The sequence below is a fragment of the Ixodes scapularis genome, unplaced genomic scaffold (genome assembly GCF_016920785.2).
Source record: "Ixodes scapularis isolate PalLabHiFi unplaced genomic scaffold, ASM1692078v2 PGA_scaffold3__209_contigs__length_174095766, whole genome shotgun sequence".
Classification (NCBI taxonomy): domain Eukaryota; kingdom Metazoa; phylum Arthropoda; class Arachnida; order Ixodida; family Ixodidae; genus Ixodes; species Ixodes scapularis.
Genome location: NW_024609868.1, coordinates 17137965 through 17205857, shown reverse-complemented (window position 1 = coordinate 17205857; position 67893 = coordinate 17137965). Strand labels below are relative to the sequence as shown.

At 46.7% G+C, this 67893-nt stretch overlaps 5 protein-coding genes and 2 long non-coding RNA genes across 8 annotated transcripts in view; 2 read left to right on the top strand and 5 right to left on the bottom strand.

Annotated features, from left to right (window-relative positions):
• The window catches only part of LOC120836554, a 2740-nt gene extending 207 nt beyond the window's left edge, over nucleotides 1–2533 (bottom strand). Inside the window, exons 1-2 of one of the 2 annotated variants that reach the window (XR_006078065.1) lie at nucleotides 2519–2533; nucleotides 2014–2173 (exon numbers count right to left, since the gene is read on the bottom strand). This is a non-coding gene — a long non-coding RNA (uncharacterized LOC120836554). Of the gene's footprint in view, nucleotides 1–2013; nucleotides 2378–2518 lie in introns of those variants that run through there. The other variant, XR_005714686.3, reaches the window with a different exon arrangement.
• Nucleotides 2534–7168: 4635 nt separating this feature from the next.
• On the top strand, nucleotides 7169–20130 carry LOC115324015 (carboxy-terminal kinesin 2). The gene is made up of 9 exons (XM_040205522.3): nucleotides 7169–7278; nucleotides 10561–10707; nucleotides 11550–11675; nucleotides 12313–12591; nucleotides 13600–13761; nucleotides 14407–14545; nucleotides 15883–16022; nucleotides 16864–17013; nucleotides 19997–20130. Exons 1-9 carry the CDS (start codon nucleotides 7171–7173, stop codon nucleotides 20078–20080), a joined length of 1335 nt encoding a protein of 444 aa, XP_040061456.2. The 5' UTR covers nucleotides 7169–7170; the 3' UTR covers nucleotides 20081–20130.
• Nucleotides 20131–34795: 14665 nt separating this feature from the next.
• On the top strand, nucleotides 34796–38792 carry LOC120836556 (E3 ubiquitin-protein ligase UBR4-like). Its single transcript, XM_040205523.2, has 4 exons — nucleotides 34796–34942; nucleotides 35683–35877; nucleotides 37819–37903; nucleotides 38484–38792. The coding sequence occupies exons 2-4, from the start codon at nucleotides 35828–35830 to the stop codon at nucleotides 38790–38792; spliced, it is 444 nt and encodes a 147-aa protein (XP_040061457.2). The 5' UTR covers nucleotides 34796–34942; nucleotides 35683–35827.
• A 1879-nt stretch (nucleotides 38793–40671) lies between these two features.
• On the bottom strand, nucleotides 40672–45355 carry LOC115327793. The gene is made up of 3 exons (XM_040205520.2): nucleotides 44849–45355; nucleotides 43920–44063; nucleotides 40672–42519 (listed from the first exon to the last, which is right to left on the bottom strand). The coding sequence occupies exons 1-3, from the start codon at nucleotides 45311–45313 to the stop codon at nucleotides 42331–42333; spliced, it is 798 nt and encodes a 265-aa protein (XP_040061454.1). The 5' UTR covers nucleotides 45314–45355; the 3' UTR covers nucleotides 40672–42330.
• Nucleotides 45356–47669: 2314 nt separating this feature from the next.
• LOC120836555 lies at nucleotides 47670–48764 on the bottom strand. The gene is made up of 2 exons (XR_005714687.1): nucleotides 48600–48764; nucleotides 47670–47791 (listed from the first exon to the last, which is right to left on the bottom strand). It is a non-coding gene; the product is annotated as an uncharacterized LOC120836555 (long non-coding RNA).
• Nucleotides 48765–57876: 9112 nt separating this feature from the next.
• On the bottom strand, nucleotides 57877–62452 carry LOC121837032 (uncharacterized protein K02A2.6-like). The gene is given in 2 exon segments (XM_042292309.1): nucleotides 57877–58672; nucleotides 58674–62452. Coding segments are annotated over 2 exon segments (4029 nt in total). The 3' UTR covers nucleotides 57877–58422.
• A 677-nt stretch (nucleotides 62453–63129) lies between these two features.
• The window catches only part of LOC115310511 (carboxy-terminal kinesin 2), a 16183-nt gene continuing 11419 nt past the window's right edge, over nucleotides 63130–67893 (bottom strand). Inside the window, exons 10-13 of the mRNA XM_042292310.1 lie at nucleotides 66196–66334; nucleotides 65536–65675; nucleotides 64785–64934; nucleotides 63130–63205 (exon numbers count right to left, since the gene is read on the bottom strand). Of these exons, the coding sequence (XP_042148244.1) occupies nucleotides 63146–63205; nucleotides 64785–64934; nucleotides 65536–65675; nucleotides 66196–66334 (489 nt within the window). The 3' untranslated portion in view covers nucleotides 63130–63145. The remainder of the gene's footprint in view (nucleotides 63206–64784; nucleotides 64935–65535; nucleotides 65676–66195; nucleotides 66335–67893) is intronic.

Sequence of the window (67893 nt, the reverse complement as noted above, 5' to 3'; positions counted from 1 at the left end):
AAGCACGTACCGGAGTAATCATAACTTTAGTATATAAAGAAAAAAGTTGCCTTTAACAGGATTTAGAATTGCAATACAGTCTAAAAAACAATTAAAACAACCATTAAAAAATTAGACGTTTACAAATCTCTGTAACGCAAAATTAAAGTGCAGCTCTTGAGGAGGAGGAGGGGAAAGTATGCCCCCCTCCTCCTCCTCCTCCTCCCCCACAGTTTCCCCGCTAAATTTAGCTGAAAAATTTATGCCCTGTGACCTCAACACTAATTCAATTCCCCTCTAGATTTAGTAGGGAATTGAATTTGAGTTGAAGACTTAAACGCTGAATGTAGCGTAATTACGCCGATGCCGACAAACCTGGGAACGGGCGCCTAAGAGCTGCACTCGAAAAGCTGCCACGTATACAACAATAGTAGTTTACGAAGTAGTCTGTAGTTTACTGTCCTTTACTATACGCCTCGCAAGTGGGCTCATTTTCGTCTTCTGCGCATAAGAAAGGAAGTAGCGGTGACGTCAGAACGCCGAGCCCTGATTGGCTGATCGCGACCCCCTATCCGAGCGTCGTCTGCTCCTTTGCAACGTCGTCTGCTCGCAACGTCGTCTGCATCTGTCTTACCTTTCCTGCGACTTTCGGAAGTGCAGGTCTTTACGAGCGAGCTCGACTTCGCCTTTCACAGAGGGCAGACGAAATAATTCGAGCGGTACGTTGTTTTTGTCTAACAACTAGCAGACGCGCATCAAGGAGGGAAGTCAAAGCACTCACTGGCGAGGTATCCCGAGGCGCCGAGGTTTGTTTGCTAAGAACCGAGAGTGAGCGTGTTAGTGTCCGTAAGTTCCCTCCCAAATACTTTTTCCCTCCTTTCCTGTGCGGCGAGACCCCTCATTCTTTAACGGCGTCGGCGGGTTGGCGCAGTTAACGTCGTCTGCTTTACGTCTGCTAGTCAAAGCGATGGCTGCTTTACCTTTCCTGCGTCTGCCGGAGATTCACCGCTTCTTCACCGGCGAGAGTCACCGTTGCCTCGGAAAACAAGGAGATAACAAGAGGAAGAAATTGACCTCTTAATCTAAAACTGAGGTCAGCGATCAAAGTATAATACGGGGAGGGTTCACAAGGGTCGCGCGGGCATATTCCATTCAGCACGCCAGCCGGTCGTGGGCAGACGGTCGCCGAGTCGCGGAGTGCCTGCTAGGCCTAACTGCAAAGCTCGCTTCGTCGCGTTCGGTGGAATCATGGACGTTGGAGCTTTTCCCGGGTGTTTGTGGATCCAGCGTTCTTGTTCGTCGTGATCTGTTTCAAGTACTTTTTACTTTTTCCTTGCTGCTTGAAGTCGGGACGCGTGAGAAGCGCACCTAGAAAAATAAACGTCCGTGGGTCGTCGCGACAGCGACGGTGTCGGCCATGTTGATTTGATCGTAAGAAGTGCGTAAGACAGCTTCGGAGCTGTCGCAGGATTTCGTCGTAACCTGCGCAAAACTTACGAAAATTTCGTTTCGTGAATACGAATTTGTTCTTAAGTTTTGTCGAACGCCCATTTTTGGCGTAAGATCGTTTCGTGAATCTGGCCTCTGCGCTTCCGAAAGTCGCAGGAAAGGTAAGGCAGACGCAGACGACGTTGCGAGCAGACGACGTTGCAAAGGAGCAGACGATGCTCAGATAGGGGGGCTCGATCAGCCAATCAGGGCTCGGCGTTCTGACGTCACCGCTACCCCCTGCGCAAGAAGCAGACGAACTTGCCCTCCGCATAAGAGCTGCTCTTCAGAATTTGGCCATGAAGAAAATCTTTTCGCACAAAAAAGTCTTGCAAAGAAACTACAAATTTTCAAAGATAAATTTTTACATTTTGCAGCGTGTCACCATCCCAATGTGTCCTCAACAAATTATAGAAACAATTATCAACTGTGAAAGCAAAGCTTTCAGGCTAGGTGGCACAAACTACTACCCATTACAGCGGGTGCAGCTAATACCATGCATCCATCCGAACAAGCGACTGTCCACAAAAAGATCAAGACACCCACCCATGACATCGCAATACTCTGCGAACGACTGGCACGGCAGCAGTTGCTCCTCGAAGTTCCTGAGCAGCTTGTCCCCCAACTCCAGCATGGGCTGGTCGCTGTGGCGGATGTACTCGGCCAGGGCAACAGACCAGCCGTCCTCGTTCGTGCACGACACCTTCTGCAAACAAAGATTCGCCTGGCGTCAACAAAACTGCCCAACTGTGGTATCCTTCGTGTGCAAGGATAACTATTAACCACACGAAAGAATGACAGCTCACGGGTTTTTTTTCTGCCTAAAGAAATTACTAAAGGAAGTGCTAAAGGTGCTCATACATTCTCTAAAAAATTTTAAAAGCTAAAAATATGAGGCGATACAATTTTACTTTAGTTTATCAAAAAAAAAAAAAAAAACACTCATCCAGCGTTTTTTGTTTTTTTTTAAGAATGTTTAGTTTTTTGAAGTTCTGTTTCTTAGGAAACACGAAATAGTTTCCATAAAATGAGTGCTGAAGAATCCAGAAACCTTCCTTTCTTCAAGGAACGCTAGTTTATCGTTTTAGAGCGCAGCTCTCAGGCGCCCGTGTCTGGCTTGAGCAGTGTCGGCGTAACCGCACGGTGCATTATGGGACGCGTAACGTCGCTGGTGACATCACTGATGACGTCACACGTGACGTCACTGATGATGTCATCAGTGACGTCACTAGCGGAAAAATTCCCCGCTAAATCTATAGGAAAAAATTCCCCGCTAAAGTTAGGAGAAAAAATTGCCCTGCTAAATTCCCATCAAATTTACACGCGATGCTCTCACCAAAGATGTGCATTTGCTGTGACTTGCGTTAAGCACACGTTGATCCACATCCATATTAGTAGTGGGGGACATTCCACCTTCTCCCCTCAGTACCCTTCCCTCCTCCTCTTCCTCAAAAGCTACGCTCTAATTCGGCATTACAGGAGGTTTTGAACGTCTTTTTTCATTCTTGTTCGATTGCAACAAAATTTCGACATTAAAATAAAATCATTGGAAGAGCGAACAGTGAAGGCACAGTTGAAGGAAACTGCTGTCAAAGGAATTCTGGCCGTTCAATATCGGGCGTCATTAAAGTGCTGGATGAAATTCTATATGGTAGCTATACAAGTACCGTCAGGGTGGTGCATGACGCTCAAGCTGAAAATGACAGAGTGTCATAGTGCTGCCAGTGGCCACAACAGACCAATTGGTAGTTTTATCTTCATCAACCACTCTACAATCTCTCAAAGTACGGAATAATTTAGGGCAAGCTTCTTCCATAAAGCCCTCAACCCATTCCTCTTAAGCAGAGTTGTTGCTGGGTAGGAGAATACCACCAATCATTGCACGGAGCAAACTTTTTAGTAAGGGCTTGTCGTGCTGTTTTCAACCTGTAACAGACAACGGCAGCATTCTCACCTGTAGCTCAGTGATGGCCTGAAAGTTAGAATATATAAAACGTATTTCCCTATTTAGGCAATGCCACCTGACCTTCAGCTAAAGCGACAGGGGGCGGTTGCTGCCACCTCAGCCGCCACTGAGGCAAAACAAGTAATGGTCGCCAAGAAGCTCCACCGGCGATCGAGATCCGCCTGCCCGGTCAGCAGAGCCCCACTGAAACTGGCGTCACCCAGGAATGGTCAGTGCGCATCTTTACTGCTGTAAGTGTAGGGCTAAGACGCGCTTGCACCTGAGGTATTTTGTAGATTCCAAGCCGTTTCTGATCGGTTTGACGTGTGGCGAGTCTCGTTTGCAGATATCAAGGGTGCCCTTGCATTCTTTAGGCACTCTCCCGAGCAGTAGGTCCAGGGGTAATCGCAGCTCGCATTTTAATGCAATGGCATGTCTGTTTTTCTCTGAGCTGGCATGTTGACGGCAATAGGGTACCATTGGCATTGGAGGATGATATGTCTGAATGTCCAACATCAGAAAGATAAGAAGCTACTCTGTGTAAACAGGAGAAATGGTGCGTGTGCGTAAGGGTATCTAGAACAGACATTTTCATGTAGCAAATTGTTCCGCTTGCAAAGAATTTAGCTTCATCTTCAAACGAAAGATGGTCAGTTATCTTTTATGCTAGTACATACCTAATCATGACCACTATTAGAACCTGAATCTGCCAGAAATGCTGAACCAACCGTAACACCTGTAATCTAGGATAAATCGTCTCATTCTGTGCTTGAAACTTTGCCAGACAAGAGCCACACCCTCGTGACAGTGCGGTGTCCTGAACAAGTCTCCGACTGGTGTTATAGCGTCCTACTCCACCTATGCATCGAAATTGGTCTCGAAGTAGCAACAAATGTCAGAAAAGCACGACCGTCATGCTGTCTGATGTCCCGATCCTCGTGGCTGCCAGCTGGCAGCAGAAGTTCCGGCAAAAAGCTCAAGCAATTGCGAGTTTTGCTGCCATTGCGGCGTGCCAACTAGTGGTAGCCGAAGCTTCTGTGGACTGTCAAGCTGGAAAGCGACCTACACCGACAGGCGTCTGCCACATCCACCCCCGCTGCTGTGACACCGCCAGAATCGCGGTTGGAGACAGCATGACACTTCTATGACGTCATCAGGCGGAAATCAAGATAACACTTTTTTGGACGCGGTAAACACCAGTTGGAGACGCGTTTCCGGCACCATAGTGCCAGTGCCTCTTGTAATCCACCATGCTCGAAATAGAAATAACTGGTGCCGTCTAGTAGAAAACAGTATGAGGATCCCCAGGGTAAAACAGCTGCATTTAATAGAAAGAAGAGCGAAGCTTCTTTGAGCGGACTTGGGGGTTAAATGTGAGCAGCATTGGGTACAAAAGGGACATTTAAAGTTGGGGGGGGGGGGGGGGGGGGGGGGAGGGGGTTGATCGATCTAGGTCACCGAAGCTCAGTAGAGTCGGCAGGATCTAGCTTCTTTGAAAGAGGGAGTGCCCGTGCTCACTTGAGCACGAGCTCACATTTTCATACCAGAACGTCGTAAACCCATATTTTTATTAATTGGTAAAATGCAGAAAAGCGTAAACAGTTCTTCAGCTGCAAGACGTTAACCAGCAGCCCTTGTTGCTTATGCAGCCCTCAAGGCCGGTGCTTCAAGCTCCAACGTCGTTTCCTTGGCTACCAAGCACAGAGGGATATCCGTGGCCCCCTCGGCTCCTAAGATAGAAGGCTCCGGCAGCTCTGCCGCCCCGGCACCGTCTGTAGCGGGCAAACGCAAGCCGTGGGACCTACAGGGGAGGATCAAGGACCTGACGGAGCTGGTAAGCTCTCTGGCCGAGGGCAAGCACGAGCTGCAGATCCTTCACAAGGAAAAAGGACTGCAGGTTGGTAGCATATTGGTGACTTTCTGTTATGCTGTACTCTTTCGTGGGTACTTTAGCTTTTATATCTTGGAGAACTCCCATTTCCATTGATTATTGGTGCAGAAAACCTACCCCTGTATCGATAAGATAAAGAGTGCGGAAGCCTACGGACCTTATGAACAATGATGCACATACTGTACTTTGTTTACTCTTGAGCTGAGACTGCAGTCAAGGCCACAAGTGTGAGAGCACAAGATCGTCTTGGAAACGTTTTTCCGCAGGATGAGCGTTCGCTCTACAAAAACATGCCTCAAAGCAAGGGGCATTGGCTAGTTCACACTTGTGGCTTAGCTGCGGTCTGAGCTTAAGAGTGAACGCAGTATAGGTGGTGATTCTGATACACAGTTGAGTCGGGAGTTGACTCCAGTTTGCTGAAGCATGTGCTTAAACTTTCATATCTTATTGAGGTTCTGAGCATTTCGGGATTCTATTAGTGCATTCTATTCTTCAATATTCGATCCGTTCAAATCGGGAATGATGCCAACTGGATGAAGCAGGCTCGTTGTTAAAACAATATTCACCTAGCGTGGCAACATTTAATTTGTTGCGCGACTTTTAGTTATGCTTCTTTCGCTGTCGACTCTTCGTCTTTCTTATTTCGGGCGATTTTCTTTTTGTTTTGTTCCCGTGAAGGCTAAAGCTCCAAATTTGCCTAAATGCAGAATGCGGAATGACAGCATTTTCACTGGAGATTTAACCTTTAGCCATTGCTCAAACTTGGGAAAAGCTGAAATAATAGTCAAAACGCAGGTCAGCTGGTGAACAATCATAATTATGAATTAAAACCTTTAGACAAGGAAACAAAAAAGGCTCATCTGAGGCCTTTTGGTTAATTAAAACCTTTTGGTTAAAAAGTTTTAACAAAAACAAAGGGCTTATCTGAGACATTTTGGTTAATTCTTTTCTTTAAAAGGGTTTTAAGAATTAAAACCTGAGACAAGAGAACAAAAAGGGCCCTTTTTTGTTTCGTTGTCTCAAGGTTTTAATTCTTAATTGAGTAACGCCTCTTTCCTTGACCCGATAGATGCGTCTTTTCCGGAAGATTGAAGGGCTCATCTTTCGGTACTCGACCTTGAACACCTTGCTTGTCTGTGGCTGTTTGCCCATTGCAACTAGACTCCCACATCAATTTTATGCGTGCTGCCTTACAAGTCTTGTCTCCCCTCTGACTTCAGGTGGAGGTGCTCCTGAGGGACAACACGGAGCTGCAAGTGCAGCTAGAGCAGGTCTCGAGTCTGACCCTCGAGAACGACTCCCTCAAGGAACAGCTCAGGTAAGAATTCGAAAGTGCTTAATGGACAGGCTCCGCTCTTATAATTTCACTGTGTGTGCTAATGTTGCTGTTGTAAAACGTCCCTTTGTAATAGAGAAAAGTTCATTCCCGGTAGTGAAACTTGGGAAGGCCCCAGTTTCTGTCATTTATTTCTATGCTTCCACAATCTTGGTAAAATTCGGTACGTTGAATACAGCTGCAGCAATTTAACGCCGTTTTTATCGAAAGGAGTGAAATCCGACTTTACTTCACGATGAAAAAATACGCATCTCGTTCAACTTCCCTACCCAGTGCACTTTGTTGCCTTAAGGCATGCGAAGAACAAAGTAATAAGCTGATGTTCCGTTTTTCCCCTGATCCTGGTTATCTGCCTCTGAGCTTGTGACACTGTCAAAAATAACTATGTCCAACAGTGCAATGAATCGCTAATGTGAAGGAATGTGGAACACAATGGTGTAGTTGTACAATGTCGGAGGTGTCTGTCCTTTTTATCTTGGCAGGCTCAAGACGAACGAGGTGGCAGAGTTAACCCCTAAACTGGAGAGCACCATGACCAAGTTCGGGTTCTGCCAGAGGGAGAAGCAGTCCCTACAGGAGATGGTGTTTGACCTTACCGGGAACTATGCAGGGCTACAGGTGGAACACTCGGCAATGCAGGTCTGAGATCTCCATGTTTCTGCTTGCGGGTTGTTTTGCCGAGTACCCGATGTATTCCGTCTCAGAAATGTACTAATGTCAAGAAATGCCCCTGGAGGTTTCATTTCTGTCATCGCTTACTCGAGAATGATGATTCCTCACACACCCAGACGCTCTTCTTTGCTTCATTGCTTCTGGTTAAGGGTGTTATTTTAGCACGACTGAGCTGTCCGCTTCCTACTGGATGTATTGTATCATTACAAATACTTGCACCGTTTTAAATTGTAATTGTACAAATATTAAGACGAGGGAGTGCATTCTATTCACTCAAGATTATTGGGAGTTCGCTCAATACGAAAAGATTTTTTTTTCAGTCCTTGTTCTAGGGCATCTTCAAGATATTAAAAAAAAATGGGTTGAATGAATTGTCTTCCGTCTATAGGGCGAATTTGTGACTAGAGCGTAATTTTTGCCATGACTTTGCTGCACACTGAATGTATTCGAGTGATTTTTCACGTCGTGAAAAACGGGCACAAACGATCCACCCGCAAGAGCAATATCCGTTACATTACCATGGGACTCGCTTGCAATGCCTTTCATTTACTGTTTTAAATAGCCTCGGTTTGATAGGTCTTCTCTCCACAAGCGCGGTCGATGGATGAGGGCTCTGAGTCATCCGCTCTTGCATCCGACCAGGATGGCATGGAGTGGCAGACTCCGAGGCTCAAGGGAAAAAGACAGTGGTCCCTCCCAAATAACCGTCATTTTAGTATTCTCGATGTTTTCATGGCCTCTCAAATTTTAATTACACATTTTACCTTTTAGATAAATAAAGAGGTTGCATTTTATGCAGTGGAACTGTCGCGGTCTTTTACCAAATATTTAGGACGTTAATTATTTTGAACAATTTTCGGCATATTTTCCTTGCTTTACAAGATACCCATCTTCATGCACAACATGCGCAGATTTTAAGGCGTCTTCAAAATTTTCGTAAAGATCGTCTTAATTCCGATTTGGGGGCTTGGCAGTAATTGTGTGAGCGGGGTTGCCTGCTTTGAGGTCCCACTCTGCACACTACTAGAAGCCGTAGCGGTACGCCTACTTTTAGATCGCCTTATAACGGTTATTCGTATTTATTTGCCTCCAAATTTTCTCCTGCTTCTCTGAGCTCCAAAGACGTGTGGAACAACTTTATCCACCTTTTCTTCTTTTAGGTAATTTTAATGTGTGGCAGTACTCGTCTCGACTCTCGAGGCAGAGTAATTTAACGGTTTTTATTATCATCTCAACTGTGTCTTTTTAATGGAAGTCTACATGTTTTTTAGTTCAGCTCACAATTCATTTACATCTATCGATTTATCTATTGAATCACCTTCATTACTGCCTTGTTTTTCTTGGCAGGTTCTTAATACCGCCTTTGGGAGTGACCACTTTCCTATTGTTTTAGAAAGGGACATTTGTCTTCCAACCTTTTTTTTAGAACGAATGTCTCGGTGGAAGGTGGACAAGGCAGATTGCTGTCTTTTAGTTGTAACACCAAGCTGGATACATCAGTGTTTTCCTCCATGACTTCGTATGAGGCCACATTCTGTGTGACAGAGCAGATAATAAACGCTGCTCAGAAGTCAATTCCTCAAACTACCGGTACTTTAACCCGTAAGGGAAAACCTTAGTTAAATAAGTGATGTGTCTCTACGCGAAGAGAGAAATAGGGTGAGAAAAGTTCAGGCGGTATTCCACCTCAAGAAACCTGGTGGAGTTTAAAAAACGAAGCAAGAGCACGGTGGACTCGTAAGCAAGCGAAACGGAAAACCTGGAGGAAAAGTGTTTTCTTTGAGCAGTTTTTTCCCGCTAAACAGGTCTGGGCTAGATTCCGGAAAATTAAAGGGGACTGCCGAGTTAAATATCCAATATCAACCCTTCCACTGCATCATGGAGAAAATTGGATAATGTTCTTTGGGAGTAGTTTTATTCTGTCCTGCTTCTCTAGCTATATTGATTCTTTAAAGTCCTTTAAATACCGTGCAAAGCAACGCAATATAATTACAACTGGTTCAAACACGGCATCATAAAATCAGCCTTTTACACAGTGAGCTAGATGGCCCTTCACGTCAAAAAGCTATCTGCTCCTGGACCTGATGGACTGCATTACGAAATGCTGCGTAACCTCTCTTTTGAATCCCTCAAATTCCTTAATTTCTTCGGTTTTTTGTGGGAAAGGGCGTGTTTTCTTGTGGCTTGTGGCTTCTGAATACCTGTGCAAGTATATTCACATCATAACTTTATGCAATTTCTATGGCTATAGATTAAATTCTCCAGGCTAGAATAAAGCAAGCAGTCTTATTTGTAGACTCCCAAAGTGATATTATTGCACTATGCTGCTTAAAAGTTTCTAAAAATATGCTTGTGCAGCAACTGTGAAATAAACTTAATAATGATATGCACGGAGCTCTCAAAATACAATTTTGTTGGGTTTCCAGTCACATGAAAATAAAAGGAAATGAAGAGGAAAACAGACTCGCCACATCCTCGGGTAATATTCCACCATCCCACGCCAGTTGGCCTTACCAAGACATCCAACCTCTAATAAAGTCATCATGTCTCCGTGTACGGCAGTCGGAGTGGAAAATGCAATGTAAAAACAAACTTTATTTAACAAAGCCCTTGGGCTGTTGGAGAGCTCTTCACTCGTAGAAACCAATTTCATAAAGTTTTGTTATGTTATTTTCGCATTGGCCACTCTTACATCTCACAAGCATCTTCATTGTAGAGAGGTTCATCCAGTTTTGAGCACTGAGGTGATGATATTGCCCTGATAAATGTTCTATGGGTCTGTTCAGATTTCGACACCAAACGTCGTTTCTATTTTCTGATTTTTTTCGCTTCCAAATTACATTCGATCCCACCCTTTTACTCAGATTATCCTCTCATCCCATTTGACAGTGTCTTACCCTTTATTGCCAATTCAGGCCTCATATACGAGATCTTATCCTACATAAATAGAAATTTTTTTTACATATTAGCTACATTGGCTTAATCTTTAAAATTTAGTTTGGTGCAGGATGGGCCCCGTAGCTGTTGCGCTATAAAGCCCACAAACATGGGTTTGGTATTTGAGGCCCTCGTAACATTGTCGCAGTCAAGGTGTGGATGCTCGTGATACACTCGGAGCAGTTTTCTTGATGCCTCTTCTCGTTCACTCTGCCTCCACGGGTGTTTGCTACAAATCTGTAGTTTCTTCTGTGCGTGTCACTGCCCCGTACTGGTGCAACCACTGTGCTGATGAGATGCGTCTGCTTGCAGTTGCTGCTTCAAGACGAGCAAGAGAAATGTGCACAGCTTGCAGACTCTCTTCGTCAGAGCCAGGAAAGGGAGGCAGAGAAGGGCCAGGAGCTGCAGGACGCCGATATGATACGTCGTGACCTGCATAACACGCTGCAGGAATTGAAGGTGGGTTGCACTGCGGCTTGATAACTCCGAGCTATGAGGTTCGGGTTTTTTGCCGAGATGAAGCTTTTTTGCTCCTGCTCGATTCCGCAGATATAGATTGTCGCAACAAATCCAGCACATGAAGCACCATAAATTTTTCATTCACTTCGACGCGCCCTTCTACGAACAGTGGATGCACATCAGTGATCTCAGAAAACTGGATGGAATGAAACCTCTATAGCTAGTGCTCTCACTGGGTTTCTAGAAGCCCAGAGTTCAACAGGCTCACGAATTTTTTCAGCCATTTCCACCCTCAAGTTAGTTTCAGCACTATATTCAAAAATCTCGGCCATTCATGGATGCATACCGAAGCGCTTCCTTTTTTATTTACAAGGTCCTCTTCCGCGGACCTTGTTCATAAAAGGGGTTTTTCGGCTCTCAAGAAGAGGCTGTTCGGCTCTCAGTAGATAATTATACTGGTATTGGTATTTGAGGTGCTAATGTAGTGAGTTTTCTGAAAGCGACTTCACTAATGGGGTGGTTCTTTTATGTTAAGAAGCGTTCGCACCTCACCATAGATTATTCCTTCAGGTAACTCGTAATGAAGAGTGCTCACTATTGCAAGTTGTTTGAGAACTTTTGAATCTTTGTTTTGTAAACCTGTCGCGTCGGGAGTCGTCATGGTTGCAGCGTAACGATCGGAGAGCTGTTCCCTCGTGAATGTCGCTCAGCTAATCTGTTGGGCAGTTTGCGTGCCGGGCCGTTTGTTGTTAGAGGCAGAGGCATAGCTTTGTGCACTATCTGCATTCGTCATGGCGTACACTGACTATTGCATCATATTGGAATCTTGCGTTTCCCCTCAGGGAAACATACGTGTCTTCTGCCGGGTGCGGCCGATGCTTCCGTCGGAAGAGAGGGAGGGCGAGCGCCCGAGTCACATATCGTTCCCAGACGGGAAGACTGTGGAGCTGGTCAAGCCCGACACGGAGGTGAGTGCACCACTGGTATGTTCTAGTGAAATCTCTGGAATACACAATTATTAATGTGGGCAGTCTACCAGTGAACATAGAGGGAAAGGGGAAGGGAAAGAGCTGGCACAGCTAGGTACTAAAGGCATGAAATGACAGAATTTCAAAGAGCAATCTCTAGGAGAAAGTATTTTGTATATCTCGACATACTCAATAAAGCTGCTATGGGCAGGTTCCGCATTATGCCGAGACAGAGTATTGGATTCCTATAGTTCTTCCTATGACACTTGCTGCATTTATTAACCATGCATTGTAACAAATTGGAGCTCCTCCAAGTTGCCACTAGTGGTTGTAAGATGCGATAGTTTTGATATCATGTTACCTAGATCAAAAAAGTTGTGCGCTAAGCTTGTGCTGAGATCATGAATCAAATACACGAAAGAGTGTAAGTGCCTGTTGCTGACAGACTCCCACCTCTCGTTTAAACTTTTTACAGGTTTTTTCCTACTTGAGTTGAGTTACTCCTCAATCTTGAGCTCCCGCATCTTTTCATATTTCTTTTTAGCTCGTCTTTGATAAAACAAAGCCTAATTTTCCATAAAAATGCCGAGTACCGTATTTGCGTGACCGACCGGTTGAGCTTCCTTTCTCCAAACAGATGGTGATGGCATTCCCCTTCGACCGGGTCTTCCCGGGTTCCTCGACACAAGCGGAGGTCTACGAAGAGGTGGCGCACGTCGTACAGTCTGCGCTGGACGGCTACAACGTGTGCATCTTCGCCTACGGCCAGACCGGATCCGGGAAGACCTTCACGATGGAGGGTCCGCCAGAGCTGGATTTGGGCTCTCCGAACGACTCGCAGCTGGGGCTGATCCCCAGGGCCCTCCAGCAGGTCTTTATGTCTGCGCAGAAGCTCCAGAGGACCCAGCACTGGGAGGCAAGTGGTTCTACGTGCTTAGCAATTGTAGGACCAAGTATTGTGTGTTTTCGTGTCCGTGGCATGTAATATTGATGGTGACGCCATGGTGTTCATAAAGCGCGAAACACATGTACGACGAAACCGTCCGATCCGACGTCCGACCGCGCAATACGACGGTCGGAGGCGAGGGTTTTCAACGCTCTCCGATGCTACGAAAACCCTCGCCTCCGACCGTCGTATTGCGCGGTCGGACGTCGGATCGGACGGTTTCGTCGTACATGTGTTTCGCGCTTAACAGTTGGTGTCTGACCGCGGTGCTGTAACGGTGACGAGTCCCAAAAAAAAATTTAAACGAGGCAATGATGCACTTCCGTCCAACTTCCACTGTTCGGTGTGTGGCAAAGCCCAAGCGCCATAACCAAGCATCTTGAACCCTAGTGCAGTCGAGCATTGCTAGTTCTCTTTCGGATATCAAATGCTTTCCTCGTTTTTTTTTTGTTTTTTTTAGCGATATTGCAGTGAAGGCTAAGAGCACCAGTTTCTTGCGCGAGAATGCACCTTGGCTACGCAAAAGTCTTGTGCAACAGCGCAGTGTCCAAGCAATTGGCTTGGCCTTCTAGCATTTTCTGCTGTGCATATCGAGGAGGAACGTAGTATAGCGCACAAAGTTATCGTGCATGTTTAAATAGGGCCTTCCTTTATGTAAATTCATAATTAATTGTGAAGAATATATGGGTGGGCCAATTTATGGATTTCTGTTGCATTTGTGGAACCGTAAGGCCAAATTGGGACTCCTAATGATGGTTTGGGTCGTCAGGATCGCCACGTGTGGGGGAAGCGTTCTTTTGGCTTTCGTTCAATGTTCCACACCTGCGTACGCCGTAGTTTGGTGTGATCTGAAAACTCTCTATCGAATATCTTGGCACAGCCAAACGATCCTTCACTCTTTACTCCCAGGCTCTTTACAATGAGCTGCACGGTTCGGAGCATAGGACCTGATAAGTGTTCCTTGTATGTCTTCTATAGTTTACGATGGTGGCGTCGTACCTGGAGATATACAACGAGAATGTGCGGGATCTCCTGTCGACGCACCCCCGGAGCAACCAGGCCAGCTGCCAGATAAAGCACAAGGACGGCTCCACGATGGTGACCAACGCCACCAGAACGACAGTTACTTCTACAGAGCAGGCAAGTATTGCCTTTGCTTGACCAAGGTCACCCGTGAAGTTTGTTTTTTTGGTGGTCTTCAGGGAAGCTTGGCAAATTTTGTTTTGGATATAGGCTCTGGTGTTGGCGAGTCTCCTCTATTTAGTCTCGTGAACCTTGAAACCCTAGTTACACTGCTCATACATCATTCAACAGACGGTGATCACTGCAGACATGTCAGAATTATCTGGTGACACACCTCAAGCATGTTCAAAGCATGTTTGCTTCATGCATATGTATGCTTCAACATGTCTGCAGAAAGTTTTTGTATGACTAATGTAACATGACTATCCATACAAGGAATAAACGCTCCTCAGACAGTGTACGCAGACAGCGTATTTTGTACGATGCCTTAGCAGTATGGACTGCGGCTTAAGTCTCTCTGCCTGAAACAGTTCTAAAGCTTCTCAACTTTAGCGGTAACACAAATCAGAGACGGTTTGATACGTCTGGCCTAGTCTCGCATAGCGCACATAAAAGTGTGCTAACTGCTTTCTAGTAGGAGTAAGCGGGTAGTTCCCTGTGGTCACTTCATTGTCTGACATGGGGTTCTGAGACGCGAGATATTTATTGTCGGAACTCAGTTACGGCAGATTTTATGATGGGACTTCTGCAACGCCTGTGTAGATCCACGAGCTGCTCCGGCGGGCTCGGAAGCATCGGGCTGTCGGTTCCACCCAGTGCAACGAGCACTCCTCCCGCTCTCACTCGGTCTTCCAGCTCCGCATCACGGGGACCAACAGCCGGACCGGTGTGGGTAGCCGAGGTGGGTGTTCCCCCCTGCCTTGTCGACCATATATGGGAGGCGCAAATGCCTCGCTTCTGCTTTTCAGTGGTGGGCACAGTTCATTTTTCTTTTGTTACAGCCTCGCCGTTATAGCTAGCTATGGCTGGTTTGCCTAACTCACTAGGCAGTAACATGTTTTCTTCGAGGCTGTTTTTTTTTAGAGTGCAGCTCTTAGGGGCCCGTTCCCGGCTTGAGCGGCGTCGCCGTCGGCGTAACCAAGGTCATCCCAAGGTCACGTGGCCCCCAAGGTCACGTGGCCCCCAAGGTCACGTGACCCCCAGAGGTCACGTGACCCCTCCCCCAGGGTCACGTGACCACCCCCCAGGGTCACGTGACCCCCCCGCCGAGGTCACGTGACCTCCCCGATGACGTCATCGTCACTGACGTCACCGGCATCCGCATCGTCATCATCACTGATGACGTCATCAGTGACGTCACTGGTGACCTCACCGCCATCAGCATCGTCATCGTCATCATCACTGATGACGTCGACGGCATCGTCATCGGTGACGTCACTGATGACGTCACCGACATCCGCATCGTCATCATTGCTGATGACGTCATCGGAGTCCGCATCGTCATCGTCAATGATGACGTCATCAGTGACGTCATTGATGACCTCACCGGCATCCGCATCGACATCATCACTGATGACGTCATCAGTGACGTCACTGATGACGTCACCGGCATCCGCATCGTCATCGTCATCATCACGGATGACGTCATCAGTGACATCACGGATGACGTCATCAGTGACGTCACTGATGACATCATCGGCATCGTCACGTGACCCCCCAGGTCACTTCACCCCCCTGTACCCTTCCCTCCTCCTCCTCAAGAGCTGCGCTCTAATTCGGTGTTACAGGGAGTTGTAAACGGCTTTCACTTTTTTTTTTGTTTTTGTTTACTAGTACACAAAGGTGTTTAGTTTTTGGCAGAGCCAACTTCCTTCTGGGGCTATTAAACTTCGTTTAACTGCCCTAACTGTTAAGTTGTTAGCGCGTCTAAGAAAAGCTGCTAAACAAAGTTCAACAGTTTTTTTTCTATTATTCATACAATCTCCATCTTGCAACCACTACTGCTTCTTGAAACTTTTATTCCCGTTGACTAGTGTGCACGTCCGTCCTGTTTGTAGCATTCGTCTAACCAGTTCCAGATGACTTCTTTTTTATTGTGCAGTTCACACTTTTTCACTGCAAATGAAATGCTTTCCAAAAAGTGCCACAAATTAGGTGAGATAGTTGCTGAAGTTTGGGGCCTGCTGATGTCTGCTGCCACATAGCAATAATCTTCAATGCTGATATGTGTGTTTGCAGGCCTGCTAAACCTGGTGGACCTGTGTGGCAGCGAGCGACTGGACGAGTCCAAGGCGGAGGGTGCCAGGCTCCGGGAGACTCAGCACATCAACCGCTCCCTCTCGAACCTGGGCAACGTGACCCTGGCACTCTCCCAGAAGGTCGGCAATCTGTCTCTTTTAAGCAACCTCCTTTCTCAAAATGAGTTGGCTGCAGAAAGGCAACATTTTTGAAAAAAAACTGCAAGAAAATGAGCGCGTTAAGTCTGCTCTCAAGGGTTTTCCCTTGCTCCAAGTGCAGTTAGGACGCGAACATCACCCATAGGAATATACTGCTATATTGTAGTGTGTTGCAACGTAAAGTGAAGAGGAGCCTCTCCCACAGAACACTCGTCCAGGATGAGCGGCTTCCTTCACTCGGTATTTTCTCTGCTAATGTGGAAGGAGAGAAAGACTGCCTTTATTTGGTCAACTGTGTTATGAAACAAGCCAAAACTTAATTTAGGCGGAACTGTCATCATGGGAGCGCCAGAGAGAAGCTAATGCTTAAAGAAAACGGGGGTGCACATAGCGCTTGAGTTATAGTCTTTTATGGTGCTTCTCTCTACTATCAAAGTTTCGCCAGGAAGTCTCTTTACACAACTACTAACCATTCCCGACTAAACCATATCAGTACTTTGTGTTTTTACTATTGTTATTTTTACTCTCTCCCTTTCCTATTTTTGTCGTTTTAAAGTGTCAAAGTGTATTTTAGTTCTCGTCTACTATTGTTATTTTTACTCTCTCCCTTATGTAATGTCCCACCCGGGCCCTTAAGGATAAATAAATGAAATGAAATGAAATAAAGCACCAAACTTGTGCACTCTAGGGCGTGAACTTAACGCACCCATTGACGGGTTGCTCTGGGTGTCCTTTTTTTTTTTTTTAAGTGAACCGTAGTGTAAGTGTGGCGGTAAGGTCGTTGTTTTGAGCGTTGGTCGTTCTCCTTCCCTGGCGACTGCAGGCGAAGCACGTGCCATACCGCAACTCCAAGCTGACCTTCCTCTTGATGGACAGCCTGGGAGGGAACAGCAAGACCCTGATGCTGCTAAACGTCTCTCCGTGCGAGAAAAACGTGGGAGAGACAATTAACTCGCTGCGCTTCGCCACAATGGTATACATGCTTCTTTGAAGTTACGTTTCTCTATGGTTTTGCAAAGGTGTGACATGCCGTGTACATCGGGTGCCATGTCCTTCAAGATGTAGGTGACGGTTGTGCTAAGCTAAAAAGTGGTAAAACAAGTCAGTCTTGGTGTATCGCTGTTTTAAAATTCAGTTTTAAACTCCTTAACTGAATAGTGACCGATTGCCCCTCAACCCACACGCGCTCGACTGTACTGTACAGGTTGAAGAATGTTTTTGGTTCCTTGTACCCCTTTCCCTCAAAACAATCTTATGTCCAAAGCAATGACATAGCATATTTTATTAAATGTCTATGGCATTAGTTAATTCCTACATGTAAAGTTTCAATTGGTGGAGAGCTCGTAGTTCTTGTTCAAGGTCAACTCCGCTTCATTTTCGTTTTTCAAAAAAACAATGCAGTCCCCTAGTATCGCCTAGGAAGACCACACGCCAAACATTACGACGTAGTAGTTTTGTCGAAATGTTTCTTAAGCGGTCCGGCAAACTTGGCAACGCGCCAATTTGCGGAAATCGACTGACTCGAGCGGTCGTATTGACGCGCAACCAACAACTCAGTCAAGGCTATGGCGTGGTCGTAGCCAACTTTGAGCTTAACGTAATCAACATTGCCCCCTTTTGCTTTATTTTAAATCTCTGGTCCCGCGTAACGGGTGGCGTCAGCAACGTTTCCTCTCGGCGCTCAGCGGTGTCCACGTGACTGGCGTAAAGCGCGATCCCAACCGATCTGCGCGCGTAGGCCGTGCGGCTCCCGGAAACTGCGGATTTCGTGACGTCACGCTGATTCCGTCCGCCTTCCGGGCGCGCATAAGAACGTTTCTTCGCCGTCTGGCGCAGATGCTCACCGCTCGCCCGAAGCAGCACCGTCCTAACCACCAAACACGCCACGAAATACGCAACTTCCGGTAAGCGCATGGCCTACGCGCGCATAAAGACGCGTTGGTTTGGACCGTGCTTAACGCGCCTGCGCAACGCGCTTCTTGGGAGCCATCAGGCCGCCACGCCGTGGTCCCACCGTTACTGCCATCCCCCGCGCCATAACCACCGTCGTCGTCTCACTGTTTGATTATAGTCCCTCGGAGTTTCTTCCACACTACGGACACTACGTGCGCAGACTAATGTCGCAGTTGTGAAGACGTCGTCGAATATCTGAAAGGCAGGGGTGGGCAAAATACATGCAAATATGTATCGAAATGCAAATACAAAATACTTCGCCAAAAATGTATTTAAATACAAATCTAATTACATTTCCAAAAAAGCATTTAATTACAAGATACAGATAAAACCAAATGTATTTGGTCTCCTCCAAATACTTTTCCAGTGGGTATCTAATTTTAATTTTGCATCGCACACTCGGGAGTTAGTGTGCGAGACTCTAGTAACGTAATAGAAATATAATTTTAAAAAAATGTAATGAGCTAGGACGTAATAGGTGAAAAAAGTACAGTTCTTCAAGCAGCTTTTTGTCGATTACATTTTGGTATAGAGCAACAAAGAACCGAGACGACCAACACGCGCAGCACTAGCTAGAGAATTTTTTATTGTTGCAACTCGCACCAGTTACGAAAATCTGGACGACCCGCGCATTTAGAATGTTCCAGGCAAAAATGTGGATGGAAATCAGGCTGGAAAGCATCAGAAGTTGTCACAGGCACTTATTTAGCCAGTCTGCCTGTGAACGTCGATTTCGTCACCATTCTTGCCCTGGACTATACTTTGTTTCACGCTATGTTGTAGCGCAGCGAAGGCTAGAAGCGCGAGCGCATAGCGTTGGCAGCTGCTCTTAAGTCACGAGAGCTTGTGCTGTCGAGATGTGCCCCAGAGCAAAGAGCTCGCGCTTGTAACCTTTCCTGCGGTACATCATAAGGTGAAACAGAGCATAGCACCGTAATCACAAAGTCACTAAACTTGATTAAGAGACGCTGCATTCGGTGCAGAACGTAGTTTTGTTCCTGCTCTGGAGAGTGACAATAAATTTGAGGGATGTATTTTCGCCCACAAAATTGTATTTAATTACAATTGTATGTAAAATACCCACGTTTTAGTATTTAACTACACACGTCAAATACATCACCCAATTCGTATTTAAATACAAATGAAAAATACACAAAGTATTTGAAATACGCATTTCAAATACTTGTATTTGAAATACTGCGCATCCCTGCTGACACCAAAACGTGGTGAAGAGTGCGGTGTAGAAGGCACTTTGGACTGACGCCCGATCCCGCCCGTCGTCGCGTAGAGGATCACGTGACATCTCGCACCACGTGATAGCCATGTTCTTGGCGTCCCGAGACCAATGTTGCCAGACGGAGCCGAAATTTCGGTTTCGATTTCTGCTCGTGTTTAACATTAGAATTAAAAATATAGATCCAATATTTCGCGAAGCAAATGATGGAGTGTTTTATTAAAGCTTTTAATACGAAATCACTGATTACGCAAACTGCTATAGGCAATATTTTTGAGGCGTTGCAAAGAACTCAAATTAGCTTCAGATAGCATCGACACAGCTGACGGATGTCGTGCCGGTTAATGAAGTTTTGTTCAGCACTGGCAGAATGAGCTGCATTGATTCCTCCAAAGTTCTTTTGCACAAAAACTTTCTTTTACCTCGATTTTGACAACAAGGGTGGCCGTGAAATGAAGTTGGACATGCCGGTGTTGCTCCACCTGACGTCCGCAGTGTCACTTCTTTCCGCCACCGACATCAAAGTTTTAGTTACTGCGATGAACCTAAGCAAGTGATGAAATCGACAAAAAAAAAAGCAAAATCCCGTCCCTGTGAGTTAGGAGCAAACAGACACGTCGCCCATCTGCGTCAAGTTTGCGTCTACATCTTGAGAGATGTAGGCGCCAGTGTTTAATGTAGTTGAAGCACCGGAATGTGAAAATGAAAATATCACAAACCATGTAGAATATTTTTGTATGGGTTCTTAGTCTTCCTCTTCTGTTTGTAGGTGACCCAGTGCAACATTGGAACTGCACATCGGACAGTGCAGGTGCTTCTCATGAATAACCTCCCGCCCTTTTACCTTTTATAATTTTCTAAACCGGGCAATGCCCTAAGAATCGTCTTTAATTTAGCACTTTGACAGGGGTCTGATGACAACGGTTGCCTTTTTGCTCCCCCCCCCCCCCTTTTTCTTCTTTTCCTACAAGTGTCTTTTTTAGAGTTCAGTCCATGTACAAAGTAAAAGTTATTATTTATAATATATGTTTTATAGATTTTATGGAGTGTTATGTACCGTCGGGAGCAAAAGTTTGCGGGGCACGGGAGTGCCAGCCGAAAAGACTGGCTACGCCTTCTCACGGCGCGTTGCCGCTCTCAAGACTCGCGCTTTGTGCATGCACTTCCTTTCTTGTTCGCGGTCACGTTTTTTCGCTCGCTTCCGTTCGACACCCACGAGATGGCAGGGACTGGCGCAAGGTGCTGCGAAATGTTATCTATAGCATGCGCAAGCTCCGTCACCCATCACGGTGGCTGAAACAGACGCGCGGGATGATGGTTGTCATAGCGGCACCTTGCGCCGCCCCGGTTATCTCGTGCACGTCGGGCGGACGCGATTTCGATCACGAGTACGATTTCAAGCCCGGACGGAAGCACATTCTCGAAGCGTGAATCTTGAGAGCGGCTGCGCGCCGTCAGAAGGCGCAACCAGTCATTTCGGCTGACGCTCCCGCGCCCCGCAAACTTTTGCCGCCGGCTGTTCTGTAACCTCATACTCATTGTATCGGCATTTTATCAAGTACTGATTTTATTTCACTAGGTGACATTCTCAGTTTTACAAGGCTAGTGCCTTGTAATTAGCGTTTTTTTTTTTTTATTTTATTTCTCGTGAGACTTGTAAACACCTGCAAAATTATTACCCTCTTTCTTTTGAGAAAGTGTATGGGGCAAGAAAGTTGAGAAAAATGCTCATTGCATTGCTATGGGATATGCTTCCCAGAGAGACTATCCCAAGATATTAGAACCTTGATAAAACTGTTTTAACAGGGGTCGGATTACAATGGTTGAATTTTTGCCCCCCCCCCTTCTCTTTTCTACAAGTGTCCATATTGTTTTAGTCTAGTGCATGTATATATTAAGTTATTATTTATAGTATATTTTTATCGATTTTATGAGGTGTTATGTACTGCAACCTCATGTACATACTCATTGTGTCGGGATTTCATCAAGTACCGATTTTATTTGGCTTGGTGACATTCTCAGTTTTACAAAACTAGTGTTGAGCTCTTTTTTTTTTTCTGCAGACACATTTTGGACAGATTAGTATTTTTGTTTTTGTTTTTGATTGATCGTGAGACCTGTAGACACATGCAAAATTATTACCCTCTTGCTTTTTGAGAAAGTGTATGGAGCAAAAAAGTTGAAGTGCTTCCCAGATAGACTATCCCAATATATTATAGCTTTGATAAAACTGTTCTATTGCAGCCAACTGACACTGTCAGTATAGATATGTAGATGTTTTCCCCCACAATTTGTATGACCAAGTTCAAAACCATTCGTGTTTATGTATTGTCTAATAAACAATATGCATCAACTCTTTTTTCTGTATGTGATGCACCCAGCTTGGGGAACTAACAGATGCTACTTCCTAAGGCTGAATACGCTTACCACATATTTACCTTTTTGAATGGAGTATGCAGAGGTAAATACTAACCACAAAAAGAATAAACGATATGCGAAACTACTTGGTGGTCGCTGAGTTGTGCGTGTTCATCTTGGTAGCGCTAACGTGGACGAAGGCCTAGGCTGTCATGCCTTTCAACTTTAGGGCACTTTCAATTCTTTTTATGACGAGAAGAATCTCAGGGGCAGATGCAGGAATTTCCAGAGGGGGGGGGTCAGGTGTTGGTCAGCGTACCACACGTTTAGGACGCCCCCCCCCCCCCCCCCCCCCTCTCCGCCGTTTCCACGTCCTAAATTTTTACGCATGCAGAAATCAAGAGGGGGGTCAAGACATCCGGACCCCCCTGTAAATCCGCCCCTGATCATGATGTCATACTATTTAGCGGTAGACTGCTCCACGCCAATACATTCGACTCCAGGTTACTTGATTTCTTCTAGCAGTTACTGGCGACACTTTCAATTGGTGGAAAGTTCAGTTCTCGTTATACAAACTACCCTAAGCAATATTTTTCTGGCGTTGCAAAGAACTAATTGGTGTCAGCATCGCCCTCGAGCACAGCTGACGGATGTCGCGCCGGTTAATGAAGATTTCTTCAACATTGGCAGAATGACTGCAATGATTTCTCAACCCCCCCCCCGAGTTCCTTTGCACTAAAAAAATTGTTTAACCTGAGAGTCGACAAAATAAAAAAGGTGACCTTGAAATAAAACTAGCATCGCCGGTGTTGCTCCACTCGACGTCCACAGTGACTTTTTTTTACGCCGCCGATATCGAAGTTTTAGCCACTGCGACGAGCTTAAGCAATGATTTGACCACTTAATCTGTAAAAGCTGGAGTGGTCAAGTCTTTATTGATGAAAACCACGCAGAATTTATATACTCGTTGGATTAATCTTTATATAAAAAATGACATAGATTATAGAGTACTTGGTATGAAGATTTCATAAAAAGACAACTAGAACTTCATTTTGCAGATGAACATAAAGTAGATAAATAAAAAGGTGAAGTGACTGTTTTTTTCATCAAATCTCAATATTTAAATGCTTGCGCCAAAAAGTTTGGAATATATGTTTTTAGGTCGGATTATAAACTAAATCGTCTGACTTCGTTTCGGTCCGGTCAAAAAGTGTCACGAGGCACATCGGGACCTGTCAGTTCCGTTGCAAGAAAGGGTCGTTTATGGAATACCGCTGGCTTGTAAACGTTAGATTAGCAGAGCATAAAATATTTAAATGTAAAAACATAGTATATAGGAGGCTGTGGTAAAAATAAACGCTTTAAAACTCGGAAATATCCAAACATTTTGGATACTAAAAAAATTGTACGGCAGGTTGGTCAAAAACTAAAGTTTTATACAGAGCCTAATGATATCAAGACGGTCGTAAGAGCAACAATAAGAATAAAAAATATATAAAATTGTATCTCCTAAGCTTCGGGTCTTAAGTTTTTTTTTTTTTACGTGCATTGTGAGCAAAGTGACCAGATAATTTTTTTTAAGTCTTTTTTATTTATTTATTTGTTGCAATGTGAAAGAAGGGCTTGAAGGCTTATTATGTTTCAAAGTATGTTTCTGGAAGAGAAGTTGGTGATGATTGCATCGAGAATTAGGACACTTCTAAGAGGTCATTAGGTGGGTGATCCATATCTATCAAGGACTGTGAACGAAGTGCATCTCCGGAAGAGTAGGTGTTAGTAGCTATCGGGGGTACATAAGGACTCGCTCCTTATGTACCCCCGATATAATAAACGATTTAGCTGCGCTTGAGATTTCTGCTGTACCTTTTTTCTTCGACTTACAGCTTTTCTATTTTTTCCCTCACCACAGTCTCGTGTTTTAAACAATGATTTATTTGTTTTGTTTTTGCCGAGACTTTTGCTCCCATGGGCCCACATGTGTGAAAGTACACAACAGCTACCTTTTTCCACCCACTGAAAAGTACGGCGAAACAGACTAAGTAGGCGCCTGGTCTCGCCACACCACTGTCGCCTTCAGGACGATAAAGTCAGTCTGCTATGGTCAGGGTCACCATGGGAAGGAAGCGTTCTCGCAGGACACGATATTACATGCAAGATCATTACCACCAGGAAATCTGGTAGTAAACGAAGCTCATGTTGGTGTGTTTAGAAGTTTGATAAGACAATTATTTTGACCAGAAACCGAAACAAAACTACAAGGGAGATATCCGAAGCGTTTTTCATAACGAAGTACGTTGAAGGCACGTGTGTCAGCGCTCCATCGGTAGCCCTGTTTGACTCGGGCGGCGGAGAAAAGCTCACCACAAAACCGGCAGGTGGGGAGAAAAGCTCACCGGCCTTTGTGCGGATGCGGAGAAAAGCTCGCCAATTTGTTCTTTCTTAGCTTAGCGGATTCTGCATCGTGCGTGGCAATTTAACACAATTAGCTAGAGTTCGTCACTTCTTTAAAAATAATTCCCCTCTTTTTTGTAATATTCTTTAAGTTCATTGAGCATATTTACTAATTCCCCTGACATTAGTAATCACCCCTTTCGTATATTAATGACGCTGCAGTATAAAATCAGAATATCGGATACCCGTAAAGGGGTATCCACACGAAGGAGAACTCCGCGGACGGATGTCTTGACGTCGACAACCCGGGAAATTCCGTCCCCGGCTCCGCCGCGTGCACCTGCGGAGCTTTCGTGCTGACAGCACGAAGCCTCCGCGCCTTCGCCGCGGAGGAGAACGGCGGCGCGAGGCGTCAAAAAGGAATGACGTATGTCGTACGTGATGCGCGCTCCGCGAAGGAAAGAAGCGGATTTCTCCTTCGTGTGGATGCCCCATAAAAAGGGCAACAATTTATTGACAGCTTGACAGTGCGCCATCGGTACCTTTGTCCGTTAAAGAGCTTGTTTTTTTGCGAGCCAATATGAATAGCGGTGTGGTGAACCGTTTCAGCTCGAAAGATTGTGTGGTGCCTGATAGATGAGTAGGTGTTTGTTGATGTAATAGGTGTCGGCTACGCTGTTTCCTTTGTTATTTCACTAATAAAACTTTAGTTGCGAGAACAGCGTCGTCCAGTCGTATTTGTTGTCCTCACTTCGTCTTCTTCGTTTGAGCGGTTCTCATCATGTAAACTGTTTACCAACTCGCCCAATTCCCTACCTTACAGAAGACTAGTTCTTATATAGATCACGGGTAACAACGGTGACAGTGTGCAGCCCTGAAGGACTTGGGTGGCTTGCCGTAGAAGGGCACTATCGCACAAAGGCAACGTGTGGAAACACCAGCCGAACGGCAAAAAAAGTGCATGTTCGTGGAAGAGGAGCCTCGATATCCCACTGATTGTTTTCCTGTTTTCAAAGGTTGACAAATGCTTCAAAGAGAATTTCAGGCACCGCGTTGTTGTGCATGCACTTCAGAATGTTTTGCATTTACAGTTTTGCTTTTTTAGGTTTTAGGCACACATTATTAAATTTTCAAACACTTTTTTGTTCTTCAAGTTCGTAAATTTTTCAGTTTGGCTTTTGTTGCCTAGAGAGTAAAGTATAAAAAAACACTCGCCCGCAATAATTAATTTGGGAGCAATATAGCCAATAAGCTTAACAAATAATACAAAAAGAACATTTTCTTTTTTTCAAAGCTGACGACTTTTAATAATAATAAATTGATATAAGTTACGCATGATGCAATAGTCCCCAGATTTAAAAAAATCGGTCAGCTTTTCTCCGCCGGTTTTGTGGTGAGCTTTTTTCGGTGCACAAAAAAAAAAGTGTACGAACGCAATCGGTACGTTTTGTTTTCAGCACTGCTTGATCGGTCCTATCAGCTCGTAGCGTAGGCTGCACTGTGGCTTTATGTAAAACCTAGTATTCGCGACTCGAGCGAAATCAACGCCGCGTAGGGGCAGCGCCGAGAAGCTCAGGAGAGGAGGTCGTTTCGATTCTGTCGTCTGCTATCGCTGCTTAGTTCTCGTATGCAGCATAGAAACAAACATCGTTTCCAGTAATTATTCTTATGATTCCGCCGCCTCATTCCTACGCACTGACTATAGAAAAAGGTTTCTATCGTCGAAAAATCGCTTTGCTTTCAAATGTAACACTGATTTTACGCTGCAGTGCAGGAATTTCTGGTGGTCCGCGTGCTGAACAACGAAAACTTCCTCCTTTCGTCCGCCATTTTGCCTCAGCAGCGCGCCCTCTATTGTTTGCTGGAGTTTCCGGCAAGCAAACGCATGCACATGATGAATCGGACATTAGCATCATGCACATACTACATATCTTTGATGGCGCGCGTGCGGTCGTGTATCTCTACTGAGTGATGCACTTTAAAAAACCCAGGCTAGCAGTGGTGCTGCACTGTCAAAATTGCTCATCTACAGCGTAGACCAATGTCGCCGCTCCTCAAAGGCAGGCCCTTACGCTGTATAAACACGAACGTCAATTTCTTGTGTGATGGCGAGTTATCAAACAACGTTTTTAATTCTTCTTTTGCTAAATATGTAAAATAATATAGGCACATTATTTGATAAATGTACGTGTATATTATTTCTATAGTTCACTTTTCCTTCTTTTTCTTAAATCAGCTACTGGCATGCAATGTGTTTTGAATGGAATATGTAAACTTTAAAATTGTTAGCGTTTTATAACTTAAATCTTCGTCAAAACTTTGTTGTTGTTTTTTGTTTTTTTGTTTTTCTCCATGTCCAATTTGCAGCATGCACAGGCAAACGGCTAACCCTTGAAGAGCAAGAAAACTATGCTTCAAAATTTGCCTGGGACCATCTTGTCCGGGTTTGCGCTTGGGAGCGTTAGGGCAGTTGCCAATTTGACTGGGACCATTTTGTCCGGGACCATTTTCTCCGAGACCATTTAGTACGGATCCCCTTCTTTCCTTGCCTCTTCTACTTTTAGTTGCTTTTAGTTGCCGACAAGATTTGCTGCTACGATACTTTCTAGATATGTCCCCCAATCTTCCGCAATAGTATATAGTGCTTCGCTAGCGCTGGCCATGGGCGGCGATGCGGCGGTCGGCTCTAGCTCTAGCTCTTTGGGGGCGAGCCCCAATCTGTTATACCGGGCGTCCGCGAAAAAACCGGATCCCGTTCGTTTTTCGCATCGCAAACATAAACTAGACATCGCGGAGAGCTTAATGAACTCCGTGACAACGCAGCCCCAGCCGTTCGAGCAATATGCCAAAGTTTCAGCACAAACCGTTATCTCATTCAGAAGTTATAAGCGATTTTCTGCAAATTTGAATGGAAAAAAGGCGGCCGATCGAGCTCTATATGACTCCGGAAACCGAAAACGGGCGAAAATGGGCCCCGTTTTCCCATTACGAATTTCAGAAAATCATTTATAGCTTTTGAATAAGATGATGGTTCGTGCTGAAACTTTGGCATCTGTCTCGAACGGCTGGGGCTACGTTCTGGCGGAGTTTGAGCTCTCAGCGATGTCTATTGGCGACGTGACCGATCGAAAGCGTCGCGGTGGTCGGGCCTCTACGATTGGTCGAATGCTGACTTTGACGTCAGCAAATGATTCCTCATCGACGGATATAAGAGTGATGTAAGAACTTTGATTTTGACGGTGTTGGCGGTATTGGTTTAAAAGCGCAATAATTTCCAGCTTCCACCATGCTAATTTCAAGCACCATCAAACTTGTTGTTCACAGGGTGATGACATCACGAGAGGTAACCATTTCAGGGCGCCACCCAAACATCTCGCCGCTAATACTTCGTCTCATCTTAGCATGGACTAACCGCGAATGCTGTGCTAGCGCGAGCGGCTAGCCGTGACTGCCTTGACTAGAGCACTCGCTGCACGAGCGCTCGTGCAGCTGCCGAGGCTTCATTCAAAGCAACTATCTCGCGCTTTTAGCACGCAGGCTAACAATAGTCCATACTAACGTGAGACGAAGTATAGTTTATTTTTGCAATGCGAAAAACAGGGTTCTGTTTTCTCGCGGACGCCCAGTACTCCGTTTCACCTTTCGTTGTACCGCAGCGAAGCCTAGAAATGCGAGATCATAGCGTTGGCCGTAACGCACGAGAGCTTGTGCCGCCGAGACTGTTCCATAGAGCAAGGAGCTCGCGCTTGTCGCCTTTCCTGTGGTACATCATATGGTGAAGCAAGGAACACCTTTTTTGCACGTGACAAAAGGGATCACGTGATCAGCTGCTCTCCACCCCCCCCCCCCCCCCCCCCCCCCGGTCCAAAATTCCTCTTTTTTTTCTCTATCTTTTTTTTTTTTTTTTTTATCTTGTTCGTTTCTCTTTTCGGCGTTTCACTCATTGACGTCGCTCGTCAAAATATTTGTTTTTCCTTATATTGACATCTCAAACTTAGAACTTCGGAGTTCGGGCTGGGGCGACGTTAACTTAGATACTTAGAACTTCGAAGTTCGGACTGGAAAGTGATCGGAAGTGGCAGTCATACAAATCTTTTGCTTGCAGGCGGCGTCTTGGTTTAACACGCCTTCTCCGAAAACAAATTTGCAATCGACTGCAGTGTTTATGACTTTTTGTGGATTGCAAAAAAAACTTCTCAGAGTACATCAATTATCAGGTCGCGCGTAACGTTTGCCTGGTTGTTCCTTAAATTACAGAATGCGGCACAGTTGCTTTTCATGATTTATTTCACGAGTTTTATATCAACAAAGGACCCGAATGTCGTGTCATAAAATTCACAGTTGATCGGAAAATGCATATATCTCGCACAACCGCGCCAGAACCTTTGTTCATTCGCATCGGTCAAGAAACATCAAGGAGGCAATGTTTGCATTCACAACCTTTTGGCATAACATCCCGATCGTTCCGTCGTTAACCCGCTCGACGTTGAAATAATAAAGACACTATTTTGACATTTTACGAAAGTGACAATACAGACTTTGAAATAATGTTTGAGATCTGTAAACTGTGGACGTCGAAATAGTCACTGCGAAATAAAAACAGGAAAAAATAAAATGGGGAAAACGAGGGGGTAGGGTAATGCGGATTCTTGGGCGAGTTGGTACTGAAACTTGGAGAACATAATAGCGCTTCACGACAGGGACGAAGGGTAGGAACGAGACAACACAATGCGCTAACTTCAACTGGTTTAATCGTCAGAAAATCAAAGGTATAAATACTCTGCATCATCGCGCCATTCAACCAATCCCAAGCCACGCCACTGATCGCAAGAACTGTATCTCTTTATCTGCCAAATGCCGATTTGGCAGATAAAGAGATACAGTTCTTGCGATCAGTGGCGTGGCTTGGGATTGGTTGAATGGCGCGATGATGCAGAGTATTTATACCTTTGATTTTCTGACGATTAAACCAGTTGAAGTTAGCGCATTGTGTTGTCTCGTTCCTACCCTTCGTCCCTGTCGTGAAGCGCTATTATGTTCTCCAAGAGGGGGTAGGGGACATGTAGGTGGCGACGCGATCCCGGCTAACACTTGACTGCGCTCATACGACGTGCAAAAAACGCGTCCCGTGAAATATAGCTACAGCGCGAAACACATGTACGACGAAACCGTCCGATCCGACGTCCGACCAGGCAATACGACGGTCGGAGGCGAGTGTTTTCAACGCTCTCCGATGCTACGAAAACCCTCGCCCTCCAAGGTCATTCAGGCAGTCCGCACGTCGGATCGGAAGGTTTCGTCGTACATATGTTTCGCGCTGTAGGCCAGCTCCGTTGAACTCAATTATCGTTAGCAGCTCAATGACAGTTGCAGCCGCCGTGTAACTCCGCCCGACCGCGATTAATACCCTCGTTACGCGGGCACACTACACTGCAGTTAGGCTAAGCCACATTTATCACATGATACTTGCGAACAACGGTCTGCGGATCTGCAGTTAAAGCTACGAGCGCACGTGCGCTTGAGCATCCATCAAAGCAGTGCACGCACACTGTTCACTTCTTCTGAGATAGCTATCCGAGAGTATAGACGCTTTACACACGCGCCAAATTGAGCCGCCATAGCCGCCCTTCTCTTGTCTTACCGAGGTGCCGAGCCACTGAAGCGGGCGTTGACGAGTCTCCACAAGGGCCTATGCTGGGGAGAAGGACACAGCAGCATTTAAAGTGACAAAAACCTGGCCTGCTGTGGCAATGGTGAAGTGAAGCGAACGGAATAAAAGGAAACAAAAATTGAAGGTCAGTTATGGCGGCGCCCATGCACAGCTGCTGCAAAGCGTCTATAGTGGCGTAACTGGGGTGACGCGTCACAGCAGTTGGAAGGGTCATGAAACGATTTTTCTGCTTCTTCCTCATTAACTTTAATCCTCGACTCAAAGGCGAATTGAGAAATCACGTCGTCGTGGACAAGCTTGGGCACCGGTGCGATGACTCTAAGCTTCCACCGTGTTTTTAAAGCACACCATAGAGAAAAAAAAATTTTGGGGGGTTGTGTGTATGTTTATACAGCCTAGAACTTGGTCTGCCTCATCGGGCGACGAGTCTCCCAGCTGTGGATGGGAAATTTAGCCGGTGCAGTACAAACCGCTAGCCTGGGGTCTTTAACGTACGCCACGCAGTAGTGATACACGACCGCACGCCGGTACGATGCTCATCCAGATCGAAACGGGCAGGGGTGGGAATTGAACTCAGGGGTGCTATGTTGCGCTTTTTGGACTCCCAGGAGACTAGGGAGAAGGAAGTGACGTCAAGAACGCAGCAAATGCAGATTGGATGTTGATTTTGTTTTCTTCTGTCAAGATCCAATCTGCGTTTGCTGTATCGCTGACGTCAGTTCCTTCTCCGTCTCCTGGGAGTCCAAAAAGCGCAACATAGCACCCCTGGATTCCTGGGTTCTGCGCACTATAGAATTTGTAATTCTCAAGTGACGATAAGTTCCGTCAGGGCACTCATTGGCCACGAACGCGAATCCAAATATTCGTCGACGGATTGATTGTTGACGAGCGCATACGTCCGAGTGAGCAATTCTCGTGTCCAGTGCGTGAGCTGGGGTCGGCTGACGTCAGGTTGGCACCGCTGACGTGCTTTAGGTTGCGTGGGTGTATCATAGTGAAAAGGCGGAGAGCTTTTGAAAGAAGGGAGGTACGAAATAGTTCGCTATATTTTCAAATGTTCGTACCGAAAAGCTTGCTTTTGACTTTCTACCTTTTTTCTTTTGACCCACTAAACGATATGCTATTAGTAAAGTCCCAACTTAAAATCATTTATCCCAGCCCAGAAATCGTTTCATGGCCCCTTTAAAGAAACACTGACACTTCCAACAACTTTTTTTTTGCCGGGCGATTTATTTCGGTGTCAGAATGCTACCCAATCAATATTTTGCTACAGCGTCATGTATATTTTTAATAAAGTCAAAAAAATTACCGCATCTCCACGTGGTGAATGATGTTGATTGGGGCGAAGCTCTGGTGGTGCCGATGATACTGATTTTATTGTTCATAGGTAGTGCTGATGGTGCTGATCTTTTTTTTTTTATTGCTCATAGGTAGTGCTGAGTTCCGGGTTGCGTTTCGACTTCATTATTACTGTTTTATGGTCGGTGAAATGCAGAGCCAGTGGTTCTTCTAGCGGATCAGCTTGGATCCGCTAGAAGCTGCCGTGGGATCCGCTAGAATCTGCCATCGCTTAAGTCAACGGTCCATGTCAGAAAGAGAATGTGTGGTATATGGAACGTGGTTATATACACATTTGAGCATTTGACCGCAGCGCCCTCTCATCTATAAACGTTGAGCCAATGCATGCAAAGTTTAACGCGATTATATACGCATTCGACCGCAGCGCCCTCTCTTGTATAGACGTTGAGCGGCTACATGCAACGTTTCATCCACAACAGAAACCCCAGCTCTTGAGTTACTACCACATCTCAGAGCCCCCTACTCCTCCCGCAGTCGTGGCCGAGTGGTTAAGGCGATGGACTAGAAATCCACTGGGGTCTCCCCGCACAGGTTCGAATCCTGTCAACTGCGCAAACATTTTTTTTATTTTTATGTGAGCACGGACTCCGGACGGACGGACGGACGGACAAGGCTAGACCCCTAAAACGCAACTGCTCGAAACCGAAACCAAAACTGGACTGGGGAGAAAGACGAAATATAGATAAGGAGAGAGTTGGCGAAAATCACGTAAATGTGCAGCGTGCTTTTGTTGTTGTGTTTGTTTTCTTTTTAGTTAACGTTTTTGCAGTTTTTAGGAGCCACGAAAAAGGGGGGGGGGGGGGGGGGGTAATATTTATTTTGCATTTTTATGTGAAGTCTGTCCCAACGGGGACTCCGCGATCCTGAACACTCATCCTACCCAAATGACGCGCCCACAGACCTTACAGTTGGAGGACGTCCGTAACAAAGTAAAATGAAGGAGGGAAAGACACTTCTTCGTGTTTACGCATTTCCTCCGTGAGCGACCCCGAAGTGGTAGTGTATCCATGCGAAAAGAAAACGATGGAGATAACAAAATAAAAGTTTGTTTTGCTTGCAAAAAAACTGACCCGACAAAACAAAAATTAAAAAAAAAATCTGAAAGATAACACAAGCAGTAACCCAGTCAGGGATCACGTGGTAAGCAAACGCCCCACATCCTGGCGTGGAGTGTAAGGTCAAAGTCTCTCTCTGCCGAAGTAAGATCGCTGCGAACCCTCTCCTCCTCGCTCATCGCGACCGCAGTAGTGCAATGTTTTAGACAATGCCAATGGGCAAATAGAGCTTTGCTGGAATGCCCTAGCTCTACACAGACGTTTGTAGAGCATCCCAAACCCCCATTGATAGCACGCCATGCACGGATGCATGCATGTACGCACCAAACAAGAAAGTTGCACAAGAGCTTGCGATTGACAAGGCGCCTGACTTGGCCCGATGCCAAAGTATTCGCCAACGCGGTCGCCGACTTTTCTGCTTTTCCAGGATCGCTCTTCGTCACTTCTTCGGTCCGCTCGCTCGTTGCGCTTGTTTGGTTTTCCTATTTTCTTGTGGACTTTTCTTTGAGCAGTGTGCTTTGATGGGCTAGTTGGTTCATGACTAAATGGAACAGCGCGGAACATAGGACAGAAGGAACAGGACAACACGAGCGCTGACTTACAGCTGACTGTTTAATGAGAAGCGAAGGAAGAAGAAGAAATAAGAAGCGAAGGAAGAAGAAGAAATAAACTGAAAATAAGGATTTGCCTCATCTTTTAGTTATTTCCTTTGCAAGTATTTTGTATTAATCCTTATTTTCAGTTTATTTCTTCTTCTTCCCTCGCTTCTTATTTCTTCTTCTTCCTTCGCTTCTCATTAAACAGTCAGTTGTAAGTCAGCGCTCGTGTTGTCCTGTTCCTTCTGTCCTATGTTCCGCGCTGTTCCATTTAGACTTTCTTTCTTTCTTTTTTTTTTACTAACTCGGAGAACATAGGGGTGACATGCTTTCATGGAAAAAACGTTTGCGCTGTGTGCAGATTGGCACTGTTCCTAGCGCGTATGCAAGCAACGAACTTCGCGATAGTAAAGTATACTTTCGTGAGCATTTTTTCTATATAACAATAAAACTGAATTGAGTTTTGGGTTTAATGTATCTCTTGTGCAGCAGCGCTAGATACGCAGAGAAAAATGGGCAGTTTTTTCTGCTTTTTTCAACTTGCTGTACTCACTCGCCGTGACATGGCCCACCCCACTTTTTTTTTATGGATTTCAGGCGGCGGGGGGGCGGGCGATGACTCGGAATATTATGGTAGTTTTCCTAGGATCATGTCCGCCAGCAAACAAATGTCGCCACAATACTCTGGGCAGCTACCACCATCTATAAAAGACGGCGGCAACCAGACAATTGGCTTACCGGTTGTCTGGTTGCCGCCATCGCTCATAGATGGCGGCAACCTTTCCAGCCTTTCCACTCCGGTTTTCACCAGAGTGGAAAGGCTGAATTTCTCTTGGCGACAATCAAGAAGTCTTCTTAGACGTCGTCCTTGAGGTCATCCTAGACGTCGTGCTTGAGGTCGTCTGAGAGATTGTCCTCAAGGTCATCCTAAAAGTCATCCTGTAGGTTGTCCTAGACGTCGTCTTCGAGGTTGTCCTCAAGGTCGTCCTAGAAGTCGTCCTTGAGGTCGTCCTAGACGTTGTACTTGAGGTTGCCCTCGAGGTTGTTTTAGATGTCGTCCTTGAGGTTCTTCTTGATGTCCTCTAGACATCGTCCTCTAGGCATCGTCCTTGAGGTCGTCCGAGAAGTCGTCCTTGAGATTGTCCTAAACGTCGTCCTCTAGGAATCGTCCTAGACGTCGTCAAGATAACAGCTTCGCTAGTCTTCCTTTTTCACCAAAGAGGAAAGGCTGAAAGTGTTTTTTTTTTTTTGAGTCCTAGATGGAAACGGAACTCAAGGTCTATTCCTGCTGCAACTGCTGTCGAGATTCCTTATGGTACTGCCGGGACTCGGTTATGGTTAATGGTGCAGAAATTGTGAGGACTACCGAGAGACGAGGGGCACCGACGGGCAGCACAGTCCATCTGTTGGTGACTTCCGTACCGATGGTTATGCTTGTGGCATATTTGGGTGGTGGCGTGTTTCCTCTGACCTTGATTCTGTAGAACGCTTCCTCCTCGCCCCGAGACATCGTTATAACGAGAGATTACTGTACCACACTACGGCAGAGGTGCACAGTGCTCTCTCTCCCCCTGTCGTTTCTCACACATACACGTCAATTGTGGCAAGGCTCTTTTTTGCTCTTCACCCCCTGTAGGCATAGGTGGCCGCTGTTCCCAGAAACCCACATGATCACGGGGAAAGCGCTATCTACCTCCCCACTGTTCATGCTACACTCATGTACCCTCAATGCTCCCCCTTCCTCTCTCCCTCCCCCCCCCCCCTGCCCCTCTGGCAGCCGCCAATGCGAAATATCCACATGGCCGCGTTCTCCTGTGCTCTCCGGTCCTCTATCGAGCAGCTCGCCTACATATTTTCGCTTTTTCCACTGCAGCCGCGGTAAGGGGGCCCCTCGCTCACTTTCTAACACAGATCGCCAAACCACACAAGCGCCACGCTGCGTGCAAGAGACAGGCATGGCGGGCGTGCCGCGTTGGAACGCAATAGACAAAGGTCCGCAACAACACAAGACATACAAAGAACGCTGGACCCCGACTTTTACGCTCGATAGGGCCTTTTTACAATGCAGCTGCGACCGAATTATATCAAGCAAAGAGCAAGCTGCGCCACTGGCACCTTACTGAGCCAACAAGTTGTTGCTTCCTTCCCTTCTCTCCTAGGCATGCCAGGGGTCGTGACGAGTGGGAGAGTGCGGCCCTGCAGAACGCCAACACCAAGTGCAATGGTCTGCTGCCTCTGTGGGGGCCACAGGTGCCAGAGTCTGCCTTCGCCAGCTGTCTGGCCAGGTGAGTGATGAGTGCCATACCCACAAAACTGGAATTCCGCACTGCAAGCATGAGGGGTGTTCATGCAGTCTTATAAACGGGGTTGCGGACATGCATTTTGGAGAGAGGATTACACGTACCATTTTAACTGTCGTCCTGTTAAGCGAGGGAATAACCTGGTCACGCGAAAAGGAGTATACTGGAAGCCTCAAACAGGTGACTGGCATTTCACTGAGACTTCCCTTGGCAAGCTAAAGGTGACACAGAGTGGATGACAGCGACCATAGATGTGATGTTTATAACAAACTGCTAAGTATCTGAAATTGTCGAATTTCAAGTAACAGTTACCATGAATTAAACTCGTTTACTTCCATCAGAAGCTGGTGAAGCTGGAATTAAGATACGCATCTTAATTACTGCGCTGTGCTTGCATCAATGGTTTTAATTGCAATTACAACAAATACTGCAGTATGTTTCAACATAGATGCCAGCAAAGCACAAATGCAAGCTCTGCATCTTGTGCATGTCTACAGTACAAGAATCGTTGACTCAAATCACACTTGCACTGGGTGTGTGCTTAGTGGAAATGTCATTTAAGCTAATGATTCTTATATTGAACAGTGAAATAGGTTTCTTAAAAGCATGTTCCTAAGAACACATCTCCTCTTCTTTTTAATTAGCTTTTTTTTTTCTGGTTTCTTTGATTTGTGTGGAAGTGGTGACCTTCCTTTCATTGTGATGTTTTCAACCCCCCGTTTCAGGCACAACACGTACATCCAGGACTGCACGGGTCATCTGGATGTGGGCTATGTTTCCACCCTGCACGACCTGAAGCTGCTGATCTCCCGCTTTGCTCAGGAGCGCTCCTTTAGCGAAGACAGCGGGGGAGGAGGCCCCCAGAGCAACATGCACCTCATCCCTTACATCCTTCACATGGTCGTCTACGTCATCAACACGTAAGTGCTCGGCCCCTTTTTTCTCTGTGCGGTGGCCGCCAGACAGACTGGTGCAACAGCTAGGATAGCACCTCTACCCACCACCTTGGTTATTGGTAAAATATTGAAACGTCCACTTAACTATTTTAATCAGTTGCTAATAAAAGCTGCCTGACAAAATTCAAGCGTTGTTATGATGCAGCTTTTCCCCTCCGGGAAAGTAAAGAAAGACCTAGAAAGTAGTGTTGTGCGAATATTCGAATTTTCGAATAGTAGTTTCGAATAGTACTCTATTCGATATTCGCTTCAAGAGCAGTTGTAATATTCGTGCTTTTCGAAGTGTTCGCAAAGTCGCGGTCGTAAGTTTTTTTACTGTCTAAAGACCAGAAAAAAACGATATCTAAGATAAGAATATACTCACACGTTCGGCAAAACGGTATAAATACTATGGTGGGAACTTTGAAATATATTCATCGTAATTATTTCATCAACTTTTTTAATAACGGGCAAAAGAAACCGAGCAACGAACTCCAGAGACACCGGCGCCGTCTTCGCCAATCTTGGCGCCCTGGACTTTCTCTCACCACCGCCACGTCCAGATATAAATTTAGAAAAACAAGTTTAGGATAAAAATAAACACCTTGAGAAATTTCTCATAGCATGCATAATAGCTCAGAAACTTTTATTTCCGATAAAACTCATAAACACGGTTTCAAAACATTTAAATTATAATATTTCGAAGCAATATTATATTATTACAGCGACAAGGTGAGTGGATGACATCGACATCGTCAAAATGATGGCAGCTAAGTCGGTTGGCAAGATGGACTAACGACAGCGTGAGAAGTCCAGTTTGGAAGTATTTCTGTAAACTTCCCTCTAAAAATGGCAAGGTTTCTTGAACGGTAAGTATTCGATATTCGATTCGAAAATATTCGACCAAAATCACTATTCGCTTCGAATTCGATTCAAACTCAAAATCCACTATTCGCACAACCCTACTAGAAAGATTAGAAAACCGTGGACAACTGGTGAACTGTGTAAAAGAATCGGGGGAAAAATCTGCAAGTATCATGCTTTTGAGTTCACAAAATTTAGAAACAAATTGAACTCTGACTTGAAAAAGAGCGAAGTGTGAATATTATCAAAATAAATTTTTGCATATTCATAACGACCACAAAAAAGTATTGGACATGATTAACTATCTAACGAGCAGCGTGAATGAAATCTTAATAAATAACATGCCTTATTTACTTGCATAGTGAAGACCCTTTTTTTCCCGAAAAATTTACACATATTTGGAGGCAAGGTACTGTGGCACGTCTCCACCGATGGAGGCGCCCCACGGCTGGGTGGGTGCGCGCCACAGTGACCATGTTTTGAAAATTGCGAATCTTTTTAGGGCGTTCCTTTTGCCAAAGGAAAAGCACCCTATGAAGCTCACTCAGCACGGAGAGCGACGCAACCATTCTTAGGCCTAACCACTTTTACGATTTTACTGCCGGAAAGCGGACCACAGACGACGGCGTGCCCCACTTTATAAACTGCATTTGTTTCTTTTCTCATCTAAAGTACTGAACAAAAACTACTTTTATAAATAATTGAAACTGTTCGCACCACTTATATTTTGTATTTCGACTAAAAAGAAGCTTTTAGCGGCTCTGACCAGTAGTAAGCCCGGGACCTAAGATGTCGCATATCGCATGCTTTCAGCACCGCGGGTCGCCCCCGTAGGTGGAGGAGGTTTCCACGTCGTCCGGTTAAAATATGACGCACTGATATTTAGTTACTCTCTCCGTGCCCGCTGGCTTGCCCAAACCTAAATCTATTGTTACCCTGCAAGTTATGTTTCCAAAGCTGTATACTCGCACCGGTTCCTCTCGCAACACCAACCTCATCGCATCTTCGTGAATAAATTGTCTGTCCATGGGAGGAAGTCAAGAACTGTTTCTGACTTTTCAGGACAAGATGTGTGGCCAGAGAAGAGAAAAACCTGTCCAACTTTCTCGAGATGTCACCAGAGCGGCAAATTGAAAACTGCTTCGAGGTAAGGCCATCTCTGGATCCTCCATCCGAGACACGAGCAAGGTATAGCACTGCTTCGTTTGTGAGACAAATATGGAGAAGATTAGGGCAGAGCAGAGAGTTTTCACTTAACCGTACAGGTGTTACTGATGTCAGGATGGTTTTAACTCCAAAGAGGTGAACTGACTGAACTGAGAGGTTCTACTGCACTAAGGATATTATCATATGAACATTGAACACTTGAAGAATATAAGCATGTCTTGATCATATCTTATAAACTCGGAGACACACAGAATGTGTTGTCTCCGACAACGCAGTGTTTGGTTTGCTTGGCATGCACTATTTCTGTGTGTTGTAACATGGTGTCAAAGGGTCACAGGAGCGACGTCACATGACATACATTACATCCGAACCTGATGTCAAGTTACATGACGTCTGGGTGTCACGTGTGATCATGTAAGATCATGTGTAAGTCGAGTGTAACGTGCCGCTTTTTCCCATGAGACCCAGCCCTACAACAGATTCTGCGTTAAAAGATCTTTGGCTCGTAGGAAAGGGTTACGAGCTACCATTCTTCGAATAATCAGTTTGTTTCATTGTAGAGTGAGGGCCCCTGCTACTGGGCCACCATGGCACTGGCAGTGTGGTCCCCTGCCAAGTGGCGCTCCCGGCGGGTGTCCCTGGTGCGCCGCATGCTGGTGCTGGCGCATGCGCGGCACCTGAGCCCCCAGGGCTGCTCCGCCCTGGCCGACCAGGAGCCCAAGGAGTTTGCAGTGTACAAGCCCTACCTCCTGTACCTGGCCATGGTGGACGGCCTGTACACCATCATGTTCAAGGCAGGTGGCACCGGGTATCCGGTGATACCGAAAGTGCCGGATGTTCTGACTAACCCAAGTATCGCCATTGATTGATCATGCCGCGAGTGCTTCTACTGGTTGCCGGCAAAGCCTCGCTATTTCTGGCTCATGGTGCGTCCGAAATGCAAATGCGCACATTCCTATACGCCTCGCAAGTGGGCTCATTTTCGTCTTCTGCGCATGAGAAAGGAGGCGCGAAGGCGGGAGAGGAGGTTGATGACGATTCCGGCTAAGCTCCGCCCTCGCACATGTCGGGGAGGCCGGGGGGTAAACAAACATCGGCGTCGGCCATGGCGGCCGTGCTGTAGCGGCGACCGCGAGTCTTTTATTTATTGTAGCCCGGTTAAAATTTGCCGAGTCCACAAGATCGAGCAGCTTTGTGCCCCTTACGATTCCTCCGTCGTCTGCTAGACGCATTTCGAAGATTCCAAGATGAAGACGACGAAGAGCATCATAGAGAAGGCGCTTGCCTAGCCTCGTGATTGAAACGCCGGTTGCGCCGGTCACTACGAGACCGCCGCCCGATTGTACCGGTAAGTTGCCTTTTATCTTGTTCTTCCTTTACGAAAACGACAGATTTTTCCTTCTAGCACGTCTTTAGAAATCTTGTGTGGCGGAGTCGATAGGCGCTATTAATCGAAAAACAGCCGAGAATGTAGCGTTTTCGCGATCCTCCGAAGCCCATCTTCGCAGGTGATATTTAGGAATATATACTCGTCATTTCGACTCGAAACTGCACGGAGGCCGTATAAACTATGTTCCGTTTCATTTTAAATGCGATCGAAGTTAAATCTACATAGGCAAGTCCCGAGCTTTGATCATAGCTGCCATGTGCGATCTTGCAGTGCGTTCTCGCGTTTGTAATTTTCGCTTCGTTCGCACTTAGATGAGACGCAGTATAGTCATACATCGTATTTGGTATAGTAGTTGCAGTCTACGGTTGTGATCATGGCACTGTAGAAAAGCACAGAGCTCAAAGCTTACCACAAAAACGCGATCGTTTTTTTTTTTTTTTTTTTTTTTTTTCAGGAATGAAATTGGAATGGCTGTTACGTGTAATACAGTGAACCAACTCGGACAATACAAATTTGCCGTTTCACATTAGCCAGTATGAGCGAATTGCCAACGAAGTACCGATGCCGCCTTTCTGCAAAATGTGTTGCGCAGTGTATCTTCGAACCACATCGACGCCGTCAGTGTCTGACGTGTTTTTGTGTGTCGCTTGTCTCCTTTTTCGTTCCCATACCAAGATGAAAATTCGGATATCGTGCACTATCCAAGCCTAGCTAATGAGCGCCCCATGGAATTGACACGGGAGTAAACAATGGCTAACATGTACATATTTTTGTTTTGTCCGCTCAGCAGACTGGGACTCAGTGTGTAAGTGACAAACTTTCTAACATCATTTGTCATTTCTAGGTCCCAGATGGACTGTTGACATCCAGAAACACTCCAACAGATGGTGGTCATACAGCGGTTGTGAAGACAGTCCCATTTGGATCCACATTCCTAGTCCACTCATTGATGATCTCTCCTTGTTGCTTCAATGCCCAAATATGCCAGGCACTGAGTGACTACTTGCATGTGTTAGTGATGGTTGCATGCGAGGCTTCAGTATTGTCGCTGCAGATAGGGCTCACCCTCACACCAAAGCTGTTGGTGGTGTACCTTTCCATGGAATTGTTTGGTTGATCCCAATTTCCTAGAAACGCCAATATTCAGTTTGGTGTGCCTTGCGGCTGAAGTAGATTCATCAAGGAGGTCTCGTCTCTTTCCTGGGGGTAATACCATGTCAGCTGCTTTGCCTGAGCCACTTGGAAACTGTTTGGACTGCTCTAAAGCACTTGTAATTGACCTTACCTGTTGTATCTATGCTAATGCTGAAATGTAAAGTTCACTGAACCAAGTTTTACTAATGAACCAAAACAATCAGTGGAAAGGATGAATGGCTTTATTTGTTTTCTCGAAGTATACACTGTTTCATACATAATACATGATGCTGGCAACGCTACTTTCATTAGCAGACAACTTAGTCTACACTCTGTTTCACAACAGCTTGGTGAACTGTGGAGGCTACGGCTCCTGCGACCCAGTAAGAATGTCGGAGCGAGGCACATGGCAGCATGTCACAGGAGCGTCCGTGTCACCGCGCCAAATGCAAGGACCACCCACCAGAACTGGCTGTCGTCTGCTCAGAAACCAAACAACTTCGGATGGACGTCCACTGCAGCAACATTACCGTCCGCTAGAGTAGCGAGGTCTTTAGTAACACTTTTATGAGGCAACCACATGCTCAATTTGCCCATGAATCTGTGGCGGGTGCTAATGCTAGGGCGATGTCTTGAGCGGAAGTGGTCGATTCATGGCTACGATTGTTTAAACATCGATCACAAGCCATGTTTTTCTCAAAAGTGTTGATCTATATTAAGTGTCGTTAATAAGTAACATTGTGTCGTGTCGTGTAGTGTTGCGGTCCGAAGAATCCGACGGCAACACTACTAAAAGAAGAAGAAAAAGAAAAAAAACAAAGCCTAGAACTATGTTTTGTCGCAGATGGTGCTCTTGCTGTGGCGATAACGAGTACTCGACTGTGGAGTGTTGTCATGTGTCTGGCTCCGATGCTCTTACTGGGTCGCAATGTTTGCCAAGTGACCGTGAAACGGAGTATAGTGTCTCACCTGTACACGCTATAAAACAAATGAGATGCCAGGTGTAGCCACTTTTGCAGCTGTAGCCCTTATATTATTGCTTGCTATGCTGTTTGGAAGAATACATAAAAAGATCAGTTGAAAGCCCAAATCTAATTTTTTGCACTCTTGCATGTTATGAAAATAAAAGCATCACGCCTGAACACCAACATCTGTCTCTAAATTATTCCTTGCTGAAATGAAAAATAAATATACTGTGAATATGAACCAATACAATCTCAGACATGTTTGAGAATGGATTCAATAAACAATTACTTCAATCTGCAAGCTTGAAATCAAGTATGCGTGTGCAATAAATACCCTGGTCTTTCGACTATCCCCATTGAAACTTGTTCTCGAAGGATAGGGACTTCGTCGATTTCACGGCAGTTCAAGCATTGGTCAGGCAACATGCTCGTGTTTATAGTTTCGGCTGTGCTATAGGAATAACAAAGGTGAGTTGTGTATTGCTGAGTCAAAGCAGAACTCTCAGGTCTAAAAGGCTTCTTAAAAATGCACTAAAGCTGGTTTTGACTTCATAATTACATGACTTGAACATAAATTACTCACTTCACCAAGTCTAAGGATTCACAAATAATCTGTGAACATGTATTCTGCTTTTATCTTCATTCACTTATGAAACTGGTTGCGTATATAAAATATCCAATCAGTCTTCCACACCTCCCCATTGCGAAAAGGAAGAGGGAGATTCGTTGGCTTTTTTTTTTCTCGCCAAAAAACAAAAAGAAAAGGAAGAGGTTTCAATGTGCACATTACGTTGAAGTGGGACAGTTACGGAAACAAATTTTGCATCTTCAAAGTTCATGAAGTAGGCAGATTACTTTCAAGTCATAAGAGAATAAAGTCAGAAACAACTTCAGCTCGCCTTCAATCAGATTTTCCCTTTAGATCCAGGGACGTTTCACCTTCATAAGGTCATCAGAACCAATTGGCATCCATTTAGGACTCTGTAATGGTAGATGCACTAGCTTGACCTCAAGGTCGCAGTGCCCTCCTTTCATGTGCTTGCCATGCGACCCCCTCGTGCACTTGGTCCCAGACGGTGAAGCTGGTGCTGGACAGGATGTCGTCCCCTGTAAAAGAGTCGTCTCAGTAGTCAAACGATCCGGTCCGGTTACACCCTGAGCAGCGTATTTGTCCTCCCATGCCATTACCAACTTAAAATCAGTGAAAGCCTATTTTGAAGCAACCGAATGCATAAATGAACATGTCTATTCTATTCCCTTCGTACCAAACACCTGCCAGCATCCAAGGGATGCAAATCAAAATAAATAACATTGCCTTATTTGCTCTTTTGAGACTCGAACCAACTCAAACACTACCACAATGTTAAAGCTGCGAACTTCGAGGACACCTCTCCATATACTGAGATTACATGCTTGTCCCACTCCTGGCTTGTCCTCAGCAGGGTTGGCCAGCGTGTTCTCATACTCCTGGGTTTTTAGTCTTGGAAGTTAAAGCTTTCGTTTTTGTCATTGCTTGGTTGCTGGTAGATGCTGGAGGAAGCTCGCACTGTTACTTTGAAACATCAAGTTTACAAATTGAGCACTAACCCATATTGATGGCCAGATACAGAAGCTAGATTTGTCATGTCAAGGAGGTTGCCATAAAACAGTGGGCACGGGACTGAAATTAGCGGCGGAGCGGGCGACCGAGGCGCATTCGGGAGTATCGAAGAATACAAGTTGTGTGAGTTTGGCGCGAAACCAGGACGATCGGCCAGAGATGTGAGAATGTGGCGTCGAGAGAACTTCAGCCGGGCTGACTTCATGACTGTTATCTGAGCCACATTAACCAGAAGAGAAGAGAGAGTAACAAGTGAACGACACACTACGGCCGAGGAGGTAATTGACCAGGTTATTTCACCCAAGCACCACAGTAGTCATTTCAACGACCAAAAAAAAAAAACGTCCAAACATCAGCACAGCAATACCAGCAGCGTGCCGAGGAATCGGGTTGTGTGTATATTTATACAGTTTCAAACTCAATCTGCCTTGACGGGCGATGACTCTCCCAGCTGTAGATGACCGCTAGCCTGGGGCCCTTAACGTGCATCACGTAGTAGTGATACACGACCGCACGCCGGTACAATGCTCATCCAGATCGAAACGGGCAAATGCGGGGCTTGAACACACGATCCTGGGTTCTGCAGCGCGAGCTTTCACTCCACACTCTCCGAGCTGGTGCGTGGAAGCCCCCTCGGCCACCAATCCCCCGTTGCCAAGGAATAACATATAATAAATGACAACGGTACAGTGATCTGCAAAAGGTAGCTTTTCAGTGCCTTGAGCAACCAGGTTGAGATAACGTGACACTTTCCTGCCATATGTGGCTTGCAAAATAGAGATGTATAAGTCATAAAGCAAGTAATATGAATTTTTTTTTTACTAAAGATATCAGCATTTGTATTTGGCTTCCACAACTTCTGAAAGCTACCTCTGAGTGCATAGAGTGGTTTCTTTCATAATCTTACCTCCATGGAAAACTTCCCAGCTGGTAACGGGGCCGTGAAACGCAGACCCCCTGGAAGTCGCACAGGCGCCGAGGGCATTACACGAGGCCTGCAACATGTCCTCCGAGCAGAGGGTCCTTTCAGTAGCCCGGCAGCAGGTGGATTCTGTTGGAATGATGGGGTAGGGGGAACACAAGCACTTGCAGATTAACGGACCTAAGAAAACATGCAGGCAGGTACGAAAACATGCTACTCGCCCCCGCAGCATTTGCCTCACTGGCGCTTTATGGTGAAACAAATCAGCGGCGAGCGACTACTGGAACACGCATCAGAAGAACAGTGCGTCTTGAGTTGAACACCTTAGGACGGCGCTTTATCGCGCGCGTGAAGCGTTGGCTTAGCCAGGTTTTTTGGGGGCCGGGGGGGGATCTGGGGTGCGAGGTACTGAACCCCCCTCCCTCGCTACGCCACTGGCATGAAGTGACATCGGATGTCACTTAGACACGGCGCAATCACTGCTAAAATACGCTACCATCGAACACCGAGTCGTGACTGCGAAGTTTATGACCCACATACAGATATCCTACCACACTATCTGTTTGGACAAGTGGCATACAAACTGTCGCTGGGGGGAAAGACTAAAAACAGACGACTGCGCACTCGGCTCGGTCGTACCACACCGATCGCCTAATCCACTGCTTTTCCGTAAATATTCCGTTTTACTTTGCTATACTCCTTTTGTTATGTACTGTCTGACAGACTGGCGCCTATCAGCTCGGAGCCCGGCGTTCGTCTGCCCGCGCACCCCGAGCCTCGAGCGCTCAGTGCCCACGCTCCTCGAGTGTCCTCGAGCTGATAGCGGCCAGTCTGTCAGACAGTACATAACACCTTTCACGTGCAACTGAACTGTTTGTGAATGATGCGAAGTGTACATAAACGACGTAACTCACCTTAGCGAGCGCCATGGCGCGGTTCTCCGGGTGCCAGCGCTGCGGGAGATCGGCCTTCGAAAGCTCGGCAGCCCGTTCAGCTCGCCGAAGAGGGCTGCAGCTACACTTCGATGCTTTACGGAGACACCGAGACACTTTCTGACGAAAAAGGGTCTCCGCCAAAAAGTAGAAAGGCTCACTCGCGTCGCACATCACCGTGCTGACGTTGGGGGGGCTCACATCAACATTCGACCGCCGGAGACCGGGAAGCATATTGGTGCTTCGTATGCTCCCAGGGTAAATTCTTTCCCGTCCAACGAAGTAACGTACATTTCGAGGTATTTCCGGTCTCTTTTTTCCGTATGCCGCGTCCTCGTTCAAGCAGTAGCAGTGGATTTCTGAGAGCCACAGAAAAGGCCTTTCGCAATGGCTGCGGAGAAGAGACGACACCGCTTTGTTTACCCCCGAGCTCCCGCCCGGAGCCATCCTCCAATCAGAGCGCGGCGAGGTGACGTCACGCCACCGGCCTGCGCGAAAGAGCAGACGGCTTTCCCTCCGTATAGTCGGGCCCCTCCCGCCATCCCAGGGGTTCCGATATATACTCACATGCGTGGATCGTTTTACTAGATGGCCAGAAGCCACACCAATACCCGACATCACCGCGGAAACCGTCGCACAAGCATTCGTCACCAGCTGGATTGCACGCTACGGCTGCCCATCCATCATCACCACAGATCGTGGCAGGCAATTCCAAAGCAGATTATTCGAATCACTCGCTAAAATGCTGGGAGCGCGCCATATACACACGACCGCCTACCATCCGTCTGCCAATTAATGGCATGGTCGAGCGACTACATCGGCAATTGAAGGCCTCACTCATCGCTAGAGAGGACAGGAGCAACTGGGTCAATCATCTACCCTTGGTGCTCTTAGGCATCCGATCCACTTTTAAGGAAGACGTCGGATGTACGGCCGCCGAACTTGTATACGGCACAACGCTCCGACTCCCGGGCGAATTTCTTACTCATTTCTTACCCACAGACCCTGGCCTTTTGCAAAGAGGGGAAAGAACTTCAAAGAAGGGTTTTCCCATAGGGGTGACATTTTATTTGGGTGTCTAATTAATTGAGTCGATTAAAGAGGTTTTAATATTGGTCTTTCATTTGCTGTCTTTAAGTGACGGTTAGCCACTGTAGGAAAATATTTTTTGCGCAGTGCAAAATCTGAAAAGAAAAACTATGTCAACCACTCTGGAAGCTCGTTCATCGTGACCTCAAGTCGACCCTGGTACTGGCAGAAGGGGCTAGAATGGATAAATCAATGTTTACGTACACAGTCGAACCCGATGCTTGCATATACATTGAACCCGGATATATTGAATTCAAAGGGTTCGATATATCAATAATTTGATAAACAAAAATGGTAACTTGAGCTCCAGTTGAAATTTCCGCGTGTGTCCGCCAATACCGAAGGTTGCGACAAACGGGACCTTACCAAATAGAGCCTCTAAGAGTCGCTAAATACAGTAGAGCTTAGTTGGTGAAGATCACAAACACTGCCGCGTTTACACACGACTGTGTTTGCAATCGTTTACGCCTGGCTACTACCTCCACACAGTGCCGACAACAAAACACAAAAATAATTAAAACAAAAAAAAAAACAGAAAAATCAGGCCGCATAAAAGAACTGATTCATAGAATAAAGTTAAGCAAGCAACAAAAAAAAAAAAAGCCTTACTAAATTCAAGCAGCAAAAAAAAAAAAAAACTCAAAGCAAAAACGGTTAGAGAAAAAGGTAAACAAATATATAAGGCGTTCAAAGTGCTATTGCTCAACTGTTGTCGACGCATGCAACTTGACAAGACTTTTTTTTTTTCTTTTTTTCGCTTACTTTTATTTTGGGGCTAAGGGGCCGCGCAGCGACAGTGCGAGTTCGGGGAAAGAGCGCACACTACCGTTCCAACAGCGGGCACCCCCTCCGTACCTATGTGCACGGTGCATGCCCTTCCCCTTGCTTTTGCCATCCTCCATTTTTTTTTTTTTTCTACGGTTGCTCTTTTTTTTTAATAACTGCTCTCTCGCTGCGTACCCCCATGCGCATATGCTGGTTTGGGCACTGTGTTTTGATCGCTATATCGAGTGTTACCGCCATTGGAGTTTGGTACAGAAAAACAATGCTCCTATACAATTACATATGATTTTCAAGGGGTTGTTTGGACTGTTCGATATCAACAATAATTTGAAATACCCGGGTGTGATATAACCGAACTCGACTGTATGAAGACCTAATATTGTAGTGCTTGCCAAAATCACTTTATTCGAATGCCCAAATAACACATACTACCAATTACGGTGGATTTTCCCTTCCATGACAGGCAACATAAATAAGACCGATATGTGTAAAACTCAGAGTTCCAGCCGATGCTACTTTCTGTTCCTGACCACTCTGACAGATGCCGTTGATCGAAGAATTCGAGCAATCTGTGCATAGGATGTAAAACGAAAGGGATTGGCATGAATTCTGGTTGATTTCGAGTCGGAACTGACAGCTTTTCAAGGCGGTATGTGTAACGCTCGCTATCCTTCGGCATCCCAGCTCTTTAACATATTGTGTTAGAAGTTGCAAATCATGATAAAGACACGGTACTAAGTTTTTGCACGGAAGTTCCCTTCAACACTAGCTTGGCTTCACTGCATGAGGCATGCAGTCGTGGAGGCACGCTAATCAAAAAACAAACAAAAGGCACGATAAACAAAAAAAACCAAACAGAGCACTACAAAAAGTCTCAAGTATGTCGGGACACTTCATGCTTGCAGAATGAAATGGCACACACACACAGATGTCAAGAAAAGTTCAAACAATGTGTTTATTAAATAAACCTTCAATATTAAAATTAAGATTAAACCCTTAGCTGAAGAGACTCTGACAGGAAGGCATCTGGGTTCGAAATTTCACAAAGCAGACCTGAAAGTGAGAAAAAACACTTGTCACATTTTACGCAACGTTTTGAAACAAAGGTTCTACACTGCAAAGCTTTCTGCACTACTGAAAGCATGTACCGGAGTAATCATAACTTTAGTATATAAAGAAAAAAAATTTGCCTTTAACAAGATTTAGAATTGCAATACAGTCTAAAAACCAATTAAAACAACCATTAAAAATTAGATGTTTACAAATCTCTGTAATGCAAAATTAAAGTGCAGCTCTTGAGGAGGAGGAGGGGAAAGTATGCCCCTCCTCCTCCTCCTCCTCCTCCTCCTCCTCCTCCTTACCTTCCCCTCCCCCCCAGTTTCCCCGCTAAATTTAGCTGAAAAATTTATGCCACGTGACCTCAACACCAATTCAATTCCCCACTAAATTTAGTAGGGAATTGAATTTGAGTTGAGGACTTACGCTGAATGTAGCGTAATTACGCCGATGCCGACAAACCTGGGAACAGGCGCCTAAGAGCTGCACTCGAAAAGCTGCCACGTATGCAACAATAGTAGTTTACTAAGTAGTCTGTAGTTTACTGTCCTTTGCTATAAGAGCTGCACTTCAGAATTTGGCCATGAAGAAAATCTTTTCGCACAAAAAAATCTTGCAAAGAAACTACAAATTCTCAAAGACAAAATTTTACATTTTGCAGCGTGTCACCGTCCCAATGTGTCCTCAACAAATTATAGAAACAATTATCACCTGTGAAAGTTAGGCCAGCTGGCACAAACTACTACCCATTACAAGCGATTGGCACAAAACAAGCGATTGTCCACAAAAAGATCAAGACACCCACCCATGACATCGCAATACTCTGCGAACGACTGGCACGGCAGCAGTTGCTCCTCGAAGTTCCTGAGCAGCTTGTCTCCCAACTCCAGCATGGGCTGGTCGCTGTGGCGGATGTACTCGGCCAGGGCAACAGACCAGCCGTCCTCGTTCGTGCACGACACCTTCTGCAAACAAAAATTTGCCTGGCGTCAACAAAACTGTCCAACTGTGGTATCCTTCGTGTGCAAGGATAACTATTAACCACACGAAAGAATGACAGCTCACGGGTTTTTTTTCTGCCTAAAGAAATTACTAAAGGAAGTGCTAAAGGTGCTCATATATTCTCTAAATATTTTAAAAGATAAAAATATGAGGCGATACAATTTTACTTTAGTTTATCAAAAAAAAAAAAAAACCTCATCCAGTGTTTTTTTTTTTTTTAAATGTTTAGTTTTTTGAAGTTTTGTTTCTTAGGAAACACGAAATAGTTTCCATAAAATGAGTGCTCAAGAATCCAGAAACCTTCCTTTCTTCAGGGAACACTAGTCACTGATGATGTCATCAGTGACGTCACTAGCGGAAAAATTCCCCGCTAAATCTAGAGGAAAAAATTCCCCGCTAAATTTAGCGGAAAAAATTCCCCGCTAAAGTTAGGGGAAAAAATTGCCCTGCTAAATTCCCGTCAAATTTACACGCAATGCTCTCACCAAAGATGTGCATTTGCTGTGACTTGTGTTAAGCACACGTTGATCCACATCCATGTTAGTAGTGGGGGACTTTCCACCTTCTCCCCTCAGTACCCTTCCCTCCTCCTCTTCCTCAAAAGCTACGCTCTAATTCGGCATTACAGGAGATTGTGAACGTCTTTTTTCATTCTGGTTCGATTGCAACAAAATTTCGACATGAAAAGAAAATCATTGGAAGAGCGAACAGTGAAGGCACAATTGAAGGAAACTGCTGTCAAAGGAATTCTGGCCGCTCAATAGCGGGCGTCATTAAAGTGCTGGATGAAATTCTATATGGTAGTACCGTCAGGGTGGTGCATGACGCTCAAGCCGAAAATGACAGAGTGTTTTAGTGCTGCCAGTGGCCACAACAGATCAATAGGTGTGCTTTTGCAAACAGTGATGCATCACTTGCAAACATGCACGTGGTCGAAGCGGGCGTCTGGTGCTCGGAAAGGATGCAGCGGGCTCTTGGTATGTCGCTGCACCTTGGCTCGTTGGCAAGGAGCACAGGTTCGCGTCCAGAGGGTAAAGTCCTTGTTCATTTTGGGCCACACATATCGTGCGGAAATGAGCCGACGGGTCGCTCGAGTATTGGGATGGCTGATGCCATGGAGCGAGTGGAAGATGGCACGCCGAAAATCGGGGGGAATGTATGGCCGTGGTGTCCCCGTTGAGGTGTCTCATATTACGTCACAGTTTGAGAGCGGCAGCGGAACTGGCCGAAGTCGTAACGATGTAGAAGAAGCTTCCATTGTCTGCAATTCGGCGTCATCTTGTTGAGCCTTCGCCAGTCTGGAGAAATCCAAGTCATGGGGCGCAGTGAGCGTCTCGATACGCGAAAGAGCATCGGCCGCCTCGTTATTCGCTCCAGGCACGTGACGCAGATCTGTTGTGTACTCGGAGATGCATGCGAGATGACGAATTTCGCGGTCCGAGTACGAGGTCCGATTAGCATCAAAAGCGAAGGTGAGGGGGCTTGTGATCGGTCAGGACGTGGAAAATCCGGCCTTCCAGGAAGTGCCGGTAGCGTCTGACCGCTGCGTAGATGGCAAAAAGCTCACGACCAAACGTGCTATAGCGCGTCTCTGCTGGCTTCAACTTCTGAGAGAAGAAACCGAGTGGAAACCAACCCGTCTGGTCGTACTGTTGAAGTACAGCTCCAACTGCGACATCGGATGCGTCAACCATGAGCCTAGTCGGCGCATGGGGTCGCGGATAAGCAAGGAGTGTTGTTTCCACGAGGGCCTGCTTCGCTCTGGCGAATGCATTTAGTGCACTTGAGTTCCAGTCGATCGGTGCCGTGGGGCTCTTGGGTGATTGCAGCAGGTCTGTGAGTGGCTTGAGAATTTGGGCGCAGTTGTTTATGAATCGCCGGTGGAAATTTACAAGACCCAAAAATTCTCGTAGCTTGCGAATAGAAGTTGGTTGGGGAAAATCTTTGATGATCTGGGCTTTAGATGGCAACGGATGAATACCTTGAGGCGTTACTCTATGTCCCAGGAACTCTAGATCGGATGTTCCGAAAACGCACTTCGTTGCGTTGACGACAAGGCCGTATCTGCGCAGTTGCTCGAAAAGCAAGCGAAGGTGTTGTTTATGCTCTTCGGGTGACTTGCTAGCGATGAGCAGGTCGTCGACGTACGCAAACACAAAGGGAAGCCCGCGTGTCACCTCGTGTATGAATCTTTGAAATGTCTGTGCTGCGTTCCTTAGTCCGAAGGGCATTCTAACGTATTCGAATAACCCAAACGGCGTGGTTATTGCTGTCTTGGGGATGTCGGATGCCTCGATCGGTATATGATGATAAGCTTTTACTAAATCAACTTTACTGTAAATAGATGTTCCGGCGAGTTGTTCCGTGAAGTCGTGAAGGTGGGGCAAAGGATAACGGTCTGGCAACGTGCTTGCATTCAGGGCACGGTAGTCCCCGCACGGCCTCCAGTCCCCTGGCTCCTTTTTGGGCACCATGTGCAGAGGAGATGCCCAGCAGCTGTTTGAAGGCCGGATAATCCCAAGTTCGAGCATGTGCTCGAATTCCCGGCGAGCTGTTTTGAGCCGTTCACCGGAAAGGCGGCGAGGTCGTGCGTAGACAGCCGGACCAGAGGTAACGATGGTATGAGTCACTCCGTGCTTTACCGGTTGCGCCATATTTGAGGGTCTTGTGACTTCGGGAAACTCGTTTAAGATAGCTGCATATCCCATTGATGGTGTGATGTGACGTATGCCAATGAATGAGGTCGTTGTAAATGTCCCATGCACAGTCAGATGCGTCGTGCCGTCGAAAAGACGACGGTGGCGCATGCTCACGTTCAGGTTGAAGTGAGCCAAGAAGTCCGATCCTAAGATGGGACACTTAACTTCAGCGATGATAAAGATCGACCTGAAGGTGCGGCGCAGTCCCAAGTCGAGGGTCACGGATCGCAAACCATAAGTTGCTATGGGAGTTCCATTTGCTGCGAATAAGCGTACGCCACAGTTCAGGTTTTTTCTGTCTGCTGTTGTGGGTGGGATGACGGACAACTCTGCGCCGGTGTCGACAAGAAGCCGGTTACCTGTGAACCGATCAGCAACGAAGAAAAGACGGCTTGCTGGTCGGCCGGCGTCACCTACCGCCTCTAGTGACCGGCCGGGGTGTTTTCCTGCCAGGTACAGGGAAGGTGGCATTTGACTGCGCGGTGTCCGTATTTCCGGTGGTACCCGCAGGTACCTTGACCTCGTGGCGGCGATGGCGTTCGTGCCCGAGATGAATTCCGATGGTTGGGAGGATTGCGGCCCGAAGGACGGCGTGCGTCACCGGAAGGTGGTTGCAGGGCGGCAACGGACGCCGTGAGTTGGTCAATTTTTAGCTGCAGATCCTGCAAAGCAGTGGACGAGGGAGGGGGCTCTACCAGCGTGGAGATGGTCGGTGCCGCGTACTCAGCTACACGATCAGCCATCTCCGCCAGACGGTCCAAGGGCATGTCGGTTGCTGAGGCAAGAACCATCTGGATGCCCTGGGGTAAGCGTTGCAAGAAGAGTTCGCGCAAGATGGGGTTCTCCACGTGGGGGACCTGTTCGCCCAGCAGTTGGCGCATTCGGTGCAGCAATTGTGACGGGCGCTGGTCTCCGAGCTCCTCTGTAGTGAGAAGGCGTTGCAGGCGGCTGCTTGCGGACTCGGTTTTTCTCCGTAGAATGGTGGCCTTCAGATGATCGTAGGCATCTGCCGGTGGTGTTGCCGCTAGAACGTCGTCGAACTCGTCAGCTATCTCCGGTGGCAAGGCGGATACTACGTAATAGTATCTGGACAGTTGTGCGTTTATCCTCTTCAGGTGAAATTGAGCTTTGACCTGAGCGAACCATGCCCTAGGATTCTTTGCCCAAAATGGTGGAAGCCGAACCTGCAGTGTAGGTACTGCCGTCTCATCTTCGGAAGGGCTTCGCTCCATGTTTTGAACAGGACAGGACAGGCCCAGGACAGGAAGTGGACGTTCGAATGTGGTAGAGGGCTACCGGTCAGCCGATGCGTTGGCTGATGCCTCAGCAATGAAGTCCACCTTCGGTGTCCGTCTCCGGGTCACCACTTGAAGAGGCCGAATTGGCCCCTTCGTTTATTTACACGCCTGGATGGAGTAGTAGCTGGTCCGAGAGCTTTGCCGTTGAAAAAAGGAGCCGACTGGTATCGATATTCCCTCTCGGGCTGGCCGGGTTCGAGTGCCGAGTGCCCACGCGGCGCGCGCTGCTAACGTGGCTCATGTCACAAGCCACATTGTTATTGTCGTCGCCGCTTAGCCGCAATAGTTTTCAAAACTTCCACCTCCGTTTGATTTCACTGACATCTCTACTTCTCAAACCAAACTCGAAACATAAAACTGTTCTGCTAGAACCCGTCACCTTACAGCTGCCTTTCCCGCAGAGATTCGCCTAGTTTTTCTCTGCTTGCGTTCCCCACTCACCTCTCAACTTCAACATTACCCACTTACACCTCCCTTCACCGCTCAACATCACAAGGAAAACATATGCCTTCTCCAACATCGCCACAGCTGCATAATCTTCCTAATGGTGCTGGCAGTTTGAGGCTTTCGTTCGCCAAGCGAGCGCTAATCCGTCCCAGTTCACGACAGCCACTGCCGCGAGTTGGCACGTGCATGCAGTGCCTCGCCTTACTCCCTTACTTTATGGATCACCGAGCACTCGTGGCGATCGTCAGTGGCATCCATGACGCCAACCACGATGACAATCAGTAGGTTGTTAAAATCTGAAGAAAGCCCAAAAGAGAGGAATAAGCTTGGCGCAGTCGCCAGGATATAGAACATGTTAGTAAAATTTTTTGTTGCTTGGGGCCTTGACCAAGTAGCTTCCAACCGCTACCCAAGTTCAAAATGAATCGACCATGGAGCTACCAGGGCATGTCACATCTCCGGAGCTCATCGAAGTAGTCCTCCAGAAAGGCAACGTTCCATCGAAGGAGCTGATGGAAAAGGGGCTTGTAAAGGATGAATATACAGATGGCTGTATTTTACATACAAGCTTGTGTTGCAGCGAGTTTACGGCTATGACCTGGGAGTTCGGGCTCCATGTTCCGACGTTGCGGTCGCACTCTAAGCGATTGATGTACAACAGCAGCAACTTTCGCCACAAAACAAATATATTCAAGCCTGTTGAAATCTGGGCCTTTTGTTGAAAACAAAAGGCCCAGATTTGAGATTAAAAATCATGAGCCTTTTCACTCTGTGGAGCTGGAAGACCAACGAAGCTGTTTAGCACACAACACAGATGTGACAGAACTTTGAACAAAGGTACAAACACATTTATTGTCTTGATCGGTGGTCATCATGACGAAAGGTACGCGCACACACATCTTGATTGGTGGTCAATATTTCGTGTGGCCAACAATTGCTGCCCAGAGGAGCCGGAGGAAACTAGACGTGCGACGGGACCACCACCCCAGGAGAGCAGAAGGAAAGGAAACTATAGGCACACAAGCGTTTGGACCGACGACAAAGAGAAGGTGGTGGGCCGGCTTGGGTCGTACAGCGGCAAATCTGAGAAACCCTTAATATCGACCCCAAGCATGAATGGTGATCCATGTGCCGGCATCTGCAGCACTAACTGTTCTGAAGCAAAAGATGGTATCTTGCACGCGCAATTGTCAACGGTTTACTTTGCTTATTTACTTCGAATCTTTTATTAGGGGAAGGCGTGTGCGTGTAGCAGTGTGACCGTAGAGTTTTTTTGACGCACATGAAAAATTCAAGGAGGCCTAGCCATAAACAGCTTCGCTGTAATAATGAACTAATCCAAAAGTTAGGATTGCTTTCTACAAGTACACCTACTAAAAAAACGCCTGGACCTCTGAGATCATGGACCAAACGTGCACCTTTTTTCTTGGAGGTGCAGCAAATCAATGATACGAGTTACACTTAGCAGACAATGTGGACGAATCCTGAACGAAGTGGAATTCAACCTTTTAAATGTAGAAATGTAGGATCAAGCCGTCCACTTCTGCTTCATGTTTGGTACAGCCCTGGAGCATATTTTTTTGAAGAGAGTATTGTAGCTTGTTGAGCCTAAATTACCACGATCCGCTACCATCGCACCCATCACCCATGGGTTAATAGGAGAATTGCAAGAACAAGCGAAAATTAGAGCACCCAAGACTATCAAGGACTTTCTGCAGGCCTTGCAAGATTTTTCTACCCATTTTGATGACAGAACAGCAGCAAAGCCTAAATTACTACGATCCGCTACCATTGCACTCATTACCCATGGGTTAATAGAATTGCAAGAACAAGTGAAAATTAGAGCACCCTAGACTACCATGGACTTGCTGCAGGCCTTGCAAGGTTTTCCTACCCATTTTGATGACAGAACAGCAGCAAAACCAGGTAGGGAAGAATCTAAGAGTGTAATCTCTTTGCTCAGTAGAGATATGTATAGAAATGTCAAGGTTGCCGTTTTGTAGCTGCAAACTGAAAGGTGCAGAAGTCCATGGATAACCCCCCGATTCACATCACCATAGCATCCTTCTGCAAATGGCCGAGCAGAGCGTGCCATTTGAGACAAACAATATATGAGCATGTGCTCCAACTTCCCAGGTGGCAGGAAATGTTCACTCGAGGCTGTTGTAGCACATATAATCGGTCCTACACAGCAGGGTTAGGATGCAGCCTGTCCTTTCTTCATGATCTTGGGAAAAGCTATGTTGCTGAAGGCTGACAGCCCGCTCGAGATTGCGGGACAGGTGCAGGACTGAAGCTTAACAAGAGAAACATTGAATGAAAAAGCATTTTGATAAGCCACACTGAGCTTCCAATGCTACGATGAGTGGGCGACTTCGTCTTGGTATGAAGAGGCCTGCCAAGATCTGCGCAAAACGGCTGTGCAACAAGGGCTTTTCAAAACTGTAGGGTACAATGGACCCCACAAATCAGTAGAAGTGACACTCACTGGTGACACCCATCATAAATATCATTCCAGGAGGAATGAATATGCAAATGAAGGTAAGTAAAAAAAAAGACCCGAGAACAAAAAAAAATAAATGAAGTAGCATGAAACCTAGGAAGCATAAAGGAGATTAAAATGACAATATGACTATTTTGGAATGTTACAAAATTTACCAGTTTTGAAAATTGACACCAGTTTCTGCAACAATTGGCAGTGTAACAGCATTTAGTAAAAGTGTTCATAAGGTACTATAGATAATTTACCCTTTGCCAAAATATTGCTGCAAATTCCACACATTTTAGTGTACAGCATTGTGAAAGAGTACCATGGTGGGGAGTGGCCCTATCTAATGGTTCACTATTGCCTTTGGTGTTAGTCTGAAGACTTGAAAAAAATAACTGCAACTGGGTGACGAGCTATGTTTTGTCAGTAACCCTTTACTTTCTTGTCTTCACTGTTTTTTTTATTAGGTCTAACCTAACCCAAACTTTTATGTTACTCAACTTCGAAAAAGTTGGTCAAAGTAGTAAAGACCCTTAAAGGACCCATGAAACGAATTTTGGGCTGGAGTAAATAAATTTTTATTGGGATTTTACTAATAGCACATCGTTCAGTGGGCCAAAAGAACGAAGGTAGAAAGTCAGAAGCCTGACTTTCGCTACAAAAAATTTGCAAAACATAGCGGACTATTTCGTACCTCCTTCCCTTTGTAAACTCTCCGCCTTTCCACTGTGATACATCCGCGGACCCCGCAGCGAGTCACCGGGCTACTAACCACCATAACCGGGCCCCCGCAGCGCGTCACCAGGGCCCAAGTGCACGTCACACGACCTCACTTAATCCGTTTACCCCTAAGCTGACATTGCGGTGGAAGCTACGCGCTTGCCGGACCAATCAGCCGCCTCCCTTTCATCACCTGACCTCATTCTCTGCGGGTCGGTATGCGCGAGAGGGCGTGATCACGTGGAAAATGTGTGGCTGGCCCAACGAGCACGTAGCTTCCACAGCACTGTCAGCTTCGGGGTGAACGGGGTGGGGAAAGCAACTAGTCGGAATTTTGAGCGACGGGCTAATCTTCTAGGGGGACAATGGCTGTGTCCGGGCTACACAAGCGAGATTCCGAGCAAGAGGGGACTCCCTTCTTTCCGACTTCTTGAACTGTTTGGTACAATGCGCGATTTATGAGTTGAGGAGGAAAGCTAAACAGAAAAAAGTTGAAAAAGCGTTTCACGACTCCTTTAAACTTGAAGGTAACGAAGGCAAGGTTTATCCGACATTGAACCAAGTGCTACAGTCGAGCCCGGTTATATCACACCGGTGTTTCTAATTATTGTTCATATCAACCAGTCCAAACATCCCCTTAAAAATTGCATATAATTGTATAGGAGCATTGTTTTTCTGTATCGAACTCCCATGGCAGGACACTCAACATAGCGAACGAAGCACAGCCTCCCGTTGCTTCTCCCACAATCGGATTGTACCCGCTGCGAACGTATAGCTCTCGTTGCAGGGCTGGCAGACCGCCAAGTCAGCATATGTGCAGGGGGGGCGGGGGGGCATATATCACATGAGCGAATGACGTTTTAGCGAACATAGACATATAAATTTTTTTTTTAATTTTTAATTTGTGTTTTGTCACTAATGCTGCGTGGAGGTCGTGCGCGTGGAAACGATCGCAAACACAGTCTTGTAAACACGGCAATGTTTGCAATCTTCACAACTAAGCAAAACTATTTAGCGGCTCCATTTGGTAAGGTCCCGTTTGTCGCGGCTTTCAGTATTAGCAGAGACGCGCGGAAATTTCAACTGGAGCTTAAGTTAACATATTTTTGTATATCTAATTATTGATATATAGAAATATTTTATGATCTTCGAATTCAATATATCCGGGTTTGACTGTAATCTACAGGTTTACCCCCAGAAATCAAGTAAACTGGGCGATGCTGCAATGGCAGCAACTAAAAAATGCTTGGCCTACATGTTGGCAGTTGCCGTCATTTTCGAGATCCTGCGAGAGTAATACCTCTGGCCCAGACAACTGTCTTAATGGTTGGAAGTTACATAGTGTCAGCATACAGAGCCCTAGGAAGCAACACCTGCTAGTTCCACAAGCTGGGTGCATCACAAACAGAAAGAGGAGATGATGCATTGTTTATTAAATGCCATGAAAACAGAAAAACGGAAGTAAAATCTTAACTTCGGTCACACAGAATGTGGGGGAAAAACATCTACATATCTATGCTGACAGTTTCAGTAGGCTAAAGTTTTATCAAGGTGTGGTATCTGGAGTAACAGGCCGATGGGGTTCTTCGCTGGCACATCTTTATTGCAGGACTACCGGAGTACGACACATAGTCACGGGCGTGAGAGAGCGGCAGGATAGCAGCGGGTGGTGTAAACGGTGCGCTGGCTCAGATAGATATGGCGCCCAGGAACAGTGGCGCGAGACGCACGAGCGCGCGCTAGCTGTTGCCCGCTTATTGTGTCACCCATACAACACTCCCCCACACTTAGTTCAGCACAGTAATACCATTCGACGGCGTTCCAGTGCAATACTCACAAAGTAACACGATATGACAATTTAACAAAACACGAGAATAATTGAAGTTCTGGAAAGTACAAAGTACAGACATACTAAATACAAAATAATTACAGTTCTGAAAAAAACACAAAGTCCTCGTCTTTTTCTCTTCCTTCTCAAGGCGAAAACCTATTAGGCGCACGCCGTTGCCGTTCGGGATACCGGCGCTGAATTTCTTGCGGCCGGGCTGGGGAACGACCGGAGACTGGAGTTGATCCCATGTCTTGTCCCTCTACCACCGGTGACCCAACTGGAGGCAGCTCGTTCACGAGTCGCCCTTGCCCTGGGGTTGGCGATGATGGCAGGACACTCGGTATCAGCAAACCACCTTCCTCCTCCTCTGGGGTAGAGCTCTCCCGCAACCGGGTGGTCTTGGTGTCGCCGCCACACGAAGGTCCCCCGCGGTGTGGTCACGCGAAGCCTGTAGGAGACCGGTCCGGATCTAGCCATGACGACTCCGTGCAACCACCTCTCACGCGGCCGGAAGTTCTTGACGTACACCTTATCACCCGGCACGGAGTGTCGGTGTTTGCCACTGTGCTTCACCTGTAGCACGTCCTGCTTGCGGTGAACAGTTTCCTCTGCAGAGGGTCGCAGTCTGTCGAGACGGGTAGTGAGCCGCCGCCCAAGCAGCAACTCCGCAGGACTCTGAAGGGTTGTGGCGTGCGGTGTGTTTCTGTAAGCTAACAAGAAACTTGCTAGTCGACGGGACAGAGGCCGGCCCGGCATCTCTTTTCGTAAGGCCTCCTTCAGGGTGCGGATGAAACGCTCAGCCAGCCCATTACTTGATGGATGGTAGGGGGCGGTCCTGACGTGCCTCACACCGTTCTCTCGCAAGAAAATCTGAAATTCTTGGGAACAAAATTGGGGGCCGTTGTCACTGACAACAACATCTGGCAGACCGAAATGACTAAACAGCTCCCTCAGCTTTTCAATAGTTGCTTCGGCCGATGTGCTGTTCATCACAAAAACCTCGGGCCACTTGGAGTGGGAGTCGACGCTCACCAGAAAATGACGGCCCTGGAAAGGTCCCGCAAAATCCAAGTGCAGCCTTTGCCACGGACGAGTTGGCCAGGACCACGGATGCAGCGGGGCTGGACCTGGAAGACTCTGCTGCTGTTGGCAGGTATCACACGACCTGACGCGATATTCAATATCCGCATCGACCTCCGGCCACCATACATAGCTGCGTGCCAGTTCTTTCGTCCTTACGATTCCAGGATGCCCTTCATGCAGCTCGTCCAGTAGGCGTTCGCGCAGTCCCTTCGGGATCACAACCCTCATTCCCCACAAAAGGCAATTCTGGTGCCACGTCAGCTCGCTTCTTCTTGCAGAGTAACGCTTCAGACAATCTTCTACTTTTGCGGGCCACGCACCGGCAAGGAACCTTGCCACTTGACAGAGCTCTTTATCTTTTGCTGTAAATTGTGCGATCTCTTGGCTGCTTACCGGAAAAGACTGCAGGCGGAGACTGAGAAACGCCGCGACGTCATCCTCGTAGTCTTCATCCTGAAACCCAGGAACTGGAAGTCGTGACAAGCAGTCCGCCTCCACGTTGAGTCGACCCGGTCGGTAAACCAATCGGTACTGATAGGCGGAAAGGGTAATAGCCCATCTCTGCAGACGTGCGGCAGCAATGCTCGGAATTCCCGTCTTTGGACCAAGAATGGTTTGCAACGGTTCGTGATCAGTGACCAACACGAAGGATCGTCCAAACAAGTAGATGTGAAATTTCTTCACGCCAAACACAATAGCCAGTGCCTCCTTTTCTAGTTGGCTGTAGTTCTTTTCACTCGATGTCAAGGTTCTCGACGCAAACGCGATAGGCCGTGTGTCGCCGTTGGAGTACACCCTGGACAGGACGGCTCCGAGACCGTATGCCGAGGCATCACATGACACCTGAAGGTCTGCCTTGGGGTCGTAGTGTGCCAGGACAGGTGCGTCAACCAGAAGCCTCTTCACCATGTTAAAAGCGTCTTGACAGCGCTTGCTCCAGGTCCAGACGACATCTTTTCTTAGTAGCTCGTTCAGCGGTGCTATTGTGGTCGAGAGGTCTGGGAGGAACTTTCCGTAGAATGTCACCATTCCCAAAAACGACCGTAACTGTTTTGAGTCTTGCGGTTGAGGTGCATCGAGGATCGCTTGCACATTTTCTGCCAACACAGCTACCCCTTGCTCGCCGACTTGGTGCCCCAGGAACTTCAAACTTGCCTTCAAGAACTCACACTTTTCTTTCTTGACTCGGACGCCCTTGTCACTCAGTTTCTTTAGGACTTGCTCCAAATTCTTCAGGTGATCCCCGGCGGTCTTCCCTGTTACCAGGATATCGTCGAGATAGCAGGTTACTCCTTGAATTCCCGCCAGCAAGCTGTCCATTATCTTTTGAAACAGTGCTGGAGCTGAAGCGATCCCAAACGCCAAACGCTTGACGCGGAAGAGACCCTTGTGAGTGTTGATTGTCAGATAGGGTTGTGACTCAGGGTGGACCGGAACTTGCTGGTATGCACGACTTAAGTCTATTTTCGAGAAAACAGTCGCCCCAGCTACCGTTGCTAGAATATCTTCCAACTTTGGCAACGGGTACTGCTCCACGTCCAGGCAAGGGTTTACCGTTGTTTTGTAGTCCCCGCAAAGGCGTACAGACCCATCCTTCTTCAAAACCGGGACAACTGGTGTAGCGTAGTCACTATGGGCCACCGCTTCAATGACACCTGTCACCTCCAGTCTCTTTAGCTCTTCTTCTACAGCTGGCTTCAGGGCGAACGGCATACTTCTAGCTTTCAGAAACTTTGGACTCGCACCTTCCCTTAAGCTTAGCCGAGCCTCTTCCCCTCGCATGCATCCGAGCTCGTCCTTGAACACATCCTGGTAGCGTATTAGGATGTCTTGGAGAGACGCTTTTACATCAACGCTGACCGCGTTTAGCGATCCCAAGTCAAACTTGAGCTTGTAGACCCAGTCTCTGCCAATCAAAGGTGGCCCATCTTCTTCCAGTACGTGAAGCGGAAGTTTTCCTTTGAAGTCTCGGTACTCTACGTCCACCGTCGCCACTCCTTTTGGCTTGACACGCTCGCCGGTGTACGTGCGCAGTATTAGTGACGCCGGAGACAGCTCTGTGCGAGGAAACAACGATTGGAACTGGCGTTTCGAAATGATAGACACGGCAGCACCGGTGTCTAGTTCCATCTGAAGAGGAGCGTTTCCGACCTTGAGCGTGTAGTAGAACGGCGCATTCATGTTTCTGTCTTGAAGCCCGTATATCGCTTCACTCTTTTCTTCCTCAGCGGAGAAGTTTCTGAACTGTTTTGCTCTGCCTGGTGTATTGGCCAGTGATGCTTTACAGAAACGTTGGAAGTGACCCTCCCGGTTGCAGCGATAACAAATAGCGTTACGGTGCGGGCATGACGAGGCAATGTGCTTAGGGGACCCACAACGGAAACATTTGTCCTGAGCCCCCACTACCGCTTTCGGTTTCACCGCCGTCAGTTTCTGCAGTTCGAGTTGGTCGTTGTCCGCCTTATTATGACACACCTGCACATTCATGGTGGCTCTTTCAATAGTTAACGCTTTTTCCACAGCTTTCTTGAATGTCAGGCTCTCATCTTCGGCAAACAAAACTCTCTGAATGTCAACACGACTCAGACCGCTGACGAATCTGTCTCCGAGGGTTTCTTCCAGGTTACTTCCAAAATTGCACGTCTGTGTCATTCTTTTGAGCTCGGCGACATATTTTCCGACCGATTCCCCTTCCTGTTGTTCTCTCTTATGGAACGTTGCCCTTTCTGCGATGACCGACGGCCTCGGCGACAAGTGGTTTCGCAAAACGGCCAGCACATCTTCAAAACTCTTCAATGCCGGGTCCTCAGGCGCTACTAGAGTCTTGAGCAACTTATACGTGTCAGCTCCTATGAGGCTTATGACCACGTCAACTCGGTTTGCGTCCGCTACTCCGTTCGCTCTCAAAAAGGCTCGCAACCTTTCCTCGTAGGATAACCAATCACACTTCGTGTCATCAAAAGGTTCGACTTGCCCGAATAAGGCCATCGTGACTGCCTTCCGGTCCTCTGGTCCTTGATTCAAGATGCCAGATACTGGAACATCAGTTGAAAGGCCCTCAGTTGGTGAGTCGTCCGACGGTCTCTGCATCCCGTTGTAGCAGCGAAATCCGTGTCCTCGTCGCCACTGTGTGGTATCTGGAGTAACAGGCCGATGGGGTTCTTCGCTGGCACATCTTTATTGCAGGACTACCGGAGTACGACACATAGTCACGGGCGTGAGAGAGCGGCAGGATAGCAGCGGGTGGTGTAAACGGTGCGCTGGCTCAGATAGATATGGCGCCCAGGAACAGTGGCGCGAGACGCACGAGCGCGCGCTAGCTGTTGCCCGCTTATTGTGTCACCCATACAACACAAGGTCATAATATCTTGGGATAGTCTTTCTGGACAGAATATCCCATGGCAATGCAGCAAGCGATTTTGCAGATGTATACAGGTCTCACTAAACAAAAAGCACTGCCTTCTGTCCAACATGGATGTGTCTGCAAGAACATAGATCTAGTAGACATCCATCTTGAAGCGTCTGCCCAACCTTGCAAAAATGAGAATCTCAGGAAGTCAAATAAAATCGGTACTTCATAAAAACGCGACACAATGAGTATGTACATGAGGTTACAGTACGTAACACTTCATAAAATTCATAAAAATATACTATACATAAAAACTGCCAGTATGTACATGCACTAGACTAAAAAAAGATTGAAACGCTAGTTAAAAGATGATCCATTGGGCATTACCCGGCTGTTTACAAATATAGATAAAAAGATGAAATGGCAGCAGGCCATTAATAATGGGACGAGGCCTGCATTGTCCGGTGTGCTGTCCCGATGTCGCACTGGTTCACCTACAAACAGAAGAGGAAGACTAAGAACACATGGAACAATCTTCTACAAGACTTGCAGATTTACCCATTTTTACTTTCCAGTACCCCAGCTATAATAAACACCGATGCCTACATCTTTCAAGCTGTAGGCATAAACCTTAAACACTAAACTCTTCAAGGTGTAGAGGCTAACTAATGCCATACACATTTAATAAAATATGCCATGTCATAGCTATGGACATGAAAGATTAGGAGGGCAAGGGGTACAAAGAATAGAGAACATTTTTCAATCTGTGCAGCACAATCAAGCATGTGCGGCTTTAAGGGCGAAGACTGAATGATCCATTGCAATGTGACAAATCTTGCTTGAAAATCTTTAAAAGGGCTAGGACACGAAAATTAAATGGATAGATTATTCTTCAAATGCTTATTGGTTACTTATTATATACACCAAGTTTTCTGATTTTCAGAGGTTTAGTAACTGCAATAATCAATTTACAAATTTTTATAATTTTCATCTGGCGACCAGGCAACACTGCCCAAGTTAGTCACCATACTGCCCACAGACCACGTGATCAAAAACGCTCATTGCTTAAGCTCGCCTCGCCGCGATAAGATACGATCAAAACCGCTTGCGCTCTTCTGCTACCCCAACGATACTCTCGCTCTTGCCCCCAGCCTATGACCTTCCCCAATCCACCCTGCATGATCCTGCGAGATTTTCACGGACGACACCGACCACGGCGAGTTCGTCCGCGACTCGCCGTCGCTGGTCGCCAGCGGGTCATAGTCAAATGAGCAGCTTCCAACATCGCTTTCATCGCTGCTGCGGTCAGTGTCTAAGACTTTGACGAAGCGAGCGATGCTGTGGACAATTGTCGCAGACCACAAGCTCAGAACGCGGACGGTAAATTAGGAAACAGGCTTGAGACGCCAAGTGAGTTAAGCCTGCGAATGCACGCAAAAGGACGCCGTGCAGTTGGCTGGAGACGTCACCAGCCCACCAGTCACGGCGGCCTTTTCAAATGGGGCGGATAACTATACTGCTTTATTATCCACGAAACTATTTCACCATTTTCAAAACAAATTTAGCAAAATTACTGGAGCTTGCAATAAGTCTGAGCAGTACCAGTTTTATTTTTGGCATGTCTTGGCCCCTGACTGGGACTTGTTTTGCCACTTTTTTGCTTGGCACAACCATGGCACCTGCATCTTGAAGGACATGGCACACAACACGCCATGCCTTTACGAAACCATAGAGCAGCGGTTCTCAACCATTGATGTTTCGCGGACCCCCGTGGATCGGCAGGAATGATGGAGGACCCCATTCGTGGTGAGGAGTAGGGAAAGGTATATGTTAATTACGATAATGATTTTATAAATGGGTATAACTAAGGACTAATGTGAAGTAGACTTCTCTCACTGATATACACATTAGAAAACTTACCCAAAAATTGGAATGTCTCTTCTCAACCTGATAAAAAACTTATTGCCAGGCTTTACTGATAAGGCAGGGTTTCATGGCCCCTAGAATGCTTCGCAGACCCCCCCATTTGAGAACCACTGCCCTAGAGGGACGTAACCGCAAAGAAGTATGTACCGTTGTGGCAAAGCGCAGCGAGTTGATCGTCTCTGCCAGGTTCTTCTCACGGGGAGAGACGTTGAGCAGCATGAGGGTCTTGCTGTTCCCTCCCAGGCTGTCCATCAGGAGGAAGGTCAACTTGGAGTTGCGGTATGGCACATGCTCCGCCTGTAGTTGCCAAAGAAGGGGAACGACCATTGCTCAAAATAATGATTCTACCACCACACTTACATTCCAGTTCAATTGAAAGAATAAGTGACAGTCTGGAGCAACCCGTCACTAAGTGCGAGTCCATGCCCCGGAGTGCACAAGCTTTGCGCTTTAGTCACTAAACTGACAGGAGCATCTAGAAGGCTGCTGCTCAACTACACTCCAAGCACCCACGTCTACTTATTTGCTTCCCCCTGGTGCTCCCCCGATGCCACTTCCATTTCAATTTAGTAATAGTTTGTTTCACAATACAGTAACCAAATGAAAGTAGTCTTTCCACATTAGCAGAGCGAATGCCGAGATGAGAAAACTGCCAATCCTGGGGAAGAGCCTGGCGGGAGAGGCTCCCGTTAACCTTACATTGCAACAAACTAACTTATAGCAGCATGTTCCTATGTGCGATGTTCGCATCCCAACTGCACTGAGAGCACGGGAAAACCCTTGAGAGAAGCAGACGGAATGTGCCCATTTTCTTGTAGATATTTTCTCGAAGGCGTTGCCTTTCTGCAGCCAACTCATATTCGGAAAGGAGGTTGCTTATAGAAGACAAATTGCAAACCTTCTGGGAGAGTGCCAGGATGACGTTGCCCAGGTTCGAGAGGGAGCGGTTGATGTGCTGGGTCTCCCGGAGCCTGGCACCCTCCGCCTTGGACTCGTCAAGTCGCTCGCTGCCACACAGGTCCACCAGGTTCAGCAGGCCTGCAAACACACATACCAGCATTGGAGATTATTGCTGTATGGCAGCAGACATCAGCAGGCCTCAAACTTCAGCAGCTGTCTCACATAATCTGTGGCACTTTATGGGAAAGCATTTCATTTGCAGTGAAAGGAAGTGAACTGCACAATGAAAAACAAGTCATCTGGAACAGGTTAGATGGGTGCCACAAACAGGACAGACATGTACAGTAGGCAAAGAGAATAAAAGTCTCAAGAAGCAGCAATGGTTGCAAGATGGAGATTGTATAATAGAAAGGAAACTGTTAAACTCTGTTTAACAGTTTATTTCTAGGGCAGTTTAAACTTTGTTTAACTGCCTTAAAAGAAATTCTGCTCTGCCAAGAACGAATTACTTTTGTATTCCAGTAAACTAATGAACTTCGTGCAACCTTGTAGAAAACATGTGTTACTGTCTTGTGCGTTAGGAAAACCAGTCAGCTAGCCAGGAGCGAAGCTGTAGCAAAAAAATACTGAACCGTGTCCACCACTGGGGACCACCCACCTCGGCTGCCCACACCGGTTTGGCGGTTGGTCCCCGTGATGCGGAGCTGGAAGACCGAGTGCGAGCGGGAGGAGTGCTCGTTGCACTGGGTGGCCCCGACAGCCCGATGCTTGCGAGCCTGCCGGAGCAGCTCGTAGATCTACGCAGACATTGCACAAGCTCAATCAAACAATCGGCCATAGCAGAGTTCATACAGTACCGTAAATCTCTTGCACCTTTCAACACTATGCTTAACAAGGAATTGACATGTATGGAACTACCCGCTTACCTGTTTTGTAAAGCAGTAAGCACAACTTTTGAAGCCTAGGTGAGCTATGCATGACTAAGCCAAACACTTCCAGCCGTCTCCCTGGTTTGTGGAACTGCTTCATGCCAAGAGACTTTGTGAAGCCGCAGTCACATTGCTAAAACATTCTACAAAATACTGTCTGCAAACATGTTGAAGCATAGATATGTACGAGAAACATGCTTTGAACATGCTTGAGGCATGTCTGCACGATAATAATTCTGTCATTGTGTCTGCAGTGATCACAGTCTTTTGCATGGTGCATGAGCAGCGCAACTTTGACTTTAAGCTTCACAGGAAATAACAAAACTAGAGCCTATATCGAAATTAAATTTGCCAAGTTTCCCTCAAGACCACCAAGAAATTGAGCAGTCCCGCGTTAATCCAAAGTACAGTCACAGCGACAGGTGAGACGCGTCACGGCAAAGTCAGTGGGCATCGGCATCGCGTTCGAACAAAAGCATTCGAAACAGAATAGAAGTGACCATTTTGTTCCGAACGCTCGTTTATTTTTTTGTTCAGGAGCATGCGAAACCCCATCTCCCGGCACAAGCTCTTGGCGCTGACAGTGATAAGACATTCTGTTATAGGCCATTTCTTCGCATTTTTTCCAGAGAGCGCGAGCAGTGGACATTGGGTACCGTAACAGCTCTGGGGTTATCCTTGTTGGGTTTTGGTGGAGCCAAGTGCCGACCAGGGCATCGGGCAGAAGGAGCTTCCAAGCAGGGCCGCTTTTGACAACAGGTTTACATTTGTAGAGGACAGAAATACAGAATCTGAAGACGAAAAGTCCCGAAGAAATCTGCTTCTTTTAACGGGACTCTTCCCTACATTCCCCACAGAGGAATTCCGGGTAGCTAAGTTAACTCCTCCCCCACACACGCCACCAACCCCATGCAGACCAGCCGTCTCAAGGACGCCTCCCCTTGTACCCCGAGGGGTCGGCGTGAAGCCCACAACACAAGTGCCACTGCCTCCTCTTCCGACGGGAAGGTAATTGGGTGCGGGGCACTTGGCATGAGGGGGTCAGCCTGGGAAGTATGGGAAAAGGTATGTCGACCACCGCCAATGTCTGTTGGCTTCGAGGGAAGCCGCTTGTTTGCCCTTTCGTCTCGCCGCAGACTGTTGTCCAAGTATTTCGACATTGAAACCGATGGACATCTTCCCACATAAGAGCTCTGGACTCTGAGCGAAAATAAAGGTTTTCTCTCTCCTTCCACGTCTGCTTGCTTTTTTGAGGTCGCTCATTAGCCCCTTCGCTCTGCCCCGGATGCTTGTCTATGGGATTGGACGCCTCAGGGTCTCCAGGACGGCCGTTCATTACAGTACAACATAAACCACAAGTATAAAGCGGGTTGTTAATGCTGCGACGTAGCTCAATGGTAACGCCTCCGCTTCGCACACAGCAAACC

Bases quoted from the DNA above. Each gene is read 5' to 3' on its own strand.
- LOC115324015 (XM_040205522.3), top strand. From the start codon at position 7,171: ATGACCAAGTTCGGGTTCTGCCAGAGGGAGAAGCAGTCCCTACAGGAG. The intron at 12,592-13,599 runs GCAAGTGGTTCT...TGTCTTCTATAG, and splicing joins AGAGGACCCAGCACTGGGAG to TTTACGATGGTGGCGTCGTA. The intron at 16,023-16,863 runs GTCGGCAATCTG...TGGCGACTGCAG, and splicing joins CCCTGGCACTCTCCCAGAAG to GCGAAGCACGTGCCATACCG.
- LOC115327793 (XM_040205520.2), bottom strand. From the start codon at position 45,313: ATGGCTCCGGGCGGGAGCTCGGGGGTAAACAAAGCGGTGTCGTCTCTT. The intron at 44,064-44,848 runs GTGAGTTACGTC...TCATTCCAACAG, and splicing joins GCGCCATGGCGCTCGCTAAG to AATCCACCTGCTGCCGGGCT. The intron at 42,520-43,919 runs GTAAGATTATGA...ACTCTTTTACAG, and splicing joins CTGGGAAGTTTTCCATGGAG to GGGACGACATCCTGTCCAGC.
- LOC120836556 (XM_040205523.2), top strand. From the start codon at position 35,828: ATGCACCTCATCCCTTACATCCTTCACATGGTCGTCTACGTCATCAAC. The intron at 35,878-37,818 runs GTAAGTGCTCGG...CTGACTTTTCAG, and splicing joins GTCGTCTACGTCATCAACAC to GACAAGATGTGTGGCCAGAG. The intron at 37,904-38,483 runs GTAAGGCCATCT...GTTTCATTGTAG, and splicing joins AAATTGAAAACTGCTTCGAG to AGTGAGGGCCCCTGCTACTG.